A 72,089-nucleotide genomic window follows, 5' to 3' on the forward strand; every position below is an offset into this window, starting at 1 on the left:
CTCTCTCTCTATATATACTTTGTCTCGTGAGAGAGACACTGTCTGAAGAATTTATGCGTCAAGACTAAATGTCCGTGTGAATGTGAAGGGAATTTCATGTTTGCTGGTTCATTCTGAGACAGTTCCAACACGGAATGAATCAAGGACAGGTGTTCCGTTGGAGGACGAGGTCCATTCCTTGGATTTTGCTGGTATTATTATTCCGTTGAAAGCAGAAACATAATGGTGTGGATTCGATTCCACTCAGGGAATTTCTTATCCCTAGGTGCACCATATGTAATCTTGACGGGGTCACATGTGAGCCCCTTTGCAATTGGCTGAAGGGGCCACGGGGTTTAGGCGACGGGTTGCTCTTCCATTGTGCATGTGTGGATGTGATTCCTACTCTGGCTGTTACTCCTATCAAACACAGCTGTGGTTTCCCTTTGTGCCTCGCATCTTTAATACACATTGGATGGAGAATGTTGCTCTTGCCCTTCATTACACCGGAGATTTGTGATAAATCGTTATCTCATCAAAGTCGAAATAAAGCAATTTGATTCTGTTGTAAGTTACATTGGGATAATGAAAAGGAGTGCAACGTTTCTTTCCTCCTTTCATTCCATCCTGACTTTCCATGAATTTACATCGAATGAAAACAAAACAAATAAGGAGAATTCAGGTGCAACAGTTTATTCAGTGGGATTGTGGATTTTAACAAAGTTCTGATCAGTATTTCAAACAGTCAATTGGAATTGGAACCACAGAAAACGTTTCCAATGAAACGAAACTTTCATTCTTTCACAACCATTTGCTGTGTGAATCATACCGCGATCCATCATCCAGTGTGATCAGCAAGTTGGCAACAATATAAGATCCACCAATTTTCTTCAGTAATCACACCTTCTGCACATACCCATCTGCGGAATGCCCAGTGCCATTTGTTGTCTCCAGGCCACATCGCATTTCTTCTTCATGAGCTTATGCGCCTAGTTCCCGATCTGTCTGATCAGTTTGTAAACCTTTTCTATCACTTCATCCCATCTCCTCAGAATTCTAAATTTATCAATAAAATGATTTGTTAGACCAAATGATGTAGGATTGGAAGTCGGACATTCAGCCCATCGAGTCTGCTCCACCATTCAAGGAACACATGGCTGATCTGATAATCCTCAACTCCATTCCCCTGCCTTACCTCGACAAAGCTTCATCGTCTTCATGGTTAACTATCTGTCTGGCACAGTTTGAAAAAAACACACCAACTCCGCCTCAACAACAGTTTCAGTAAGGAGTTCCACCGATTCACTGGCCCCTGAGAAAAGAAATTACTCCTCATTTCTGAATTAAATAGGCAATATCTAATTCTGAGTTCATGTCCTCTGCTACTCTCCTCATACCAGAGGGTAAACCACCTGCCTGTATCTCCCCTGTCAAGGTCCCATGAATATTGAACATTGTTAAATATTATTATGTGATAAGAGAGCTCCACTCCGCCTCCTTTGTTTCACGGAAATAAGCCCATCCTAATCAGTCATTCCACGAATATCCATTTTATCCAGAGTTGGCAACACGTTTGTAAATCTCTGCTGTCCCCTGCAGCGTCCAGACATATTATTAAGGCAGGTGAAAAAAATTATGTGAAGCAATTTTTGAAATTACAAGCACAGAAGGGAAATTGAAACTTGAAATCAGTAGCGACTGAAAACCACACAAGGACGAAATACAGTAATGAAAACTCTGGCAAATGAGAACCTCATCATATCCCATTGACATTCAATGGCTTTACTTTAACCTAATTCCCCTGTGTAATCGTCCATGGAGCTAGTACTTAGGAAAAAAGGATTGAGGTTGTCAATAGAAACGCTTTGACAACAAAAACATGTCCGTTGGTAGACAGTTTTTGATTATAAACTCAACTCGTGTCTCCGTGAATTCTACACCGTTTGTAAGGCACAAATGGGATGTGGTACAGAACTCTCTCATTTTGCCTCGATAGGTGTAACTTCAATAACACTTAAGGAACTGGGCACCGTCTACGACAATGCAGTCACTTGATTGCACCCTCATCCATACCTGAATGTTTATTCTCTTCACAGCTATGTCACATTTGCAGCAGGATTCACCAACGACACGATGCACTGGAATAAGTCATCCGTGCATTTTTCATAGAACCTTCAAAGCTCAACAACTGTACCGACTATAAGGACAAGTTTGAAAGATGCAAAGCAACGCCACCATTTGCAAGTTCCCCTCCAAGGACCATAGCACCTCTACTTGGAAAGAATAAACTCATTGAGTGGTGAAGCAGTCTTGATGGGCAAAGTTGCATGCTTCAGCCCTCCATCGTTTAATCTTAACATTTAAGAAATGTTGATTAATGCAGTGACCAGATTTGTGCTCAGTCCTGTAGCTATTTCCAAAACTGGTGGTTACTAAAGTTCTACTATCATCTACAGCCTGGGGTCAACAATAGAAAATATCCGAAAACCCTCTCAATCTACTGTTTCCCCTCAAGATGAAAGTAGTGCTGGAGAAGCACAGCAGGTCCGGCAGCATCTGAGGAAAAATCAACGTTTCGAGCAAAAGCCCTTCATCAGGAATGAGACTGGGAGCCTATGGTGTGTAGAGATAAATGGGACGAGGGTGGGACTGGGAAGAAGATAGCTTAGAGGGCAGTAGGTGGAAGGAGGTGGGGGTGAAGGTGATATGTCAGGGAAGAAGGTAGAGTGGATAGGTGGGAATGAAAATAGACAGGTTGGACAGATCAGGAGGACAGTACTGAGCTGGAAGGTTAGAACTGGGCTAAGATGGGGGAGTGGGAATGAGGAAACTGATGAAGTCCACATTGATTCCATGGGGTTGTAGTGTCCCGAGAAAGAAGACGAGGCGTTCTTCCTCCAGGCGTTGGGTGGTGAGGGATTGGCGATGGAGGTGGCCCAGGAACTGCATGTCCTCGGGAGAATGGGAGGGGGAGTTGAAATGTTTGGGCATGGAGCAGTGAAGTTGATTCTTGCAGGTGAACTGGAGATGTTCATGAAGTGCTCTGTATGAAGACATCCAATCTCCCCAATTTAGAGGTGACCGCATCGGGAGCAGCAGATACAACAAATGACATGTGAGGAAGTGCAGGTGACACATGATGCATGTGGAAGGCTCCATTGGAGCCTTGGACAGAGGTGAGGGCGAAGATGTGGGCGCAGGTTTTTCAATTCCTGCGGTGGCAGAGAAAAGTGCTGGGAGGGAATGGTGAGACATTGGACGGCGTGGACATGAGTAGGTAGTCGCGGAGGAAATGACCTTTGAGGAAAGTGGATAGATTTTGGGAGGGAAACATATCCCTGGTTGTGGGGTCAATTTAGTGATTGTGAAAATGTCAGCGGATGTGATTTATGTGGAAGTTGGTGAAATGTAAGGCGAAGACCTTACTCTGTCCTTGTTCTGTTCTTGTTGTGTTTGGAGGTGTGGAGTTCATGGATGGAGGTGCGAGACATGGATGAAATGCGTTAGAGGGCATCTTCAACCACATGGGAGGGGAAAGTCTGGTCTTGAATAAAGGAGGCCATCTGGTGTGTTCTGTGGTGGAACAGGTCCACTGGGAGCAGATGTGGTTGATGCGGAAGAGTTGGGAACACAGGATAGCATTTGTGCACGAGGTGGGGTGGGAGGAGGTGTAATCCAGATAGCTGTGGGAGTCAGTGGGTTTGTAAAAATATCAGTAACACTGACCTCCAGAGATATTTTTCCCTCCCCATCCCATCCACTTTCCACAAAGACTTTTCCCTCCAGGACTACCGAGTCAAGTCCACGCCCTCCAATGGCCTACCCTCCCCTCCCGGCACCTTCATCTGTCTCCACAACAATTGCAAAACCTGTGCCCACCCCCCCCACACAACCACACCGCCTCCGCCAACTGCCACAAGGAAGACTTCCACATCCACCAAGGTTTCACCTGCACTTCCACACATGTCATTAGTTGCATCCATTGCTCCCGATGCAGTCTCCTCTACAGTGGGGCCACCGAACACCTTCTCACAGAACGCTTCAGAGAACACCTCCAGGACACTGGCAACAATCAACCCCAACGCCTCGTGACCAAACACTTCAACACCCCCCCCGCCCCCGCCACTCTCCCGAGGACATGAGAGTCCTTGCTCTCCTTCACCACCGCTCCCTCACCACCCTGGAAGAAGAATGTCTCACCTTTTGCCTCATGACACTTCAACCGCCTAGCATCAATGTGGATTTCACCAGTTTCCTCATTTCCTCTCCCCCCACCTTAACCTAGCTCCAACTTTCCAGCTCAGCACTGTCCCCATGACCTGTCCCACCTGTTTATCTTCCTTCCCACCTATCCGTGCCACCCTCTTCTCCGACCTAACACTCTTATCCCCACCTCCACCCACCCATTGCACTCTCAGCTAAATTCTCTCAAGCCCCACCCCAACTTAGCTCGCCAAACTAGAGTCTCCCAGCTTTATTCCTGGTGAAAGCCTTTTGCACAAAACGTCATTTCTTCCTGCAACTCGAATGCTGCCTGACCTGCTGTGCTTCTTTAGCACCATTCTAATCTTCACTCTGATCTTCAGCATTAACAGTGTGCACTTCCGTCCAACTGATTCCCCTGTCCATTGATGTTCAGCGATCATGGATGTCCACGCCAACATATCTTTGTCTCTCTACACCACACAGAATCCACACTGTTATGTTTTATCTCCCCAATTTCGTTAACACTCATTTGTCTGCATTCAGTTCAATTCGCCATTTTCCATTCCACCTGATTTATGCATCACTGAAGTCTCTGACATTCTTCGTCATTGTCAACTACACGACCAATTGTTGCATCATCAGCAAACCTCTGAATCATGGCTCCTACAACTAAGACTAAATCATTGATATCCATCAGAAAACAGTGGAACTCTACTGGAAACAGGCATCCAAACATGGTTCATTGCTGATTGGGATAAACAGTTGCAACAACAGCAGAATCGAACTCCTGTTGTCATTTGGAAAATTGCTGCTGACTCTATCTGTTGGTTTCCTGAGTGATCAATTCTCACATATGGGAGTGGTGAATTACCTGAGCGCATTGTGACTGAGCAAGTCAGTTTACACCTCAGCGTGTAATTGAATTTCTTCCTGCATTCACCCCATGGCCTTGACTTCTAGGCGCTGCGGGTATCATTGTGTTTATTTGGTTTGATAATCAGTTGAGTTCGAGTCCACACAGACACTATTCCCATTTTCCCCGTTGTCCATGTATTTTTATTCTTCCATTTTCCCACGGAATGTTGTTATCATTGGTCTGAAGAGCACTTGTTTTTCATTCTTAATTCACCTTGAACTGAGTCAGATGGCATTCATGGGTGAATCACGTTGTTGTGGGTCTGGAGTCACATGTTGACAGGACTCGTTATGGTTGGCAGATTTCCCTTTCGATGGGACATGAATGAATGTGTGTTCAGTGAACTAAAGTTATTGTCTCTGTTCTTGAGATTGGGTCTATTTTCTTCATCGAATTCAAATAACAGCAGCTGCCACATTCCAGTCTCCAAAGATTACTAGCCCAGTATATCGCCCCTGCACTGACAACTCCCTACTGCATTTCTCCATTCAAAGAATGGCAGTGTAAATTCAGATTATCCCAGATGGAGGGAGAATACGACACGTTTCTCTGTTGGAATGGAAACAATGTACGCTGGATTGGAGTGTTTACTGGAGCAAGAGAATGATGTCGAGACGATGTGAGCAAAAGCAGTACTTACTGCCAAAGTAAGAAAATACCGCTTTGTGAAGGAAAATCTCTGAGAATGCTTTCAATTCATCGACCTCTCACTGAAGGCTCCAGCCCGCTTCCTACGAGCCAGTTCTCAGTGGAGGTTAATGCTGCTGCTGAATCTTAATAATATAATACATTGAGACCAATATGCGCTTCCACCCCGCCTTTGACCAGAAGCACTCCCAGCCTCAGCATTGCATGCACTTAGATAAATAGACAAAGTATTTTCCATGGGGTCGGGGAGTCGGGAACTAGAGAGCATAGATTTAGTTTGAGAATGGAAAGATATGAAATAGACCTGAGGGGCTACTTTTTCATACAGAAGGTGGTGCGTTAATGGAATGAGCTGCCAGAGGAAGTGGTGGAGCCTGGTACAATTGTAATATTTAAGAGACATCTGGATGGGTATATGAATAGGAAGTGTTTGGAGGGATATGGGCCGGGTGCTGGCAGGTGGGACTAGATTGGGTTGGGATATCTGGTCGGCATGGACCGAAGAGTCTGCTTCCCTGCTGTATATCTCTATGACTCTATGACCGGACCTTTACCAATCATGTCACTGAGGCACCAGAATAGCTTCACGTGCTCATTTCCACCACCACGTCTGGTTAGGTATTCGCAGCTGCGAAACAAAGTTTGTCTGATTCTGGTTCTAGGAAATTATTGTTAACATATTGTTAATAACACATTGTTATTGAAACATACATTGCAACAATACCCAAACCATCCCATGAACCTGTTTTTCCCTGGAAATCTATCAAAATCAGTCATCAACATGCAGTACTCGATGTAACCACCACAGCGTCTGAGGATAGCGAATTCAAAATTCAGCAAATTGTGTATCCCACATGTCTGCTATCGTTCGCCTAATATTCCTGTTGAGTATCTGCTACTCTTCCTAACATATCCTCTGTTACTGCAAATATTGCTGACTCTAGTGGGCGGCACGGTGGCACAGTGGTTAGCTCTACTGCTTTACAGCCTGAGACCTGGGTTCAATTCCTGACTCAGGCGACTGACTGTGTGGAGTTTGCACGTTTTCCCCGTGTCTGCGTGGGTTTCCTCCGGGTGCTGCGGTTTCCTCTCACAGTCCAAAGATGTGTGGGCCAGGTGAATTGGCTCACTGTAAGTAATCTAATCTGTCTGCATGGTTTGAATGTTAATATGTTCTGCATTGTGGCCGCAGTATGCTCTTTCGAATCGGAGTCACTGCATTTAGGTCCTTGTGACTCATGCTGAAGAAACGCAGAAAGAAATTAGTTGATTTTATATGAAAGCATTCCCTGAGATTATGAGTTTTTTTCCGTCAAACACCGCCCCCCCCCTCACGTCTCTGCGAGTCATATATCAGGATTCAGACACATCCATTCTCAGAGAATTCCCTCCCTCCCGCAATCACTTACCTCTTTTAAGTTTAGTGAGTAAAATTCGGGCGCATGGTATTGGGGGCAAAATACTGACTTGGATTGAAAATTGGTTGGCTGACAAGAAACAAAGAGGAGTGATAAACAGCTCCCTTTCTGAATGACAGACGGTGACCAGTGAGGTATCGCAGGGATCAGTGCTGGGACCACAGCTTTTTACAATATACATTTATGATATAGATGATGGTATTTAAAGTAATATTAGCAAATTTGCTCATGATGCAAAGCTGGGTGGCAGGGTGAAATGTAAGGAAAATTTAGGAAATTACAGGATGACCTGGACAAGCTAGGTGAGTGGACAGATGCATGCCAGATGCAGTTTAATGTGGATAAATGTGTGGTTATCCACTTTGTTGGCAAGAACGGGAAGGCAGATTACTACCTAAATGGAGTCAAGTTGGTAAAGAGGCAGTACAACGAGATCTGGGTGTTCTTGTACATCAGTCAATGAAAGCAAGCATGCAGGTACAGCAGGCAGTGAAGAAAGCTAACAGCATGCTGGCCTTCATAACAAGACAACTTCAGTATAGAAGCAAAGAGGTTCTTCTGTAGCCATACAGGGCCCTGGTGAGACTTCACCTGGAATATTGTGCACAGTTTTGGTCTCCAAATTTGAGTAATGACATTCTGGTTATTGAGGGAGTGCAGCGTAGCTTCACAAGGTCAATTCCTGGAATGGCGGGACTATCTGACGTTGAAAGATTGGGGCGACTGGGCTTGTATACACTTGAGTTTAGACGGCTGAGAGGGGATCTGATTGAGACATGTAAGATTATTAAAGGATTGGACACTCTGGAGGCTGGAAGCATGTTTCCGCTTATGGATGAGTCCAGAACCAGAGGCCACGGTTTAAAAATAAGGGGTAGGCCATTTAGAACAGAGTTGAGGAGAAACTTCTTCACCCAGAGAGTGGTGCGTTTGTGAAATGCTCTGACCCAGAAGGCTGTGGAGGCCAAGTCTCTGGATACTTTCAAGAAAGAGTTGGATAGAGCTGTAAAGGATAGTGGGATCAAGGGTTATGGAGATAAGGTAGGAACAGGATACTGATTGAAGATGATCGGCCATGATCATAATGAATGGTGGTGCTTGCTCGAAGGGCAGAATGGCCTACTCCTGCACCGATTGCCTATTGTTCCTCTCCCATTTCCCTTACAATCACTTTCACATTGACTCTGTTCAGTCTATGCTGTGGTCATAGTTTCGGGGTGACCATGCCCAAGTCTTACCATTGGGGCGTACAAATCAGTTGATCCATTTCGATACCGCGGTTGTGAGATCAATCCTCATGTCGCAGCTTCTACTGACACGGACCAGCGATTATTGAAACATTAGGCATAGGAAAAGGGCACAGAGCAGCATTGAGGAAAAGAAACTTTATTCAAAAACACCAGTTTCTGTCGAATTCTGCATCATTTATTTCACTTGTTCATTCGGCTCTAGCGAGACTATTGTGTGTAGTTATGCAGGGGAGAGGTGCCAGGATATTGCCTGTGCTGAAGAAGAGAGATTGGGTAAACTGGAGTTGTTTTTCCTTCGAGCAGATGAGATTGTGGGGGGACATAATTAAGGTGTACAAAGTACTGATGGATATGAATATATTGACAGAAATACATGTTACACTTTGATGAAGACTTCGATCACGGGGGGCTATCGAGTTAAGGCCAGAGGCGGAAAGATTAGAGTGAATGTGTGGAAAAACGTTTTCAAATGGTGCGTGATTGATATCTGGAATACAGTGTATGCAAGGAATGGAGAGGCAGAAATCCACATAACTTTCCGAGGTATTCAAATGTGAATTTGTGATGCCAAGACATACAAGGCTGTGGGTCAAGTGATTTGAAAAGGAAGTGGACAGTTAAGCGATTGTTATTGAGCAATACAGATGATCCATTCCAAGTACTGGTTATTAATACCTGTCCCTCCATTCTCGAAGGGACATGTCGCGAGAAGAATTGTGCACTATGCAGGACAATTGCTTTCTACCCACCATCGTCCAATCCTCCTTGACCCCCAGCACTTCCTCATCTGGCACCATCACACGAAATCCCAGAAGGTGTAATGCTGATCGTTTACGATGTCTCTCCTCAATGTGTAAGGTTCCAGTGATTTATCTGCCCATCACTCAATTTAGCAAACTACATTTCCTGCTCACAATGTGATCTGATCGAGACTGGGGAGAGAAAAACAGAATGGCTGACAAACGTGTGTACACCTACGTTCTGTCTGCAAGCAAAAAAGAAAGACCCTGAGCTTCTAGATTCCTGTCACTGCAACATCCCACTGTGCTCCCATGCCTCCATTTCAGTTTGTTGTGCTACAGAGCCCCCGCATAGAACAGCGCGAGTTGGAAGAGGGGCAATTCATTTCCTGCTGAAACACCGTGCAATCTTCCATACCCAACATCGAGTTCAATCATCTTAGACCCTGTCCACCTTCTTTCACGTTCCTGAACCACCTACACATACCATTCGTTCCAAAGGCGGATCGTTCGGCTCGAAATCTCTCCCCAGATGCTGATGTTTTTCAGATATTTCTGCTTTTTTTTGGATAATTTTGTTCTGTTCTGATTGGCAGACTTCAGGAAACGTGTGTTTTCAGGGGAGAGTGGTCAGAGATGATTTATCAAGCTGGTGCCTGAGCTCGACCATTCCCCCTGCGAAGGTAAGCAAAAGTGAGGCCTGCAGGTGCTGGAGCTCAGAGTCAAGAGTGTAGTCCTGGAAAAGCACAGCAGTCAGATAGCATCTCAGGAGCAGGGAGATCGATGCTTCGGGGCACAAGCCACCGCTATTCCATTACCACCCGATGCCTGGAGGAGGAACGTCTCATATTCCACCATAGGACCCTGGAACCACACGGGATAATGTGTATTTCAACAGCTTCCTCATTTCAACTCTATGCATTATCCCAGTCCAATGCCGACAAATAGGCACTGCTCTCTGGACCCAGCCATCAATCCCTCCTCTGAATTATCACATTCTCACTCACCTTCATCCACCTATCGCTTTCCCAACTCCCTGACAACCAAACCCATTCCCCTCCCTCAACTCCGATTGAAAAGTCTCATTCCTGATGAAGGGCTTATGCCCGAAACATCGACTCTCCTGCTCCGCAGATGCTTCCTGACATGCTGTGCTTTTAAAGTACTACACTCTCACCTCTGCAAAGATAGATGATCTCGTCTGGGGCTCCTTATCTTAGAGCAGAGAAAGCTCGAGGGGAATTGATTAAGGTACACAGAAAGGAGATAGATACGTGTGACAGGCATAAACTTCTTATGGGAAGGGTTAATAACCAGGGATATATATAAAACGCTGGAAAGAGGATGTTCAGAGAAGATTTAGGAAGAATGTTTACACCCTGAGAGTGTTGTTTGTCTGGATCTCCATGTTTGAACGTGTGGAAAAGCTAAGAGTCATCAAAACACTTCAGGAGTATTTAGCCGAACACTCGAGGAGCGAGAACATGCACGGACAATGACCAGGCATGGGAAAGTGGGGCGAGGATAAACAGATGCTTGATGAAAAATTTGAATACCGTACCTTTGGGAGCAGTAAAATGGAGCCTACCGGAGCTCTGTGGAACAATGAAAGACGTGTTGGACATCTACTGCATGAAGATTGCGATTCAAAGTTTGTGGGTTTAAGTCCCACGAGAATCGGTGTTTAATTCAGATTTCAGCGGAATCAACGATTGTTCTGCTGATTCATCATCAGATCCCATCGTCTGGAGTTCTCACCCCTGCTACTGACCAGAGAAGATTCCTCACTTTGTTGATGGTGAGGTTTGAGGGAATCATATCATTTGAAACATGATCAGCCCCGAATCGGCTGTCATTCACAAAACCCACGGCAGAAGATCACTGTCTCTAAACACATTTCCCTCCCACAGTTACACAGAATTTTTCGGTTTATTCAGTGTCTTTTTCCCTTTGGGCGACAGGTTGATGTGGATGGGCTGGGAAAAGACATTGACGTGTTTGGTCAGCCATAATGATATGAAATGGTGGGGTAGTGTTAGCGGATTAAATGCCGCCCACCCCCCACCCCCCCACCTCCTATTCCTCTCGGTCTGTGCTGTTTCTGACAGGGAGTTTTAAACAATAACAGGATGTGGGCAATGTGAATCCACACCACGGAATACCAAGGTTCCCCCCCACCCCACCTTTATCCCACTGCTCTCACAGCTGGGATACACAGCTCCTGATGCAGCTTTAGATCAGACAGTGGAGGATTCTCCCAGGCGCTCTGTCAGACTGCATGCTCCTTCACACAGTTTTCCAGCTCGACACATGGAGCAAACGGCCGTGTGCATGCTGGGGATTCAGGGACAGATTTCCCCTTTGCCTGGCTAGAGTGCTGGCCACGGTAATAAACATGAATTTGAGAAATACAGTATCTTATTCTGGATTCTTATCACATTACAATTTAAACTGAAATTCAATTTACTCTTCCATAACATTCTTCTATCTTCATTATTCATGAAAACTGTGCAACATGTCCTTGAAGAGGACATGGTGAAGATTGATGATGAGTACAATTTGTTTCATGTTGTCTGTTAGGAACTTGCAGAAGTAAGTTAATGAAGTGTCGTTGAATCGAATTCTGTGCTAAATTGAAGCAGACGGAATGAGAAGCCCTGTGACAACGATAATATACCATTGTCTGTAAACAATGCAGCGACACACAGAAAACCCAGTTTTCAATCAAGTCAATTTTGTGCATTAATATTCTGTGTCCCATTTCCTGAACCTGATGCTCAAAAAGTCCAATGTCCATATCAGTTCCCCCTTTTCTGCTTTAGCTTTAATTTCAGAGCCACAGCAAAAGTAGAGCAGGCGGGTTGAAGGTCCCAGAGGTACGAGTAGGGAGCGGAGCAGGTAATGGCTGTCTGGTGGTGTTTTTTTTTAAGTCGCGGGTATAGTCCAGTTTTTGTTTTTTAAAGGCTAAAATTTAAAGTTTTTTTTCAGCGCCTAGCGGACCCGGAAGCTGGTGTCGCGCTAGCTTACCTGGGAAGGTTTTTTTCTTATATAAGCGCGCAGGCGTGGAGGCAGAGGTGGTCATAGATCAGAGCATTAGGGGAGTAGTTACTCCAAAGATTGCAGAGAGAAGGGTGACAGTGAGGGGGAGTGGGAGGAAGCAGCCAGTGCAGGGAAACCCTGCGGTCATTCCCCTCAAGAACAAGTATACCGTTTTGTTACTTGTGGGGGGGATGACTTACCAGGGGTAAGCAACGAGGTTCAGGCCTCTGGCACGGAGCCTGGCCCCGTCGCTCAGAAGGGAAGGGTGGAGAAAGGTAGAGCGATAGTTATTGGGGACTCAATAGTGAGGGGCACAGATAGGCGGTTGTGCGGGGGCGACAGAGACTCACGATTGGTATGTTGCCTCCCAGGTGCAAGGGTGCATGATGTCTCTGATTGTGTTTTCTGGCTCCTTAACGGGGAGGGGGAGCAGCCCCAGATCGTGGTCCATGCTGGAACCAACGACATAGGTAGGAAGAGGGGTGAGGATGTTAGGCAGACTTTCAGGGAGCTAGGTTGGAAGTTCAGACCAAGAACGAACAGAGTTGTTGTCTCTGGTTTGTTACCCGTGCCACGTGATAGAGAGTCGAGGAATAGGGAGAGAGAACAGTTAAATGCGTGGCTACAGGGATGGTGCAGGAGGGAGGGATTCAGGTTTCTGGACAACTGGGGTTCTTTCTGGGGAAGGTGGGACCTCTAAAAACAGGATGGTCTACACCTGAACCTGAGGGGCACCAGGATCCTTGGGGGGAGGTTTGCTAGTGCTCTTTGGGAGGGTTTAAACTAACTCTGCAGGGGCATGGGAACCTGGACTGTAGCTTTAGGGTACATGATCTTGAGTGCAGGGAGGTTAGGAACAAGGCATCGATCTCGAAGGAGGGTGCCTGTAAACAGGATGGTGGCTTGAAGTGTGCATACTTCAATGCCAGACGTATAAGAAATAAGGTAGGTGAATTGCAGCGTGGGTTGGTATGTCGGACTTCGATGTTGTGGCCATTACAGAGACGTGGGTAGAACAGGGACAGGAATGGCTGTTGCAGGTTCCAGGGTTTAAATGTTTTAGCAGGGTCAGAGATGGGGGTAAAAGAGGAGGAGGTGTGGCATTGCTTGTCAATCATAGTATTACAGCGGTGGAAAGGACGATGGAGGAAGACTTGCCATCTGATTTAGTTTGGGCTGAGGTTAGAAATAGGAAAGGTGAGGTCACCCTGTTAGGAGTTTTCTACAGGCCTCCTAATAGTCCGAGAGAAGTAGAGGAAAGTATTGCGAGGATGATTCAGGAGAAGAGTGAAAGTAGCAGGGTGGTTGTTATGGGGGACTTTAACCTCCCAGATATTGACTGGGAAAGCTCTAGCTCGAGTTCGTTAGATGGGTCGGTGTTTGTCCAATGTGTGCAGGAGCGTTTCCTGACGCAATATGTAGACAGGCCAACAAGAGGTGAGGCCATACTGGATTTGGTTCTAGCTAATGAACCAGGCCAGGTGTTAGACTTGGAGGTAGGTGAGCACTTCGGGGACAGTGACCACAACTCGGTGACTTTTACTCTCGTGATGGGGAGGGATAAGTGTGCACTGCAGGGCAAGAGTTAGAGCTGGGGGCAGGGAAATTATGATGCGGTGAGGCACGACTTAGGATGTGTGGATTGGAAAAATAGGCTTCAAGGGAAGAACACAAATGATATGTGGAGATTGTTCAAGGAACAGCTATTGGGTGTCCTTGATAATTATGTACCAGTCAGGCAGGGAGAAAAGGGTCTTGTGAGGGAGCCGTGGTTTAATAAGGAATTGGAATCCCTTGTGAAAGGGAAGAAGGCGGCCTATGTAAAGATGAGGCGTGAAGGTTCAGTTGGGGCGATTGAGAGTTATAAGGTAGCCAGGAAGGATCTAAAGAGAGAGCTAAGAGCAGCGAGAAGGGGACATGAAAAGTCCTTAGTTGGTAGGATTAGGGAAAATCCAAAGGCTTTCTATAGGTATGTCAGGAATAAAAGGATGGCTAGGGTAGGTATCGGTCCAGTCAAGGATAGTAGTGGGAAGTTGTGCGTGGAGGCGGAGGGAATTGGAGAGACACTAAATCAATACTTTTCGTCAGTATTCTCACATGAACAGGACACCGTTGCTGATGTGAATATTGAGTCACAAGTGATTAGAATGGATGGCCTTAAGGTATGTAGGGAAGAGGTCTGGGGAATACTGGAAAGGATGAAAATAGATAAGTCCCCTGGGCCTGATGGCATTTATCCTAGGATCCTCTGGGAAGCTAGGGAGGAGATAGCGGAGCCATTGGGCTTGATTTTTATGTCGTCATTGTCTACGGGAATAGTGCCAGAAGATTGGAGGATAGCGAATGTGGTCCCCTTATTCAAGAAGGGGAGTAGGGATAGCTCGAGTAACTATAGGCCAGTGAGTCTCACTTCTGTTGTGGGCAAAGTCTTAGAGAGAATTGTAATGGATAGGATATAAGAACATCTGGATAGGAATAATGTGATCAAGGATAGTCAGCATGGTTTTGTGAAGGGCAGGTCGTGCCTCACAAACCTTACTGAGTTCTTTGAGAAGGTGACCAAGGAAGTGGACGAGAGTAAAGCAGTAGATGTGGTGTATATGGATTTTAGCAAGGCGTTCGATAAGGTACCCCATGGTAGGCTAATGCAAAAACTATGGAGGTATGGCATTGAGGGTGCATTAGAGGTTTGGATTAGGAATTGGCTGGCTGGAAGGAGACAGAGGGTAGTAGTTGATGGTAAAGGTTCATCTTGGAGTGCAGTTACTAGCCGTGTTCCACAAGGATCTATTTTGGGACCATTGCTGTTTGTCGTTTTTATAAATGACTTAGAGGAGGGGCTTGAAGGCTGGGTGAGTAAGTTTGCGGATGACTCGAAAGTCGGTGGAGTGGTGGACAGCAAAGAAGGATGTGGCACGTTACAGCGGGATATAGATAAGTTGCAGAGCTGGGCAGAAAGGTGGCAAATGGAGTTCAATGCAGCTAAGTGTGAACTCATTCACTTTGGTAGGAGTAACAAGAAGATGGATTACTGGGCTCATGTTAGGCTACTTGGTAGTGTGGATGAGCAGAGGGATCTTGATGTCCATGTACACAGATCTCTGAACGTTGCCACCCGGATAAATAGTGCTGTGAAGAATGCATATGGTGTACTGGGCTTTATTTTTAGAGGAATTGAGTTCCGGAGTCCTGAGGTCATGTTGCAGTTGTATAAGACTCTGGTGCGGCCTCATCTGGAGTATTGTGTGCAGTTTTGGTCACCATCCTATAGGAAGGATGTGGAGGCACTGGAACGAGTGCAGAGGAGGTTTACCAGGATGTTGCCTGGCATGGTAGGAAGATCGTATGAGGAAAGGCTGAGGCACTTGGGGCTGTTCTCATTAGAGAAAAGAAGGTTTAGGGGAGATTTGATAGAGGTGTACAAGATGATTGGGAGTTAGATAGGGTTGACAGTGAGAACCTTTTTCATCTAATGGAGTCAGCTGTTACTAGGGGACACAGCTTTAAATTAAGGGGTGGTAGGTATAGGACAGATGTTAGGGGTAGATTTTTACTCAGCGGGTTGTGAGTTCATGGAATGCCCTGCCAGTAGCAGTGGTGGACTCTCCCTCTTTATGGTCATTTAAGCGGGCATTGGATAAGTATATGGAGGTTATTGGGCTAGTGTAGGTTAGGTAGGCTTTGGTCGGCGTAACATCGAGTGCCGAAGGGCCTGTACTGCGCTGTATTTCTCTACGTTCTATGTTCTATGTTATAAGCTTGCTGCCAGCGGCTCCAGTGGAGCAACTGGTCAGCGCTTGGTACTTTCCAGCATGTCAAAACGCTTCAGCTGTAATTTCAATCCTTATCAAAAGCTGCTTTTACTGACGTTGATCTGGCGTTATTGGAGGATCAGACTGAAGCGTAGTTGAAAAATAATGTCGAATGTAGCAGCATCTATTCTAAAACTCCAGTTTCTGATTTGTGGGATTGTTTAATCTTTGGGAGAGGTATCTATTATTAATCGTACAACTGCACATATTTCCCAGGTAATTATCCATCTGTGGATCGAGAAACAGAGGTGATATTTTAGCTTGCTGGCCTTTTTCAAATCTCCGACACTGCTCTGGATTACATTATGTGAAAGGCTGTTAAACTCGTTTCATATAATCCTGTTTGCTGCAAACTCACTCAGCTCATTAAACCGTTCGAAAGGAATTAGATTTCCTTCTTTGGGTAGACTGAATGTTGTCAGTGAATCTGGTAAAGTTATGACAAATGGTTTTGCTACTGTGCAGAACAGAGGAGTCCAACAGGAATAAGGACGAGTCTTGTCGCTGGCTTTTTCGGGAGGAGATCATTGAGTATTAAATAGACTCAGTCCCGTTCCTGGTCATTGTGACCAAATGTTCAAGGCAACAGATGGCAATGATAATGATGCTTGACATCGACAGGTCCATTCCTACTCACTAGAGTCACAATTATATTACCGATCACATAGACGGTGTAGATGATGTTCCTTATGGCAAGCTGAGACAGTGCGACAATTAATCCCACGTTGTTAGTCTCACTATATACCATAAACCAGTTAGCCAGCGGACTGAGCTAACTGGCTTCCATTTAATGCAAAGCAAAAACAAACAGCTCAGTTCATTAACAATGTATAGTAGTTCACGTCAAACCAGTAGCTACAACTTTCAACACCACCAGCTCTTCTTACACTAAACATGTTCAGTTGCAGGTATTATGCAATTTATTTCCGATGAAAGCTAAACAATTTGTGAGTGTGTCACTTCTGCCACCCCATCCAGGATTCCCAGAATCCCTGTCACTGTGAAATTTGCTCCTTGTGTGACTGCATGTGGCCTTTCAAATATGCTGGAATCATCTTCTAAAATGTTTTTTTTTCTTTCTGTAAAATCATCTCCGATTTCAAAAACTCTGAATAAAAAGTACGTGCTACCTCTTTGTCGTTCCTTGCTGGTTTTGAAGCTCTGAACTCAGTTATACATTCACCTGAACGAGCTAATTTCCCTCTTATTTACCCTTACCATCCTCAAATCCGCTGGGAAATTCTCCATTAGGACACAACTCAGTCATTCCTGATTTGTGTCGTGTGATTCTTCCTGTATTCCAGCATTCCATTAAACCCCTTCTTTCCTTTACTCGTGTCTTTATCTCCCAGGAAATCTCATTTCCGTCGTCTCTAATGATTTTGTATCAAGGGAAATCTAACCATATCCTTCCTCACCATATGCCACCCCCAACCCCCGTGTATTTCATCATGTCTTTATATCCCAGTAAATTGTGTCCTCTGAAATCATGCTGAGTCTAATTCAACTCATGAAAACTTATCACATTACTGGAACAGGAAAGGTGTGAGCTACTTCACTTACAGCTGAATCGGTTGGTTGCAGCAACATTGGGTCAAATCGCAGTCACATAGGTGACTGTTGTTCTCATTTTTATTTCTACTCAACGTGTGCTTAAATAACACAGTGAGGAATCATTTAATATTGATGACATACATAAGGGGGCGTGTTAAATCTGAGGTTATGAGACGAGGGACGTTTTGATTAACATAGACCAGAGATTGTTCAAATCTCAGGCACACGAGATTGACAGAGAGCGATGTTATGCGAAATATACTGTCTTGGCAAATGCCAATGTGATGAAGTTGTGAGTGTAACGTACTTTTAATGGTGCTGAAATGTCTGGCTATCGCAAGGAGTACAGAACAAGGCAACAACATAACATTTAGAACATAGAACATAGAACAGTACAGCACAGAACAAGCCCTTCAGCCCACGAAGTTGTGGCGACCATTGATCCTCATGTATGCACCATCAAATTTCTGTGACCATATGCATGTTCAGCAGTCTCTTAAATATCCTCAATGACCTTGCTTCGGCAACTGCTACTGGCATCGCATTCCATGCTCTCACAAATCACTGTGGAAAGAACCCATCTCTGACATCCCCTCTATACTTTCCTCCAACCAGCTTAAAAAGTTGACCGTTCGTGTTAGCCATTTCTGCCCTTGGAAAAAGTCTCTGGCTATCGACTCTACCTATGTCTCTCATTATCTTGTCTACCTCAATTTGGTCCCCTCTCCTCCTTCTTTCCTCCAGTGAAAAACGTCCGAGCTCAGTCAATGTCTCTTCGTAAGATAAGCCTTCCAGTCCAGGCAGTATCCTGGTAAACCTCCTCTGAACGTTCTCAAGGCATCTACCTACATCCTACAATAAGGTGGCCAGCGAGATCGAAAGCGTTGGAGCCAAGTTCCAGCCTCGAAAGGAATGTGAGTTCGAATCCCACCACTGCCATTTCTGCTGATCAACTTCACCGCCGCAGCATTGTAACAAATACTGCTTTGATCCCTACTGCATTATTGACGTTCAAAACATAAGCAAAAATCGGTAGCTTCCAGGAGAATTGACTGTGTTGTGGAAACGTGCTGAATATTGGGACGATTCTCTGCTGCCATGATGGTGTTCGCCTCCCGTGCACAAAGTCGCAAACAGCTCGACTCTTGATTTCCATTCCAGGCAAGTTGAGTTTTTACTGGAACCGAATGGAGACTGTTATTTCATCGCTGTTGTGAAACAAAGTCCTGCGGTGAGTCGATTCATCGTTATTTGGATTTCAGGCGAATGGAAAATCGTTACAATGTATATGTTATTGAATTTCTCCCATTTCCTTCATTTCCATCCTGGAGACATCAGAACGGAAAGGTAATCTAATCGAGACTGTGACTGGTGAAATTCCTTTTTATTTATGGCCCCTGCTTATTATATACTTTCTTTCTCTCTTTTCAGCATTGTCTGGAAAGTGGTGGTGCACTAAGGCTGCAGTATGTTTGAAAGAGTAGTTTGGAATTGCCCTGTTGTTAGTTGTGAGATTACTTTATGCCTCATGCCCTCGGACTGTCTCAAATTTAGCATTCATGCTTCCCTGTGTCTGAACATGCATTAGGTATGCCAGTTTAGTTTGTATTCCTTGTTAAATGCTTTCTGTTTGCGATTCACTCAATACAATACGAGTTAACAGGGTTTCTGAGGTAACTTGCAGCAGCAAAAATACTCAACTGAGGATCTGGGAAAATTTCACGAAGTATGGTCAGTCGGAGCAAAAGGAAGTCGTTCGTTTCTGCAGTGTTTCACAATACTACCTTTCCCGTGAGCAGTCGAACAGTCTAAATGATTGAGTCACAGACTGCGACGGCAAGCTCCGCAAAATAGTAATCCTTTAAAACTGGTGTAGGCAAAACAACTTTATTGGGGTACACCGCGTGGAAACAGATACTTCGGTGTATCTCATCCATGCTCACCACATAACCAAAATTAAACAAGTCCCGTTCCCCAGCATTTGGCCTCAATCCCTCTAAACCCATCCTATTCCAGAAACTCACCCGATTACCATTGCAATTTTCCGAGTGCAATCGACTCCTCCACTTCCTCTGGTAGCTTATTCCATACACGCACAACCTTGTGAGTGGGAAATGTGCCTCAGGTCCTTTGTCAATTTCAGACCACTCACCTTAAACCTATGCTCTCGAGTTTTCAACTCACCCCAGCTTGGGTAAAACACGTAAATACTCAGTTCACAACCCTTCCATAAAATCATGTCGCAGCCGTTACGCTGCTGGGAAAGTTATCCCAGCCTTTTCCACCTCGTCCAAACATAAACGATATCCTTGTCTATATTTTGTCACCTATTTCACGTGTCTTTTTTTTAAAAACATTTTCAATGTGTCAATTACCCTGGACAACAACGAGCTATTGGAAACAGAAAGGTGAAAAGTGGAATGGCTTCAACTTTCAGTGCTGGATGTCACAGAGCCCCAGCGCCACCAACCGAGGCTTGTTTCTGTAGTGTAGTGGTCATCACCTTTGCCTCATACGCGAATCGTCCCCAGTTCGGAACTGGGCAGAAACTGCTTTGTTCTTCAACTGCAGCCTTTTACATGGACTTTCTGGCTTGCTTTCCCATCTGCAAACCTGCCTTCGAAATTGCTCGAACAAATCTGCTCTCTTTGTGAAATGCAATGCAATTCCATTAAATTAGTTTGCAAAGCATTGTAAAGTTTTTCTCCAACCTGGGTCTGATCATATGCCATTCTGTTTCAGAGTGTAGCGACCGCGTTCTGAATCTTCCACAAAAACCAGTACCGCATTTGCATTCCTTGCGCAGGCGGGCTGGTTCAAAGACAGGGAAGAAGCTGATGCGCTGGTGTCACAGTACACCACTGATTCCTGGACTGGTCTGTCTGTCAAATGTAGCCCAAAGTCGTCTCTGAAAGGGCTCATTTGCAAGCTGTCTGTCGTTATTCAACATGCGAGAATTGGCACCAGAGGTCCTGAATCATGTTTTGGATCAGTTCGCACCTTATAGTGACTCATTCAATCAGCAACAGCAATGAAAGAACTTACACTCTCAGATGAACATTTGGACTTGTACTTTCATAACGTCGCTAGTATTAAGGTGCGTCCCGAGTTCTAAGCCGTGTTGGAACTGAAACGGAGGAATCGACAGAGAGGCTACAGAATGACATCGCATCATTTTGGTTTTCTTTAAATCACTGACGAGCAGGAAAATGTAAACGGGAGGGCGAGTGGGAAAGTGAGGCAGTTGCAGCTCTGGTGAAACTCCTTCTTTGTGAGTCACTCAGCAACGAGAGACGTGAAGGTGACTCATGCGTGAGAACTCTTCACATCGAGAACAAAAAGCGCTCAAGGGCAGTTAGCACCTCTCCTGGAGTGGGGGTGGGGTGGATACCAACTGAGTTGGAAACCTGTGTGGGAATCGACGAGAAGCGACTCAATAAATCTTGCTAAACTCCATAGTGCTTATTAGAAATGCAGTTTCTGTTCACCTCAAGCTAAAAGGCAGTTTCTGAACATAGTAACAGAAGTTACTACTCACCCCATCCCCACTCCGGAAGAGGTGCGAACTGCCCTTGAGTGCCTTTTGTTCTCGATGTGAAGAGCTCTCACGCCTGAGTCACCTTCACGTCTCTTGTTGCTGAGTGACTCACAAAGAAGGAGTTTCACCAGAGCTGCAACTCACCCACATTTGCTTGCTCGTCAGTGATTTAAAGAAAACCTAAAGATGCGATGTCATTCTGTAGCCTCTCTGTCGATTCCTCCGTTTCAGTTCCAACACGGCTTAGATCTCAGGACGCACCTTAATACTAGCGACGTTATGAAAGCACAAGCCCAGAGGTTCTCTGAGAGTGTAGTTTCTTTCATTGCTGTTGCTGGTTGAATGAGTCACTAACGTGCGAACTGATCCAAACCATGATTCAGGACCTCTGGTGCCAATTCTCGCACGTTGAATAACGACAGACAGCTTGCAAATGAGCACTTTCAGAGACGACTTTGGGGTACAGTTGACAGACAGACCAGTTCAGGAATCCGTGGTGCACTTTGAAACAAGCGCATCAGCTTCTTCCCTGTCTTTGAACCGGCCCGCCTGCGCAAGGAATGCAAATGCGGTACTGGTTTTTGTGGGAGTTTCAGAACGCGGTAACTACACTCTGAAACAGAATGGCATATGATCAGACCCAGCTTGGAGAAAACCTTTACAATGCTTTGCACACTAATTAAATGGAATTGCATCACATTTCACAAAGAGATCAGATTTGTTGGAGCAATTTCGCAGGCAGGTTTGCAGAGGGTGAAGCAAACCAGAAAGTCCATGTAAAAGGCTGTAGTTGAAGAACAAAGCAGTTTCTGCCCAGTTTCGAACTGGGGACCTTTCGCGTGTGAGGCGAACGTGATGACCACGATACTACAGAAACAAGCCTCGGCTGGCTGCCCTGCGGCTCTGTGACATCCGGCACTGAACGTTGAAGCCATTCCACTTTTCACCTTTCTGTTTCCAATAGCTCGTTGTTGTCCAGGGTAATTGACACATTGAAAATGTTTTTAAAAAAAAGACACGTGAAATAGGTGACAAAATATAGACAAGGATATCGTTTATGTTTGGACGAGGTGGAAAAGGCTGGGATAACTTTCCCAGCAGCGTAACGGCTGCGACATGATTTTATGGAAGGGTTGTGAACTGAGTATTTACGTGTTTTACCCAAGCTGGGGTGAGTTGAAAACTCGAGAGCATAGGTTTAAGGTGAGTGGTCTGAAATTGACAAAGGACCTGAGGCACATTTCCCACTCACAAGGTTGTGCGTGTATGGAATGAGCTACCAGAGGAAGTGGAGGAGGCGATTGCACTCGGAAAATTGCAATGGTAATCGGGTGAGTTTCTGGAATAGGATGGGTTTAGAGGGATTGAGGCCAAATGCTGGGGAACGGGACTTGTTTAATTTTGGTTATGTGGTGAGCATGGATGAGATACACCGAAGTATCTGTTTCCACACGGTGTACCCCAATAACGTTGTGTTGCCTACACCGGTTTTAAAGAATTACTATTTTGCGGAGCTTGCCGTCGCAGTCTGTGGCTCAATCATTTAGTCTGTTCGACTGCTCACGGGAAAGGTAGTATTGTGAAACACTGCAGAAACGAACGTCTTCCTGACTTTTGTTCCGACTGACCATACTTGGTGGAATTTTCCCAGATCCTCAGTTGAGTATTTTTGCTGCTGCAAGTTACCTCAGAACCCCTGTTAACTCGTAATGTATTGAGCGAATCGCAAACAGAAAGCATTTAACAAGGAACACAAACAAAACGGGCATACCTCATGCATGTTCAGACACAGCGAAGCATGAACGCTAAAGGTGAGACAGTCCGAGGGCATGAGGCATAAAGTAATCTCACAACTAACAACAGGGCAATTCCAAACTACTCTTTCAAGCATACTGCAGCCTTAGTGCAACACCACTTCCCAGACAATGCTGAAAAAAGAGAAAGAAAGAATATAATAATCAGAGGCCATAAAAAAAGGGAATTTCACCAATCACAGTCTCGATTAGATTTCCTTTCCCTTCCGATGTCTCCAGGATGGAAATGAAGGAAGTGCGAGAAATTCAAGAACATATGCATTGTAACGATTTTTCCATTCGCCAGAAAGCCAAATAACGATGAATCGACTCACCGCAGGACTTTTGTTTCACAACAGCGATGAAATAACAGTCTCCATTCGGTTCCAGTAAAAACTCAACTTGCTTGGAACGTAAAGCAACAGTCAAGCTGTTTGCGATTTTCTGCACGGGAGGCAAACGCCATCATGACAGCAGAGGAACGTTGCAATATCCAGCATGTTCTCAATTCCCCTGGAAGCTGACAAAATGTACTTTTGTTTTGAACATCATCAACGCATCATTTCTTACAAAGCTGCAGCGGTGGAGTTGATCAGCCGGAATGGCAGCGGTGGGATTCGAACCCACGCCTTTCTCGAGACTAGAAACTGGATTCAGCGCCTTAGACCGCTCGGCCACACTACCTTGCAGCCAGCCAGGCCCCCCCCCCAATTTCTTGCATTTCCAATTGTCCTTCTGCATAACAACAGATGGAAAGTCACATGCAAAATGTCCCGTGGTCCCTCTCCGACTCGCACAGCTGCTGGGATGTGCACGGCTACAATGTCAATTTCGCAGCAGATAATGAAAGCCCGTCAATCCAGACAAAAATCAATAATATGCTGAGCCTATCTTTTCAGCTACAAATGTATCTGTGAGTGCGTGAGAATATATGTTCGGTTATGATTTGTTCAAATAACCATGAGCTGCTTGACATTACTTCAATTTCGATTCTTGCTTTGCTAAATGATTTCAGCCATTGCTCGAAACAGGACAACTTTCACGTTTACACGGAACACGAAACACACCGGACTACGGGGAAAATGCACAAAGCTGAGCAGGCCGTGTTCCACACTATACCGTGCACTATAGTTTCAGTCACTGTGTCTGTTTTGCAGGATAAGAGTCCCAAAGAATGTTCTCCACCCTAAACCCGGAAGTAGCATTACAATCCGAGAACGACAGATCACATTGTGAGGATGCTCTGACCTCGGGGCCAGTTCGAGATGCCACTTTCCTTGCCTTTTACCTAAACCGTGCAATTTGCTGCAATGATGTGCACACCTGGACATGAGCCACATGGATACCAACTGAGTTTCGAGGTGAAATCATTTAGCAAAGCAAGAATCGAAATTGAAGTAATGTCAAGCAGCTCATGGTTATTTGACCAAATCATAACCGAACATATATTCTCACGCAGTCACAGATACATTTGTAGCTGAAAAGAGTCTGAGAAGATAGACTCAGCTTACTATTGATTTTTGTCCGGATTGATGGGCTTTCATTATCTGCTGCGAAATTGACATTGGAGCCGGGCACATCCCAGCAGCTGTGCAAGTCGGAGAGAGACCATGGAACCATTTTCATGTGACTTTGCACCTTTTGTTTTGCAGGAGACTTTTGTTTATGCCAGGAAAATGTGTTCGAGCGGCAGTGCGAGCAGGGCAGGGATGGGGGAATGTCTTTCCCCTGTGACTTTCCTGCTGTTGTTTCGCAGGCGTAATATTGATAGTGTAAGAAAACGGCAGACTCCGCTGGTTGGCCTTGTGGCCGAGTGGTCGAAGGCGCTGTGTTGTGTTTAAATCGCAAATGAGGTAAGTTTGGTCGTTTATTTAACAGTTAAAAATTTAAAGTTTTCCTTCAAAAAAGCGGTAGCAGACCCGGAAGGCGCGCTAGGTTACCTGGGTAAGGTTTTTTTTTCTCTCCCCTTATTTAAACGCGGGCTCCGAGTCACCCGAGGCACTACACGAGTAGTGCCTCCCACCCTTCCACCTCCTCTAACCTAATAATAAGACCAATTGTGACTAGCGGGTAAGTGCTGCATTTTCCTTGTTTGTTTCTTTAGATTTGGTTGGTTTTTGTTGTTGTTTTTTTTTAAGGAAAGCTTGCTTTTAGAGGGATGGCAGTGCAGAGAGGGCAATGTTCCTCTTGCAACATGTATGAGGTGAGGGAAGCCATTAGCGTCCCTGCTGAGTACACTTGCAAGAAGTGCACCCATCTCCAGCTCCTCCAAACCCGTGTTAGGGAACTGGAGCTGGAGTTGGATGAACTGCGGATCATTCGGGAGGCAGAGGAGGTCATAGATCGGAGCTTTAGGCAAGTAGTTACCCCGAAAGTTCAAGATAGATGAGTGACAGTGAGGGGGAGTGGGAGGAGGAAGCCAGTGCAGGGACCCCCTGCGGTCATTCCCCTCAAGAACAAGTATACCGTTTTGGATACTTGTGGGGGGGATGACTTACCAGGGGCAAGCAACGAGGTTCAGGCCTCTGGCACGGAGCCTGGCCCCATTGCTCAGAAGGGTAGGGTGGAGAAAGGTAGAGCAATAGTTCTTGGGGACTCGATAGTGTGGGGTACAGACAGACGGTTTTGTGGGGGCGACAGGGACTCACATTTGGTATGTTGCCTCCCAGGTGCAAGGGTACGTGATGTCGCTGATCGTGTTTTCCGGGTCCTTAAGAGGGAGGGGGAGCAGCCCCAGATCGCGGTCCACGTTGGCACCAACGATATAGGTAGGAAGAAGGGTGAGGATGTCAGACAGGCTTTCAGGGAGCTAGGTTGGAAGCTCAGAGTTAGAACAAACAGAGTTGTAGTCTCTGGTTTGTTACCCGTGCCACGTGATAGAGAGTCGAGGAATAGGGAGAGAGAGCAGTTAAATGCGTGGCTACAGGGATGGTGCAGGAGGGAGGGATTCCGGTTTCTGGACAACTGGGGTCCTTTCTGGGGAAGGTGGGACCTCTATAAAAAGGATGGGCTACACCTGAACCTGAGGGGCACCAGTATCCTTGGGGGGAGGTTTGCTAGTGCTCTTTGGGAGGGTTTAAACTAACTCCGCGGGGGCATGGGAACCAGGACTGTAGCTTTAGGGTACAGGAACTTGAGTGTAGGGAGGTTAGGAATAATGCAGCGATCTCTAAGGAGGGTGCCTGTAACCAGAAAGGTGGATTGAAGTGTGTATACTTCAATGCCAGAAGTATAAGGAATAAGGTAGGTGAACTTGCAGCGTGGGTTGGTACCTGGGACTTCGATGTTGTGGCCATTACAGAGACGTGGCTAGAACAGGGACAAGGATGGCTGTTGCACGTTCCAGGGTTCAAATGTTTTAGTAGGATCAGACATGGGGGTAAAAAAGGGGGAGGCGTGGCATTACTTGTCAAAGACAGTATCACAGCAGTGGAATGGACGATGGAAGAGGACTTGCCATCTGAGGTAGTTTGGGCTGAGGTTAGAAATAGGAAAGGTGAGGTCACCCTGTTAGGTGTTTTCTACAGGCCTCCTAATAGTCCTAGAGAAGTAGAGGATAATATTGCGAGGATGATTCAGGAAAAGAGTGAAGGTAGCAGGGTGGTTGTTATGGGGGACTTTAACTTCCCAGATATTGACTGGGAGAGCTTTAGCTCGAGTTCATTAGATGGGTCGGTGTTTGTACAATGTGTGCAGGAGGGTTTCCTGACACAATATGTCGACAGGCCAACAAGAGGGGAGGCTATATTGGATTTGGTTCTAGGTAATGAACCAGGCCAGGTGTTAGACTTGGAGGTAGGTGAGCACTTCGGGGACAGTGACCACAACTCGGTGACTTTTACTTTAGTGATGGAGAGGGATAATCGTGCGCCGCAGGGCAAGAGCTATAGCTGGGGGCAGGGAAATTATGATGCAGTGAGGCATGACTTAGGATGTGTGGATTGGAAAAACAGGCTTCAAGAGAAGAACACTAATGAGATGTGGGGATTGTTCAAGGAGCAGCTACTGCGTGTCCTCGATAGGTATGTACCAGTCAGGCATGGTGTAAAGGGCCTTGTGAGGCAGCCGTGGTTTAGTAAGGAATTGGAGTCCCTTGTGAAAGGGAAGAAGGCGGCATATGTAAAGATGAGGCGTGAAGGTTCAGTAGGGGCGATTGAGAGTTATAAGGTAGCCAGGAAGGAGCTAAAGAGGGAGCTAAGAGAAGCGAGAAGGGGACATGAAAAGTCTTTAGCTGGTAGGATTAGGGAAAACCCAAAGGCTTTCTATAGGTATGTCAAGAATAAAAGGATGACTAGGGTAGGTATCGGTCCAGTCAAGGATAGTAGTGGGAAGTTGTGTGTGGAGGCGGAGGAGATTGCAGAGACATTAAATCAGTACTTTTCATCAGTATTCACTCAGGAACAGGACACTGTTGCTGATGTGAATATGGAATCACAAATAATTAGAATGGATGCCCTGGAAATATGCAGGGAAGAGGTTTTGGGAATATTGGAAAGGATGAATATAGATAAGTCTCCTGGGCCTGATGGCATTTACCCCAGGATCCTATGGGAAGCTAGGGAGGAGATAGCAGAGCCATTGTCCTGGATTTTTATGTCGTCATTGTCAACGGGAATAGTACCAGAGGACTGGAGGATAGCGAATGTGGTCCCATTGTTCAAGAAAGGGAGTAGGGATAGCCCTAGTAACTATAGGCCAGTGAGTCTGACTTCAGTGGTGGGCAAAGTCTTAGAAAGAATGGTAAGGGATAGGATTTATGAACATCTGGGTAGGAATAACGTGATCACGGATAGCCAGCATGGTTTTCTGTAGGGCAGGTCGTGCCTCACAAACCTTATTGAGTTCTTTGAGAAGGTGACTAAGGAAGTGGATGAGGGTAAAGCAGTAGATGTTGTGTATATGGATTTTAGTAAGGCGTTCGATAAGGTTCCCCATGGTAGGCTAATGCTAAAACTTCGGAGGTATGGCATTGAGGATACATTAGAGGTTTGGATTAGGAATTGGCTGGCTGGAAGGAGACAGAGGGTAGTAGTTGATGGATTATGTTCATCTTGGAGCGCAGTTACTAGCGGTGTACCACAAGGATCTGTTTTGGGACAGTTGCTTTTTGTTATCTTTATAAATGATCTAGAGGAAGGACTTGAATGCTGGGTAAGCAAGTTTGCGGATGACACAAAAGTCGGTGGAGTTGTGGATAGTGAGGAAGGAAGTGGTAGGTTACAGCGGGATATAGATAAGTTGCAGAGCTGGGCGGAAATGTGGCAAATGGAATTCAATGTAGCTAAGTGCGAAGTCGTTCACTTTGGTAGGAATAACAAGATGATGGATTACTGGGCTAATGGTAGGCTACTTGGTAGTGTGGATGAGCAGAGGGATCTTGGTGTCCATGTACACAGATCTCTGAAAGTTGCCACCCAGGTAAATAGTGCTGTGAGGAAGGCATATGGTGTACTGGGCTTTATTGGCAGAGGAATTGAGTTCCGGAGTCCTGAGGTCATGTTGCAGTTGTATAAGACTCTGGTGAGGCCTCATCTGGAGTATTGTGTGCAGTTTTGGTCGCCATACTATAGGAAGGATGTGGAAGCTTTAGAACGAGTGCAGAGGAGGTTTACCAGGATGTTGCCTGGAATGGTAGGTAAATCTTATGAGGAAAGGCTGAGGCACTTGGGGCTGTTCTCATTGGAGAAGAGAAGGTTTAGGGGAGATCTGATAGAAGTGTATAAGATGATTAGGGGTTTAGATAGGGTAGATACTAAGAACCTTTTACCGCTAATGGAGTCAGGTGTTACTAGGGGACATAGCTTTAAATTAAGGGGTGGTAGGTATAGGACAGATGTTAGGGGTAGATTCTTCACACAGCGGGTTGTGAGTTCATGGAATGCCCTGCCCGTATCAGTGGTGAACTCTCCTTCTTTATGGTCATTTAAGCGGGCATTGGATAGGCATTTGGAAGTTATTGGGCTAGTATAGGTTAGGTAGGATTCGGTCGGCGCAACATCGAGGGCCGAAGGGCCTGTACTGCGCTGTATCCTTCTATGTTCTATGTTCTATGAGGGTTTTGTTCGCATTCCACCGTTTGTGTGCTTTGCCTGTTTTACTGCAGCGTGTTAATGTTCAGTGTTTAAATTCCAACACGACCAATTTACTTTGCTTATTGTAAATGTATCTCCGATTTGAGAGAATGCACCCTCTCCAATGTGCCAGTGTCCATGCTGGAGTGATCACATTCGCCTGCCACACGAAATGCCCGGCCCTCAAGCGTATCAACTGCTGCATCATGTTCCGGCCAAGTTGTGTTGTTCACTATTTCCACTGAAACCGAACGGAGATTGGGATTTCATCGCTGGTGTGAAACAAAATCCTGCAGTGACTTTAGTTATCATTATTTGGTGTTCTAGTGAATGAAAAAAATAATTCCACTTAATTGCAATGTCATATGGTCTTAAATTTCTCTAATTTCGTTCACTTCTGTCCTGGAAACGTGAGCTGCAAGCACTGTCGCATTGTTGATCGGATGAGCAAACTAATGTAATCGAGACTGTCTTTGGGAGTCTTCACTTTTCATGACTCGTTCATGTTCGGTTCTTTGTTTTCCCTCATTTCAGAGTTTTTCTGGGAGATGGCGGTGCGCTAAGTTTCCAATATATGTTGGGAGGGCAGTTTGGAATTGTTCTGCTGAAGGATCTGGGAGCCGTTTATGGCTGATTGCACCGGACTGCCCCCAGAACAGTATTTATGCTTCGAAATCGCTGGAAATGCATTTTAAACAAGCTCCCATTTCCCAGCATCTGGCCCGTATCCCACTAAACCCTCCCTATCCAGAAACTCATCCGGCTGCCTTTGAAATCTTCTGAGTGTAGGAGCCTCCTCCACTTCCTCTGGTCGCTGATTCTATCCCGCACAACCTTCTGCGTGGGAAAGGTGCCTCAATCCCTTTTATATTTTACCCGTCTCACCTTAAACCTATGCTCTCAACCTTTTCAACTCACCCCACATTGCCGAAAACAAAAACTGAAGTATTCAGTTTCCAAACCTTCCTTAAGGTCATGCCCACGTTGAGACTTGCACTACATTCCAAACTGTGCACACCTGACAATATCCTTATCTATATTTTGTGAGCAATTTCACATGATTTTTCTTAATTTTTCAAAGATGTCAATTAGGCTGGAGAACAACCAGCTCCTGGAAATGGAAAGGTGAAGGGTTGAACTGTGTAAATTTTAGTGCTGGCCGACTCTGAACACCAGCTGCTCGCGGGGATGCTTCCTATACTGTAGTGTGGATTGGAGTCACCTCATACACGAAAACTCCCCGCTTCAAAATCCGGCAAGAACAGCCCTTATTCCCGATGGCAGCCTTTCAGACTGACATGAGCAGAGCAGAGTTTTATAACTTGCTGTTCACATCAACAAACCTGGCTTTGGATTTGCTCGCTCATACACGCTGGAGTGGTGAAAAGGAATACAATCCCGTTTCATTACTGTGTGAAACATTGTTACGGTTTTCTCCAACCGGGTTCTGAATATGCACTGATGTGTACAGCACTGATGGCCATTCTGTTTCAGAGTGGGGTTACCGTGCTCTGATCCTTCCACTAAAAACAGTACCACATTTGATTTCCTTGGCCTGGCAGCCCGGTTCAAAGCGAAGGAGCAAAGGTTCCTCAACTGAGGACCTGGGCATGTTTCATGGGGAATGATCAGTGGGGGCAACATTATGGAAGTCCTCGGTTCTGCAATGTTTCTAAACACTAGATCGAAGCGCGATTGGATTTTAGTATTCTGAGGCATAATTTAAATTGATTGGTAAAATTTGAATTGTTTCTTAATTAACAAACAAAACTGGCTTGTTTCACAGCCAACCGTTACATCTTTCCAATTTTCCAGTACACGCTGAGACTGAGAGCTGGTCGTCACAGGTATTTGTCAGCGCTCAGTTCCGGACAGCATTCACTCTCATTTAAAGGTGAAGGGCACGTCTTCAACTTCATAACACTGTTCTCATCACAAAATCCTGCAGCTTCTAATCTTGGGGACAGAGGTTGGATTGCAGCCGTTACCGTATTAAACGTAAAGACTTTCACATGAGAAGCACCATTCATGAGGGGGTGAGGGGGGGGTTTCTGTAAGCTGTGTCCCACGGCTGTGCAGGGAGCTGCAGTGGCCACTGTCTGTTGACAGCGGGGGTCTGGAGAGAACAATGTTTGTCCCTGTCTTACTCCATGTGGGGTCAGGGAACACAGAATCATCAATGGTTTGGGCTGTAATTCAACCTTGCCATGGATTTTCCGGTTTAAATGGAGCTAGGGTGGTATTCCCATCGTCTGATCTAGAACAACCAAGGTCTCAAACTACCAACCATTATCTTGCAGCCTCCTGCTGCCCATTTGAGTCACACAGCCTGTCACCAACCAGGCGTGCCGATTTCCCTAAAGCAGGAAGGTTAGCGGGGATCTGAAGGGCGGTGGAACAACTAGAGCTCTCACTGTTTGCAGAGTCTGTCACTGATTTCCATGCTTCCATCACCGAGAGCGTCAGAGAGCTTGAGGGGTCTGCAAACACCCAGAGGGAAAGGAACCATCACAAATTGGAAGATACCTAGACCCTTCATTGTGACTGCCTGAGCTACATCACTCTGACTCTGGTACTGGGATAATTCAAGCCCACGGCTTGACAGAATCTGGAAATTAAATACAGAACGTCAGGCTGCTCAGTCCAAAAGCAATCCCTTAAGATACAGTGGATATTGTATCTCTTCCATATAAGCACTTCATCAAATCCTCCCTGTCAATCTATCCACAAACTTAATTTTTGTATTTCTTCGTCCTTTTCCCCCAGCTAATGTGAACATCTTGTTTTCATCTTCCTTATCTATACCCATTATAAGCCAATAAGCTCTGTCGCATCTCGCTTCAACTCCAGTTGCTCCATTGCATCATAAATCACTCCTGAAACTTTCTGGGAAATGAATGAGCCTATCCCCTTTCTGGACCCTCCCATCCTTCACAATGTATGATGATCTCTGTATTGAGTATACTGATCACCCTCGACCTGAAGGAGGGATAATGTGAGTTTCTGAAATTATAGAGAGGGTGCAGGAGGACCCCAATAGGATTGGCACCTTTAGGGACAGAGAAATAATGTTCATGTTTAGAGACAATTTCTTACTTTATTTTGGTTATTCTTTTCTCTCTGTGATGGATAGTGATGGATCTTGTAAGCTTCTTTCTCTGAGGATTTCAAGAAAGGATATATACACAAAAGTATCAAACAAAGGGAATTATTTGTCTGTCTGATTTCTCGCCTGGACTGACACTACCTTTATTAAACTTCTTTGAATATTTAAAGAAGATTCACAGACAGGAAACGCCAAAGAAACATTTAATCAAAATCTGACATGATCAATCGATTAATCAGAGACTGGAAATAATTGGCGTTTGAGTGTTGCATCCTCAGTCATTACCAATCACTGCATACAATTTCGCCATCATATCCTCCCTGACGATCTGTACCAAAGTCTTAGGTGATTATTGGTGTATCCCACACCTGGGGGAGGTGTGTTCCAGGTAGAGGAAGTTGGGAGCTGACAGGATGAACTAGGTTCGGGAGTAGATGGGGTTTGGGTGATAGACTCTGGGAGTATTTGAACCGAGCTCAGTCAGCCATTACGCTCACGCTATGCGGGCTGACCGGGGGAGTATTGACCTATTACTGTCTCTGTCTGTGACAGAATGTGAGCTGGAGGTCACTTGTTCCCTTTTTGCCTTTTCTATCTCTCTCACTCTCGCTCTCTCTTTCTCTTCTTTCTCCTCTCTCGTTTTCTCTCTCACACTCTCATTCTGCTCTTTCTTCTCCACCTCTTCTTCATCTCTCTTCTCCTCCTCCCCTCTTTTCCCTCTCTCTCCTCCCTTCTCTCTTCTCTCTCCCCTCTCTCTTCCCTCACTGTCCTCTCCCCCTCTCTCCTCTCCCCCCCCGCCTCTCACTTCATCTCTCTCTCTCTCAATAGGGTCGCACGGTGGCTCAGTGGTTACCACTGCTGCTTCACAGTGCCAGGGATCCTGTTCAAATCCTGCCCAAGGCGACTGTCTGTGTGTAGTGTACACATTCTCCCCAGTGTTTGCGTGGGTTTCCTCACCCGGCCCAATGGTGTGCACGTCAGGCTGGACTGGCCATGGGGGAGTTGCCCAAAGGGTTAGGTGAACTGTTCAGACGGAGAAAGGTCTGGGTGGGTTACTCTCCTACCCATCTCCCCACGCCTCTCTTTCCCCCAGTCTCCTACTCCCCTCTCCCCTGCCACCCTGCCCTCACCCATCTTCACGATTCTCTCCTCTCTTTCCTCCCCCACTTTCACCGTCCTAACCATCTGCACTTCTGTCTTTCACCCAATCTCCTCCTCCCCACCTCCAACCGCGCTGTCCTCCCGAAATCTCCTCGCCATCTCCTTCTGCTCCCACGCCTCCTGCTTTCTACGCCATCTTTCCACGCCACCACCTCCTCCCCCTCACCTCTTCTTTCCCCGCTAACATCACCCCCACTCTCCTCCTCATCGACCCCACACCTCACCCACTCTCCTCCTCCCCCTCTCTATCACCCTCCTTTGCCCCTGCTGCTGTCTGCCTCATTCTCCCTGCCCCTCTCTTCTCCATCTCTCTCTCCTCTCCCTCTCTCTCTTCCACCCCTCTTTTCCGTGCCCTCTCTCCTCCCCCTCTCTCTACTCCCCCTCTCCATCCTCCCACTCTCCTCCCCTCTCTCTCCTACCCCTCTCTGTCCTCCCCTCTCTCCTCCCACTCCCTCCCTCCCTTGTCTCTCGTCCCCCTCTCTCATCCCCCTCTCTCTCCTCGCCCCTCACTCTCTTACACCTCTCTCTCCTCCCCCTCTTCGTCCTCCCCTAACCTTCCCTCTCTCTCCTTCCCTTCTCCATCCTCCCCCTCTCCACCCACTCTCTCTCCTCTCCCTCTCTCCTCCACTCTCTCTCCTCTCTCTCCGCCCCATCTCTCTCATCCCCCTCTCTCCTCCCACTCTCTCCTCCCCCATGCTCTCTACCTCCCATCTCCCCTCTCCCCCTCTCTTCTCCCCCACCTCTCTCTCTTATCCCCCTCACCCTCCTCATTCTCCTCCCCTTCTCCTCCTTCTCTCCTCTCCCCTCTTCCCTCTCTCCTCTCTCCCTCCTCTCACTCCTCATTACTCTCTCTTCTCTCTCCTCATCACTGTCTCCTCTCCCCTCTCTCCTTCCCCTCTCCTCCTCTCCTCACCACTGTCCCCTCTCTCCTCTCTCTCCTCCCCCTCACCTCTCCCTTCTCCTCTTTCTCTCCTCTCCCGCTCACCTCTCCACTCTCCCCTATCTCCTCATACCCTCTCTCCTCATCCCCTCTCCTCACCCTTCTCTTCTTCCACCCTCTCCTTTCTTCACCTCCCCTCCTCTCCTCTCCCCCTTTCCAGCCCACTTGTCCCCCTCTTCTCCACACTCACTTCTTCCCCTCTCCCGTGCCCCTCTTCTTCATCCCTTCTCCTAAACTCCTTCCCTATCCCCTCGTATCCTCTCTTCCCACCTGTCCTCCCTTCTACTCTCCCATCTCTCCTGCCCCCTCCTCCCTGGCTCTCCTCCCTGTCCCTGCTCCATTTCCCTGCTCACCTTCCCCCTCCTTCCCCCACTTCTGCCTCTCCTCCCCATTCTCTCCTCCCCTTCACCTCCCACCGTCCTCCCCTCCTCCTCAACTTCAACTCTTTTCTCCCCAATCCTCCACACATCCTCCACCCCTCATGTCCCTCTCTCATCCACCTCCCACCCCCTCTCTCCTACTCCACCCGAAACTACCCCTCACCTCACACCCCAAACTCCCCCACGTCCTCGCTTCCTCCTCTCTCTCCTTCCCCTCCCTCCTAACCCCGCTCCTCCCCCTTTTCCCCACCACTCGTCCCTCCACTTCATTCACTGTCTCCTCCCCGTTCTCCACCTTCCACTTTCTCTCCACTTCTACTCCTCTCCTTCATTCCTCTCCTTCTCTCCTACAACCCCTACCCATCCACCCTCCACCCCTCTAGTCCCCCTCACGCCATCCACCCCTCGCTCTTCACCCTTTGTCCTCCTGTTCCCTCTCCTATGCAACTCCTCCTACTCTCTCCTTCCATCTCACTTCCTACTCTCGCCCACCGTTCCCAGCTCTCTCCTACCCCTCTCACCCACAGCCCTCTCTCCACCCCTTCTTTCCTCTGCCCTGCCTGTTTTCCCAATCCATTTATCCCCGCGCCTCCCCTTCGTCCACCCACTCTTCTCCCCCTCCCTCCTCGCCTCTCCCTCCCGTCCCCTCCCCACTCTCCCTCCCCATCTCTCACATTGACCGATGAGGCATAAAAAGAGTTCAAAACCATCATGAAACTAGAAGATTGGGAAAGTGTTAAAGATCAGAAGGAAGTCACAAAAAGAGTGATAAAGAACTGTAGGAAAGAACAGGAGAGAAAAGATGTACCACAGAATTTAAACACAGATAGCAGAAGTGTCTATGATACCTTTAAATGAAAAAGAGTGGCTAAGATAAATGTTGGTCCCTCAGGGGCCGAGGAGGGGCATTTAGTTATGGGATGTGATGAAATGGTTGAGGCACTGAACAGGTATTTTGTATCGGTCTTCACAGTGGAGGGCGCTAATAACATGCCAGACTTTGACAAAGAGTTGGAGTCGGTGAGGACCTGGAAACAAACATTATTATGGAACGTGAGTGTTGGGCAAGCTCATGGAGCTAAGGATAGTCAAGCCTCCTGGTCCTGGTGTAATGCATCCCAGCGTGCTAAAAGAGACGGCGGGGGATAGAACAGTTACACTGTCAGTAATTTTCCCAATTTGCTGGACTCTGGGCAGTTCCAGCAGATTGGAATACAGTGGTGCCGCTGTTTTAAAAAGAAGGTAGACAAAAGATGGGGAAGTATAGATCAGTTACTATAAAATCTGTAGTGGGGAAAATGCTTTAGTCTCTTATCAAGGAAGAAAGAGCAAGGCATTGCTGGATCCCCAAATGAATATCTACCCTCACATGGAACAGCTGAACGACTTCTCCCCCATGTGAATAGGGTGATGTTAAATAAAGACCATTGAATTTAAGACCTTTACAGATCTTAAAGTTTTTCTCCCCCATAGTCAGGGGAAAGCTCTTTTGTCAGTGTAAAGCCACTGGTGTGACATGAAGCTGGATGACAAAATAAATCTCTTCACACAGAATGTCTGTGTCTGTTGGTCTCCAGGAGGTCTGTGAATTTTCAATCCTTCTCACAATCCAAATATTTCCATGATGCTTATCTCCTCGCATATCTCCAGGTTGGATGATCTGGTGAATCTGTTCCCATAAACACAACATATTTATGGCTTCTCTGTCTGTGAATGTTTTTAGGTTGTTAACTGGATAATGTTAAATCATTTCTGCAGTAAGTTCACTGGAACACTCACATTCCTATATGTGTGTGTGTGTGTGTGTGTGTGTGTGTGTGTGTGTGTGTGTGTGTGTGTGTGTGTGTGTGTGTGTGTGTGTCTGTCTGTCTGTCTTGGTGCTTAACCACACACAATGTTGTTTGAAACCTTTGCTCACTGACATACAAGATAATCATGTCCCCTTTATGTCCAAATGAATTTAGTGACTCTGTTGGATCTTTATATCATGTTTGATTTCTCTCACTTCTTGCGAGAGGTGCAAGTGGAGTTCAATGCAGCTAAATGTGAGGTGATGCACTTTGGGAAGGATAACAGGAAGGCAGAATACTGGGTCAATGGAAAGATTTTGGTAGTGTGGATGTGCAGAGGGATCTTGGAGTCAACGTACAAAGATCCTTGAAATTTTCCACCCAGGTGGATAGTGCTGTTAAGGTGGCATACAGCGTGTTAGGTTTCATCGGGAGAGGGATTGAGTTCTGGAACCACAATACCATACTGCAACTATACAAAATGATGGTGCAGCCACAGTTGGAATATTGTGAACAGCTGTGGTTGCCGCATTACAAAAAGGATGTGGAAGCTTTGGAAAAGGTGCAGAGGAGATTTTTTAGGATGGTGCCTGGTCTGGAGGGAAGGTCTTATAAGGAAAGGTTGAGAGACTTGGATTTGTTCTCATTGGAAAGAAGGCGGCTAAGGGGGGATTTGATAGAGACATATAAGATAATCAGAGGATTAGATATGGTGGACAGTGAAAGTCTTTTTCCTAGGATGATGATGTCAGCTAGTACGAGAGAGAACAACTATAAATTGAGGGGTGATAGATTTAAGACAGATGTCAGAGGCAAATTCTTTACACAAAGAGAGTGGTAAGTGTGTGGAATGCTCTACCAACTCAGGTGGTCAACTCAGCCACATTAGGGAGATTTAATCAATCCTTAGATAAACTTATGGATGATTTTGGGATAGTGTAGGGGGACGAGTTGAGAAACTTCCACAGGTCGGTGCAACATTGAGAACTGAAGGGGCTGTTCTGCGCTTTATTATTCTATGTTCTATAATCTGAATCTTTTTCCAAGGTAGAAATGACAAATTCTAGAGGGCATAGATTTCAGGGGATCGGGGGAAATTTGAAGAAAATAAAAACAGAAAGAACAGAAGATGTGGTTGATCAGAAACAAAAGCAGAAGTTTCTGGAATTGCTCAACAAGTCTGGAAGCATCTGTGAAGAGAAATCAGAGTTCACGTTTCTGAGACAGGACCCGAAACATTAACGGATTTTTATTTTCTCAGATGCTGCAAGACCTGCTGATCATTTCCAACAACATATGAAAGTTTAAAGGGAGTTATGTGTCAGGCAAGTTTCTAATGCAAAAGGTGGTAGATGACTAGAATGTACTCTCCTGGGAGGTGGTAAAAGCAGAAACAATCACAATGCTTAAGAGGCATTTGGGCAGGCACATAAGCAGGCATGGGGTTGGCAGGGATATGGATCATGTCCAGGCAGGTGGAATTAGTTTGGAATGGCATCATGGTCCGCACAGACATAATGGGCTGATTATTCCAGAGCTGTACTGTTCTGTTTTCCAGGGGGTACAATGTGTGGAGCGAGAGTTAATGTTTTTTAGAACACACAGTGAGTTGATACATTTTGAGAGAAGCAATGTAGAAAGGAAATATATATTTGCATGGCACAGACACAAAGAATAGAGACTGAGGGAAGCGGGGGTCAACGTGTACAATTCTTTAAGGGAGAGAGGACATAATCAAAGTGTTTTGATCAAAACATATGGGATCCTGGGTTTCATGAAACAATTTCATTGACTAGTTAGGTCACAGTCAATCATTGTATCCAATTCAGGTCAACAGACTCCTGCTCAGGAAGGATCTGAGTGATTAGATTAGATTACTTACAGTGTGGAAACAGGCCCTTCGGGCCAACAAGTCCACACCGACCCGCTGAAGCGCAACCCACCCATACCCCTTACCTAACACTACGGGGAATTTAGCATGGCCAATTCACCTGACCCGCACATCTTTGGACTGTGGGAGGAAACCGGAGCACCCGGTGGAAACCCACGCAGACACGGGGAGAACGTGCAAACTCCACACAGTCAGTCGCCTGAGGCGGGAATTGAACCCAGGTCCCTGGCGCTGTGAGGCAGCAGTGCTAACCACTGTGCCACTGTGCCACCGTGATCTTCAGGGTGTGGAGTACAGACTTACTGGTGAGGTGCACTGATCAAGAAAATGCAGTCACTGGATTGATTTGAAAAACAAATGCTATTTTCTTTGAAGAAATCAAGTTGAATATATCTTTATAGAATAAAATGGATACGATTATAACACATCTAGATATAGCAGACATTAAAGTAAATTGCACTTGATAGGTGATGGCTCAAAACTTAAGATTAGAGATAACGTTTTGAGAAAGTGGGAGATTAGCAAGTGTTCCCGTTGACTGTATTGGCTGGACATATGCGGAACATGCTGCCTATTATGGTGGTGCAAGTAGAGATGATCGGTGATTAACGAATACGATTATATCAGATCTGAGGGAAATAAACGTTCAGGGTTTTGGGGACAGTTGGAGAATGAGAATAAGGGATTCTGCTACAGAGAGACAGTTTGGATTTGATGAGCCCCTTTCTGTGCCATAACACATTTTCTTTGTACTTGCTTAACTTGTTCTAGTTGTTTGTCTTCAGGGGTTAAATGATCATAAAGGTAAATCTGCTCTGTGTTCATGCTCAGACCAACACAGGTTATCCTTCCACAGCAGGAGATGATGTTTACTGCTTTATACTTTGTTCTGGGGGAGTCCCCAGGTAGGGTACCCAGAACTGAAAATCTGCTCCAGGGTGTTTTAACCAGGATTGTGAATATCTTGGAACATCTAGTGCCACACCAATATCTGAAAAGCTTTCCGACTGACTGAATAAATGAAATATGCTCCTTCCACAGCATGTTGCTGGCTGGAGTTCTGTGGTCAGTGTTATTACACAAGGATCAGAAATGCAATATCTATTGTCTGTAACATATATCAATGATTAGATGGAAATGTAAATAATTTAATTAGAAAGTTTCTGGATGTTAGAAATTGATGAAGTTTTGAATCGTGAAGAATGTTGTCAAAGGATACAGCAAGAAAGAGATCTGTTGGAAAACCCATACGGAGATAGATTTTAATCCAGACAAGTGTGAGGTGATGTATTTTGGAAGGTTCATTGCAAGAGGAATGTATTCACTAAGCCAAAGGGCTCTCAGCAGCATTGATGTACACAGGGATCTTCAGCGGCAAGTTCAAGCTCCCTGAAAATGGTGAAGGAGGTAGATGGCAGGATTGCTTTCTTCTGTCAGGGGAATGAATATAAAACCGTAATTAGGTGATCTTTGGAGTATTGTGTGCTGTTTTGATCACCATACAAAAAGAAGGATGTGGAGGCTTAGGACAGTGTGAGAAAAGGTTTACAAGGATGTTGCCTGGATTGGGAGAGGTTGGAAAGACTTGGAATTTTGTCTTGTGAAAGTCAGTGGCTGCGGGTGCTCTGAAAGGCTCAGAGAGAGTGAATAATCTGAATTCTTTTCCAGGGTGAAAATGGCAATTATAGAGGCCATAGATTTAAGGGGAGTAGGGGCAAGTTTAAAGGAAATGAAAACTGAAACAACTGAAACAACTGCAGATGCTGTAAACAAAAACATTTTCGGGAAATGTTCAGCAGGTCAAGCAGCTTCTATGAAGATAAATTAAAGTTAACGTTTCTGAGGAAGGGTGACCAGACCCGAAACATGAACTGATTTTTCTTGACAGATGCTGCATGATCTGCTGAGCATTTCCAACAACATGTGCAAGTTTAAAGGCAGTTGTGTTGGCAATTTTCTTGTGCAGAAGGTGGGTCAGTGACTGGAATGTACTTGCCTGAGAGATGGGAAAAGCAGAAAAAATCACAACGTTTAAGAGGCATTTGGGCAGACACATAAGCAGATATGGGTTGTCAGGGATATGGATCTTGCACAGGCAGATGGAATTAGTTTGGAATAGCATCATGTTCCACACAGACATGGTGGGACGATTATTCCAGTGCTACACTCTTCTGTTTTCCAGGCGGTAAAATGTGTGGAGGAGAGTTAATAATTTGAGTGGAATATGTCACTTCATGAGAACACACAATAAGTTCATTCATTTTGAGAGAAGCAATGTAGAAATGCAATATATATTTGAATGGCACGGACACAACGTGCAGGACAGCAGGAATGGTGGACAATGTGTACCACTTATTAAAGGAGAGAAAACATAAAGTGTCTTGAGTAAAACAAATGGGATGCTGGGCTTCATTAATGGGAGAATGATAACAAACTCACGGAAAAGTTGCTAACCCTTGATAAAGCTCTAGTTAGGTCACAGTCAATCATTGCATCCAATTCTGGTCAACAGATTCCTGGTCAGAACGAGGAAGTTAAACTACCATAGAGGGACCAGTTCCATACCTTTTGTTTCTCTTTCAGGATACCGTGGGGTCTCAAGGGTTAAACATTACCTTGCCAAAGGCCTTATTTCATCAACTGAATGCCTGCACTCTTTCAATACAGACAGAACACCTCAGAAGGGGGGAGGCTGACAGTATCTCAAAATAGAACCTCTTGCAGCCACACATGTGGATTGCCCCATAACCCCAGACAGAGGAATTTGCCCTTTCCAGACAAGACTGAGAGCCCTGGGCACAACCCTGTTAAACTGCCTCCCGCTCCCATTGTCTTACCTCCCTTCCATAATAGCATAGGTAAGTGAATCCCCCATTTACTGAAGGAAGAACCCTCCAGCCTTAATCTCTTCCCATCAACACATAATCATGAACTATGCGATAATCAGTTTCTGTACTCCATTCATACGTTATCACAGGACATCGCCATTCATCAAGCTTTGTAAGGTCATAATTACCTGCTTTAAACTACGTAATGACAATCGCCCATTTGACTGATATGTCTTTGTCTAATTCCTATTAAATATGCTGTCTCTGTGGGTAAGGCAGAGATTTGTGAAGAAGAGTCTCTACAAGTCTCTATACTAACCTGGCAGGGGAGATACCATGATCATTGCGGTAGCGCTCCCAGGACGAGGCTATCCCATTGCACGTCGGGTGTGCTGACGCCTGCGATGTCACCAAATGCGGGATACTCGACAGCAACATTTGTGGTAGTGGGGGTCTGCGTTCGCGCTGTCCCCTTGCGGGTGGCACAGTGGTTAGCACTGCTGCCTCACAGCGCCTGAGACCCGGGCTCAGTTCCCGACTCAGGCGACTGACTGTGTGGAGTTTGCACGTTCTCCCCATGTCTGCGTGGGTTTCCTCCGGTTGCTCCGGTTTCCTCCCACAGTCCAAAGATGTGCTGGTCAGGTGAATTGGCCATGCTAAATTGCCCGTAGTGTTAGGTAAAGGGGTAAATGTAGGGGTATGGGTGGGTTGCACTTTGGCGGGTCGGTGTGGACGTGTTGGGCCGAAGGGCCTGTTTCCACACTGTAAATAATCTAATCTAAAGTCGACACTCGGGTACCTTAGAGACGCTTTGAAACTCTTGCCGGCTGCCCAATAATAAAGCTACTTGTGTCTTCAGGATTTGTGGAACAAAATAGGCATCAACAATGAAGGATATGAGTGATCTTCAGGGTGTGGAGTACAGACTTACTGGAGTGGTTCACTGATGAAGAAAATGCAGTCACTGAATTGATTTGAAGAAATTGCTATTTTCATTGAAGTAAACAAGCTAAATATATTTTTGATAGAGCTGTATAAGATTATAACAGACCTAGATATAGCAGACAAAAATATGTGTGTTCGATAGGCGATGGCACAAGAATTAAGATCAGATGTAAGGTTTTGAGACAGCGGGAGATAAGCAAGTGTTTCTGCTGTCTGTATTGGCTAGAAATATGCAGAACAAGCTGCCTATTATGGTGGTACAGGCAGAGGAGAAGATGAATTATTGATAAAAACAATTATATCAGATCTTAGGGAAATAAACTTGCAGAGTTTGGGGGACATATGGAGAATGAGAATATGGGATTCTGCGACAGAGAGCCAGCTTAGATTTGATGGGCCTCTCTCTGTGCTATAATGTAATTTATTTGGACTTGCTTAACTTGCTCTGGTCACCGATTAAATTGTCATTGAGGTAAATCTGCTCAGTGTTCCTACTCAGACCAATACAGGCTGTCCCTCCACAGTAGGAGATAATGTTTACTGCTTTATACTGCGTTCAGGGAGGGGGGAGGGGGGCGGTTGTTGGGGCGTGTAACGGTGTGTATAACAGTCTGCTAGCATTTATCTGAAATGGCAAAACACCAGTGCAGCCACACTAGGGACAGACTCTGGAAATGTGGGGAATGCCAGAAGGGAATTCTTTACCCATTCCAACCTGGAACCGGGCCAAACCAGTCAGACTAGGGAGAAGCTGTTCACCTGCTCTGTGTGTGTGTGGGGTGGGGGGGGGGGGAAGAGAGTCACTCAGGCATACATCCTACTGAGACACCAATGAATTTACTCATAACCACAGTTGGTTGATTTGTTTTCTCTTTTTCACACCAAGTAATGAACAACGGTTTTGGCAGTTCATAAAGTTTTGCACATCGAGAACTTAGATTTGGAAATGTCCACAACATCATTGAACATGCAGATTCACACTGGGTAGAGACTTTTATTTTCCTTTATTCATTCACAGGATGAGGGTGTCGCTGGCCCTGCAGCATATCCTGCCCATCCCTAATTGCCCAGAGGGCAGGTAAGGTCAACCACATTGCTGTGGGTCTGAAGTCACAATGTAGGCCAGACCAGGTAAGGATGGCAGCTTGCTTCCTGAAAGGACATTAGTGACCCAGATGGGTATTTCGGACAATCGATTAATGGTCATCATGAGACGCTTAAATTCCCGAGTTTTTTAAAAAAACTTAATTCAAATTCAACCATCTGCTGCAGTAGGCTTTGAACTCAGGTCTCCAGAACTTTATCTGGGGCTTTGGATTAACTGTCCAGCGACAATATCACTCAGCCAATGCTTCTTCACATCGCTGTCCATCTGCACAGAGTAAACAGCGATTTTCTGGTACATCAGGACTGACATCAGGACTGGTTAATCACACATACATTTGCTGAATAATTGCAGGCGTTGGATGTTGATGGGTTATTGACATCCATCTCTGAACCATGTATTCTGAGGTTTGTTTCTGATCATGATTGGAAACACCATCAGTCTTGTTATCTTTTGGGGATAAAAACAGTTTCAATTAGCTTTCTGTTAAATACCTAGCAATCAAGTCGATCCCATAACTCTCAGGCAGATTAGTTTCCTTTGAAGAGCTCCTCATCTCCGCAACCTCCTCCATCCTCACCTCCAACAGTACAATAATCTCACAGAGTCTCTTTGTGACTATGAAGGAGACAATCTGATCAGCTGCTTCTTTCCCTACTCCTATGTCAAGTTGGATCTTAATCTCCTCTTGCTGCAGTTGTGATCCTGCATCATTGTACAGGGTTGCTCGTATTTCATGTCTTGGCCTATCAGTGTTCATGATACTGCATGTAGCTTCTTGTACATCGGATTTACAGTGCAAGAGTTTAGCTCTTGCCTTCCAACAACAGTAGAGTCGTACTCCAACAAAGCTTACAGAATCATGGCCCAGCATATTCCCCAACTTCCCTCCTTCCATCAAACCAGAGGATCAGCCCTCATTCAACTGAGGGAATTCAGGAGGGCATGTCAGTAACAGCAGCATGAATACCTAAAAATGAGGTGTTCACCTGATGAAGTTACCAAACAGCATAAGCAGCAAGTGATAGACAGAGCGAAGCAATCCAGTAAACAACGGAATAGATCTAAGATCTGCAGTCCAGCCACAACTAGTTGTGATTGAAGTCAGAGCCCAGCTGGAGTTCTGAGGACAGTTCTCTCCAAGATATTAATCAACAAGAATGTCAGACTGGATTAATCATCATAAAACTGAAGTCCATTTGATATTAATATGTTTACAATCAGTGTTCAATTCACCACGTGTAGCTGAAGGTAAAGATAATCTTCAAGTGATTGTAACAGTGAAGACACCTGAATACTTATTCAGCAAATTAAAGACTGTTGTGTTAGTAATAATTTTAAAGAGATGTTAAAAGTAAGGTGACTTGAGTAAAATGGAAGAAATTTGTTGGTGGGTATCTGATAATTCTGTTTTAATGTGAAGTTAATTTAGGATTAGTTAACAAATAAACACATGGTAGGGAATCCCAGTCCCATGGAGTGCACATCCAGTTCCATGTGGGAAAACCAAGACACTTCTTGTGTCAGCAACAACCACAAGAACACGGAGGTGACACTGGAACACTAGTTTGACCACGGCTAAAGTACTGCACTTATAGCCCCCACATTCCAGGATTGCTGTGATCACACCAGAAAGGGGACAGAGAAGATTTATCAGAATGTTTCTCTGATTGGAGAATTTCTGCTCTGAGGAAAGATTGGATAGGTTGGGGGTGGGGGGGATTCCAAGGAAGATGAACTGAGATTTAATTGATGTGATGAAATGCTGAGGAATCCAGGTAGAATGGATAGGAAGCAGCTATTCATTAACAGAGCCATCAGGAACTAGAGGTTTTAGATTGAAGATAATTCTCAGAAAAAAAGGGGAAAGGAGAATTTATTTCCCTCAGAGATGGTGGAGAGCAGGATCTCACTGATGGGGTGACAGAGGCAGTTGCCAGCATTACATTTGAATAAAAGTACGTGGATGGAACTGAAATGTTGGAACGGTGCAGGACGATGGACTAAGTTCTGCAGAATGGGATAAATGTGATTTATTTGACATTTCTCCAGAATATTAAACTCCAGTCCAATTTGAGAAATTAAACATCATTAAACTTGAGCTCCAAATGTCAGAATAAAATTATCAGAAAGTTACAGCACAGATCAAGGCCACTTGGCCCATCCTCCATGTGTTGGCTGTGATAGAATGACTCAGGCTTTACAGCGTTCTGTACTCACCAATGACAGCAACAATTTCAGACTGTGGACTCTGTCCTCTATGTTGTTATAATCTATTTTCTCAAAGTATTTCTTTGGCAGCTGCATACCTTGTTTTCTTGTTTCTTTCCCAGCCCTAAATCTATTCCCCTTGGCCTTGAGGGACTACCATTTCTGCTGTTTAATCTCTCCTGCCTTCCCTTATGTGACAGACTGCCTTTCTGTCCTTGTCTCACACCTACCTACTCACAACCTGTTACATTTCTGATGGTTCCCTGACCACTGTAACTTTCACTCCCCCGGGTCAATGGCACAAATTTTGAATTCTCTTCCTCCAGAGATAATTGGAAATCTTTCTGGCTGCAGTTTCCCCCAGATTTTATTTTGGAAACAGAGAATTTGCGTCAGTCAAGTATTTGTGAGCTTTCATCCACAATTCTGAGCATTTGGATGTAATTTGTGACCCTCCCACAGATGTGCAGCTTTGCTTTATTGGCTGTGCTAACATGGCCTGGAGAGTGTACGTTAGGTGGGTTGTGTTGGCCATGGTAAATGTGGGGTTACGGGGATAGGGTAGGAGAGCAGGTAATTACCGACTTGATGGGCCGAATAGCCTCTGCCTAGACCTGCAGAATTAAGTGATTATAAATGGTTGCGATTGCTGTCACATTTTCCTAATGCCTGGTTCGTTCAGCTCAGGTACACATGCTGCCTGTGTGTTTGTGTGGGTTTTCACTCACTCCTATCCTTTTGTTTTTACCTCAATTTCACACTGTATGTGAGGGTGAGAACGAATTTTTAAATATAAATATTCCAACTGAAACTCCTCACAGGTCAGGACCTGTTTCTGCTGCTGGAAGGAACAGCAAAACAATAAAGGTTTCATTACAAATCTTACTGGAACATAGAGGTTATAATTACAAGAAAAGGCTGAATGGCTTCAAATGTTTTTCTCAAGAAAACAGGAGGCTGAGAGACAATCTAGTACAAGTGGGAAGCTTTGTGTTTGTATTTTCAGAGATTTGAGGTTGAAATCATTAGGTCGGAAGCATGTTTCATTGCCCCAGATCATCAAAGTTGCTATCTAATCTGCATCTTTCATTCTCTCTGTCTGAGTTAACAACCAGATGGACAGCTCAGTGGCTGAGTATTTCCCATATCCCTGATTGAATCTGCCTCCCCCACAATCTCAGGTGTTGCAGCACTCACTGGGTCACAGAGAAACACTGCCATTACAATGAGAACTGTCTTTGCTGAGGTAGGCCAGAAATCAACTCTTCCGGTCACTGGGTCTGGGAAACTGTGTTACTCCTGACCTGGTCCAGCCGACACGTGAATCCAGACCCCGAATAATGGGGTTGACTCTGAACCATCTCTTGGGCAGTCAGAATGGATGACAAATGCTGCCCAAGCAAGTGATGCCATAATCCCATGAACAAACAAAATAAATCCAATCACTGTGGCTAGTTGTGAACTCGCCGGTGTTATTGGAAGAGGATGAATGGGAAGGTTTTTGGGGTAAAGGGAGAAGAATGGCATTCAGTGAGGTGATCCTTTGGAGAGCTGATGAGCCAATCAACCTCCTTTTGTACAGTAACAATTCTGGGAATAATTAATTCTGACCCCTCTAAGGAAATATCAGCGCAGGGTTTGTAAAGAGGTCAGATTGAATGAGTGTCTTGGTGAACACAAGTGAGACACAGGTACAGAGAGGCTTTGGGATGGATTAAATGAAATTTTATACATTTGCACAGTCATCGACATTACAGCAGTGAACAATGGGAGTGATCGAGAGAGTGGAATTAGAGCAGTAAATAAATCTTCAACATTTATGCAGCTAAAGGGGATGCTGGGTAAAGATACTGTAGTTAGTGCTTATTTTATTCCAGGCACACCAGCCTAGGAGCACATCTTTCTTGTATCTATCCTATCGAGCTCTTGAAGATTTTTGTTCATTTGAAGTGTTTCATGTTTAGATACTCCAGAGAATACAGCTTCAAGCTCCTCAATCTCTCCTGTCAGGGTAATGATGCTGTTAGAATTCAATTCACTGGTGCGTGTTAATGGCTGCTTCATGGACTTGAACTGGCAATTGAGACTGTAATGTTCCTGTATAAAATACCTTCAATGGTATTGCCAGTCGTGAGTGGTTTTAGGAAAATGACCTTGCCTTACGGGCATTGAGTGTCAGAGCAATTCCTGTTGTGGGGCATCCTGTTTAGATACAATCTATTGATAACTGTTAGAACTGACGAGCACTGGCTCTGTCAAAGTGGTCAGAGCATTATGGCTGTCATCGAAGCTGGTAACAAACTTCCCATGGGTTAAAAATCATAAATGATAGAGTAGGTACGAGGTCTGATGATACTGTTGGAGTATTGATGTTGTTGTTAATCACGTTAACTCGGCAGGAGTTGACTGAATTCATATTGTCTCTTTCTGAATCTCAGAAAGTCTCTCTGGGCAATGAGTCTCCAAAAACAGCAATGAGCAGGGGTCATCTGTTTTGATTTAAATTGCTCTATAGCACTGCTGCTTCACAGCCCCAAGTACAAGGTTGGAGTCCAGGCTTGGTCAACAGCCTGTGTGGAGTTTGCACATTCTCCCCAGGATAGTGTGGGTCCCCTCCAGGTGCTCTGGTTTCCTCCCACAGTCGAAAGATTTGTGGGTTAGGTGGATTAGTCATGCTAAATTGTCCACAGTGGCCAGGATTGTGCAGACTCGGTGGATCAGCCATGGGAAATGCAGTGTTACAGGGGTGGAGTGCTCCAGATGGGATGCTGTTTGGATAGTTGGTGGGATTTGATGGGCCAATGCTCTCTTTCCACACTGTCGGGATTCTATTCTATGATTGAGGATAAAGGCGATACAACAGGGTGTCCTTGGAGAAGGAGCTTGTGGTGTGTATCAATTCTCCCGATGCCTTTAGATAGAGATGGGCACCGCAGGTTATACAGTGCTTTATCTCCATCGCTGCCTCCTCACCCCCAACTCTACTTTGATTTGATCCCTTCCCACTTTGTCATTTATAATGGTTTGCTTTGCCTGTAAGGGGCGTTGTTTATAAATATTCAATTGGTTATATGGGTGGTTTACTGCTGGTGATTATATGTGAACCAAAATGGGGTAATGGGGTGTGATAATGTTGATGGTGGGAAGGTTGCTCAGCTGTGTGTGAGATAACACTTCCGGGTCAGAGAAGTGGGGAATAAAGAACACTTCACAGCTCACAGAACCAGAACTGCAAAGCAGTTAAATCAAACCAAAGGTTCAGACAGGGAGGGAATATTTCTCTGGAGCATGAGTAACTGGAAAGTGATGGTGTCCGGGAGTAGACAGGATTTGTTTTACAGGGCGTTTGAAATTTTAAAAACTGTTATATTCAGATAGTTTCATTTCTTTTCTTTTAGTTTTATTTATTGTGGAATAAATAGCTACAATATTTTAAAACCAAATTCACAAACCTTGTGTTAAAGACAAATGTTAAATAAAATCCATCAAACCGTCCCTCACTGAACCCGGATGTGGAAGTGCATTAGCCTGGAGAATCCCTGCCCTGCCTACTTCTTCCTAGCCGGGCTCCATGGCTATATACATACATGAGAGATAGTAGAAGGAGGCCATTCGGCCTTTCAATCCTGCTCCACCATTCAATGGGAAACAGCTGACCATCCAGCTCAGTCTCCTGTTCCTGCTGTGTTCCAACCCCCTTTCATGACTTTACCTCGAAGAACTATATCTAAGTCCTCCTTTGGCCTCACTGCCTTTTGTTCCAGTGACGTTGCGGTGTTACTGTGTGGGTATAGGCAGGGGGAATGTGATGGTGCTGCCTCCTGGAGGATGCACTCAGCGTCCTTCATCATCCTGCAGTAACATCAATCGGGTTTCAGCAACTAGAGATAGAAACCATTTCCAGGATATGGGCATCACTGGCTCAGCCAGCATTTATTCCCCATCTCTAGTTACCCTGGAGAAGATGGTAGTGAGCTGCCGTCTTGAACCATTCACAGTCCATTTGGGCACAGAAAGACCGACAATGCTGTGAGGAGAGTGTTGCTGGATTTTGGCCAAGTTATTCTCCATCTTTGGTTCTTCAAACCCTGGTTAACTTAATCATGATCTGCATATGAGTTAGAGATGTCAGTCTGCAAATCTTCACCATTAAGCACCCTGAATAAACGAATATGTACAGGTTATAAATTCAGAGCAGACAGTTCTAGTTTCTCTGGAATATCTTTTTTCCCTTTCTTTTGCAAAAGCTGTCACCCTCCAGCCCACTTACCCTCTCCCACCATTCTGACTCTGCTGTCCCTAATGTACCCACACCCATTCTCATGGAGTTACTGATAAACAGATCCATGCCACCACTTCCCATCCCTGGTTAGACTCTGCACCCTTTCTGGGTTCACTTCCTTTCACTTCAGTTACTGCAAGTCAATAATGTTACAGGTTTATGACAAGTTGGGGATGGAACTTGGGCCCATGTGGGTGTGGTGACACTTTGACCCCCCCAACCTATTAATACTACAAGCTGATACGTTTCTCCTCCAGCCAATCACAATGTCAAATGCTTTCCGCTAATTACCGCAAAGCACATGCTCCAAAATCCGCCCATATTCTGTACATGTGCAGTTATGGGCTTCCCCTCACACGCGTGGTCCCTGCCTCAGGGATTGGGGGAGTTGTAGTCCCCATGAAGCCACTGGAGACATGTTTCTGGATAGTGAATAAAAAGTGTGGGCTGGAGGGTGTTGTGTATAGGATTCCCATTCAGACACACAGGACATGTGGGCTGTGACTGGATTTTACTGAGACATCTGCTTCCACAACCTGATTTCTTGGCAATAACCAAGGAGAAACTAGGGAGATTAGAAAAAACTTTAAAGATCAACAGAAAGCTAGATGGGATTGGGGGAGAAAAGTGATGAGTAGCTATCCCCAGAGCTGGAATAGCAGTTTACACTGCTAGAGGGGAACCTATTGTGTGGGGAAATGTGGCCTCTCATTGTTGAAGCACTTAACTGCTACCATAGAGATAATCCTGATCATGTTAAAAATCACAGCACACTCCAAAAGCTTGTACTTCCAAATAAACCTGTTGGACTATAACCTAGTGTTGTGTGATTTATAAGTTTGTCCACCCCACCCCAACACCGGCTCCTCCATATCAGAATCCTGATAGACAGCCCCACTGAAACTGAAGTGCTTGTCAGATACTTGAGGGAGCCACAGGGGTGTACGTTTTAACCACAAAGTGCGAAACTGAACTCGACTTTCTAACTGACCGTTGCCATGGAGATAATACTGAGAGAGAGTCTCTATTCAAAGTCCCAAACCACAAAAGGTATAAGAATGGGAGCTTTACATCGGACAGGTGGGGCTTTACCTGATGCTGCCTGGAGGTGTTCTGCATGTACACTATCCAGGTAACTGCCATGTCTCATCAATAAAGACTCTAAGAAGACCACTCAGAGTTCTGTACCTAGTTATTCCTATCCAGCAGGGTTTAGGAATATGAGTACACCGCAGTCAGTCTTCACAGTGGTGGATACGAAGAGCATGCCAGTAATTGATAAGGAGACTGAGGAAGGTGAGGATCAAGAAACAACCATTATCACGAAAGCGTTAGAGCTGGGCAAGCTAATGGAGCTAAAGGTAGACAAGTCTCTTTGCCCTGATGGAATACATCCCAGGGTGCTACCAGAGATAGCAGGAGAAATAGTAAATATACTTGGAGTCAGAGTCCTACAGCAGAGACAGGCCCTTTGGCCCAAACTGGCCCATGCCGACCAGAATGTCCATCCACACTAACCCCATTTCCCTGCACTTGGCCCATCTGCTTCTGACCCTTTCCTATCTATGTATTTGTCCAAATGTCTTTTACCTGTTGTGAGAGTGTACCCACCTCAACCACTTCCACTGGCAGCTCATTCCATATACATACCACCCTCTAGGTAAAACAGTTGCCCCTCAGCTTCCCTTTTACTCTTTCCCCTCTAACCTTCAACTGATGCCCTCCAGTCCTTGATTCCCTGGAAAAAAGACTGAATGCATTCACCTTATCCATGCCCCTCATGGTCTTACAGACTTCTAGAACAGTATCCACTCAGTTTCCTCTGCTCTAAACAAAAAACTCCTCGCTCGTCCAACCTCTCTCTATAACTCAGGACCCTGAGCCCTGACAACATCCTTTTAAATTGTTCTGCACTTTTTACAGTTTAATAACTGAAACCTACACTGCATTCATCATATTTCCAGTGTTTCCCCACGGCACTGGAACCGACGTGACAACGCCAATGGATTACAATTCATGATCGAGAATGAACTCCTTTACAACAATCCTGTTTTCATCGTGTTTCCCATGGTGCAGGTATCCTTGTGTCTTTCTGGTTGTATGGTTAATTAAAGACTTGTCCTTCAACAAAGCAAAGCTGTGGCTTAATTGTTCCTGGAAGATGTGCCATGATTTTTCAGACTTTCAAAAACAAACAAACTCTTTCTCCACAGTCACCACGCTAACATGGACTTGGCTGTACCTCAGTAGTTTTTCTTGTCACACTCTTATTTGGAATATTTGCCCACGGACACAATACACACCTTTCCTTCCACATGCAAGGGCAATGAATATTCAGATTGGCACGGATCAAGTAACTATCAGATCTGAACATGAAGTTCAATTTGAATTTCTCATCCACAAATCCGCCCTTTCAGTACACTACAACTGAGAAAACAACTCACCATATTAATACAGGATGGATCTTTATAAGACAATTACAGTATTAAATTGTAGTTTCATGTTTCCCAAAGTTTTAACTCTCAGTCCAGCAATTTCTTTCTTCTGTGAACTGAAATCCAAACCAATCTCCTCACTCCTTCCCTCCACACCCACTTCTCACACACTCTGTCCTCTCTTTGAATTCAGTTTCCTAGCTCTTGTCTGCGGACTAAGAACCAAATCAATGAGTCTGACTCTGAGTGCAACAGGGTGGGGGGGGGGGGGGGGCAGGGTTGTTGTTGGTGATTCCTCTGACCACAACCATCCTGCATACCCTGCATACACTGCTTCCTGCACACTCTGGCCAAACCCCGTATTACTGAAATGAACCAAATTAGAAATCAAACTGCAGGTCCATGCTTGTCACTTTCCATAAAAACTCTGAATCTTCACAAAAGAAAAAAGAGTTCTGATAACTTTCTGCAAAATGCTGCACCACTGATAGTCTGATCACATGTCGGTGGGGGCAAGAAACGGGCCATTCCCCTGGGGCCTGCTCCCAGGGAGAGGAAGATGCCAATGACAGATTAACCCCTCACAATCACAGCCTCCTTCCCAGGCACTGTGCATACTCCCACAATTGGCCAGCACTGCGGCCATACACTGGTCTCCCCTCCTACAGCGCGTGCTCCCGATCATATAGGAGTCCGGGTGATTGACAGCAGCTGCTGCCCAATATATCAGAATCCGTACAGTATGGAAACTGGCCCTTCGGCCAAACAAGTCCATACCGACCCTCCAAACAGTAACTTACACAGGCCCATTCCCCTACCCTATATTTACCCCTGACTAATGTAACTAATACGAGGGGCAATTTGGAATGGCCAATTCACCTGTCCTGCACATCTTTGGGATTGTGGGCAGAAACCGGAGCACCCGGAGGAAACCCGCTCAGACACAGGGAAAATGCACAAATTCCAGGTTTGGCTGGAATCAAAACCGGGTACCTGGTGCTGTGAGGCAGCAGTGCTAATCACTGAGCCGTCTCTATGGACGGGAAGGGGCGGAGCTGGAGAACTGGGGTAAGGAGATTGTAAACAATGAATGAATGTGGGCGACACTGGGGGAATGGACAGGTCAGTGAGCGACAGGAGCAGTGCAGCAGCAGGACGGGACCCTGGACAAACTGAGCAATGGGAGAGTCTGACAGGAGAGAAACTACAGGAGGGTTCTGTTTGGAGGCTGAGGCAGGGACAGCTGGGAGACCGTATGGCCTGGTGCCTTGGGCAGGTTTACTAATCATCCTCTTCAAAGATGCTGTTCCTCAACTCTGCGCCCGATCCTCCTGGTCCAGAGGTAAGGACACTGCCACTATTTCCTGGTGGGCAAGGGATACGGGGACTGCCTTTCAAAAGGAACTCAACTGTGTTGGTGACATTAACAAGACTCAATACACAGTCACAGACAATGCTGGTGTACTTGAACTTCATCCCGAACATTAACACCTATAACTGGGCAACGCAGACCCCGGTATACAGAGTTAAATCCTGGATAATAATAACAGCTTTGTGCATGGGAAATCATGTCTCATGAATTTGACTCAGTTTTTTTGAAGAAGTAACAAAGAGGATTGCTGAGGTCAGAGCATGCATATGATCTACATGGACTTCAGTAAGGCGTTCGACAAGGTTCCTCATGGGAGACTGGTCAGCAAGGTTAGATCGCATGGAGTACAGAACTGGCCCGAAGGTAGAAGGCAGAGGGTGCTTTTCAGGCTGGAGGCCTGTGACCAGTGGAGTGTCACAAGGATCGGTGCTGGATCCACTACTTTTCGCCATTTACATTCATGATTTGGATGTGAACTTAAGAGGTATTGTAAATAAGTATGCGGATGACACCAAAATGGGAGGTGTGGTAGACAGGGAGAAAGATTACCTCAGAGTACAAGAGAGTCTAGATCAGATGGGTGATGGGCTGAGGAGTTCAGTTTAGAAAAATGCGAGCTGCTGCATTTTGGAAAAGCAATCTTTAGCAGGAATTACAGTTTATAGTAAGTTCCAGGGGAGTTCTGCTAAACAAAGTGTCCTTGGAGTGCAGCTTCATAGTTCCTTGAAAGTAGAGAAGCAAGTAGATAGAATAGTGAAGGCTGCAGTTGGTCTGCTTGTCTTTATTGGTCAGAGCATTGAGTGTAGGGGTTAGGAGGTCATATTGCAGCTGTACAGGACATTGATTCGGCAACCTTTGTAATATTCCATGCAATTCTGGTCTCCTTCTGATCAGATGGATGTTGTCAAACTTGAAAGGGGTCAGAAAAGAAGTTCAGGATGTTGCCAGGGTTGGATAGGCTGTTTTCCCTGGACCGTCAGAGGCTGAACAGTGATCTGAAAGAGATTTTTAAAATCAGGCCGGGCATGGATAGGGTAAATAGACAAGATATTTTCCCTGCAGAGGGGGGAATACAGAACTAGGGGACTCAGAGGGGAGGGTGGACAGAGAGGGGGTGGGCGGAGGGTCAGAGGGTGGGTGGATCGAGGGGGTTGGGACAGAAATGGGTGGGGGCAGAGAGGGGGATAGAGAGGGGAGGCACAGAAATGGATGGGGACAGAAAGCGGGATTAGAGAGGTGGGGAACAGACGGGGAGGGTACAGAGGGGGCGACCGACAGAGGGGGGAAAGGGACAGGTGTGCGACCGACAGAGGGGGGACAGACCAACGGGGGAGTGCGACCGACGAGGTTTGGGGGGGGCAAAGAACTGACCAACAGAGAGGGGGGGAACCAGACAGAGTGGGGGGAGACGGGGGGAACAGAGAGGGGAAAGATGGAGAGATATGTTATAGATCTACAACTCAACCCTGTTCCTGTTTTCTTCTCCTCACCTTAATTCCCTCTGAAGGGCTCAGAACAGCTGCATTGTTCCTGGAAAGTAGGAGATCAGGTGCTGAATGTGGCATTTGGGACACTGACCTTGAATGGAATGCGCTGGTCAATAAATGGACTCTGGTTCGACTCTACTGTCTGTGTGGTGTTTGCACATTCTCCCTGTGTGTCTGCGTGGGCTGCCTCTGGGTGCTCTTAATTTCCTCCCACAAATCCAAAGCCTTGCAGGTTAGCTGGGTTAGCTTTGGGTAATGGTAGGTTATAGAGTTAGGGCGGAATGCTGTTCCGATGAATGGTATGGTCTCATGGGCCGGAAGGCCTGCGTCCACACTGTGGGGATTCTGTCACTGAGTATAGGGGTTAGGAGGTCACGGTGTGGCTGAGTAGGGCATTGGTCAGGCCAGTGTTAGAATACTGCATTCAATTGTGGTCTACCTGATTTCAGAAAGATGTTACCAGAATAGGACTCAACCTCTTCATGACAAGTTGTTAGGAAGTGTTGACAAACAAACAGACTGTGCAGTGTAGGTTGATAGTTCCTTGAAAGTGTGGTTGAAGGTACACAGGTCAGTGAAGGTGGTGTTTGGTATGCTAGCTGTTATTGGGCAGTGCATTGAGGATAGGAGTTGGGAGATCATGTTTTGGTTGTACAGTTTATTGGCTCGGCCACTTTTGGAATCCCCAGACTGCTTTCAATTCCAGTCTCCCTGTTACAGGAAATATGTTGGGAAACTTGCACGAGTTCAGAAAAGTTTTACTAGGGTGTTGCCAGTATTGGAACATTTGAACCATAGGGAGAGGCTGAATAGGCTGAGGCTATTTCCCTGCAGCACTGGACACTTTAGGTGGCTTTATCGAACTTTACAAAATTATGAGGGAGCAATGATAGGGTGGCTAGTCATGGTTTCTTTTTACCCAGGGTAAGGGAGACCAAACAAATGTGAATCTTTTTTCCATGGTGGGAATGACAAATTCTAGAGGAGAGATGGCAAGTTTAACTGATATGAAAACCGAAACAATTGAAGATGCTGTAAACCAGGAAGAGAAACAGAAGTTTCTGGAAAAGCTCAGCAGGTCTAGCAGGAGGGGTGAAAAGAAATTAGAGTTAACGTATCTGAGGAAGGATGACCAGATCTGAAACTTTAACTGATTTTTCTTCATTGATGCTGCATGAACTGCTGAGCATTTCCAACAACATCTGTGCAAGTTTAAAGGGAGTGGTTTGGAGTATATACCTGAGAGTAACTTTATAAAGTGCGAGTGAGACCACATCTGGAGTAATGACAGAAGTTTTGGGCCCTTTATTTAAAGTAGTACATCATTTCACCACAGGCATTTCACAGAAACCTGACTGGGATGATCCCTGGTTTGCAGGGATCATCTTTTAAGAAAAGGCTGAAGAAGTTGGGACTGTACTCGCTGGATTTGGGAAGAATGAGAGGGGATCTCATTGTAACATGTAGGATTCTCAAGGGGTTTGACGGGGTAAATACTGAGAGGATGTTTCTCATCATGAGGGAGTCTGGAACCAGATTCCTGGATAGTCGCGGAATTACAGGTTCTGTTTTGGATTCGTCACCTTTAAGGCAACACCTGACACGGGTCAAGGGTTTCAGTAGCAATGGAGCTGGGGTGAGGTGGAGACAAGCAACATTTAAGAGATTGGAATTCCTGGTGTTTGTGATTGAGTAGATGTCTGATCAGAAGGTCACCTTGGGATTACAGATATGACAGCAATATTGTGAAGAGTGTAGTTCTGCCTCAGACAGTTCCCAGGGAGAGGGAGGGGCTCAGCAGTAAGGGAAAGGAATTTGTAATAGCAACTGAAGGCAATGGGTTTAACCACTACAATGTTCCGTTGCAGGAAACTGCAGCAAATCGCGTAGTGCGAGTGTGATGAGCAGTTTGATAACTGAGTAATGGAGAGGGATGATGGGGAAGGAGAGCTGGGCATTGTCAGTGTACACGTGAAACCTAACACGGTGCTTTTGGACGATGTCACCTCCTGGCAGTATGTAGGTGAGAAACAGGAGGGACCAAGGAGAGATCCTTAAGGAACACCAAATACAAGGAATTCAGAAAGGAAAGGGTGAGTCGGGATGGAGTAGGTGTTTGCAACAACGGTGGGGTCAAATGTTAGTTTGTAGCAGAATGGGAGAGAAGAACATAACCAGAAAAGACAGACAGATAGAACAAGGAACAATATCTGTGATTTGGTGAGGGGGAGTGATGAGGAGGAGGCGCAGCCCAACTCCAAAAACACTATTTCTACATTAGTGACATCACCCAACCCCACCCTAGTCTCAGCTCATTTACTGAAATACTCGTCCATCCCCGTGTTATCTCCAGACTTCGTTATAAAACACACTCTTGGCCAGCCTCCCACAGTCAACGTACATGCAATCTCAAGAGCATCTAAAACCAACTGTCCAAGTGCTCACTTGTACCAAAACTTGTTGATCCATCAACAAGCAACAATTTAAAATTCTCTCCCTTGATGTAATTCCTGGCTGTGAACATCCCTGTCTCCCTGCACCACACAACCTGTGAGACCCCGACAACTCATTTTCTTTCAGCCTCCCAGCGATGTGTTTATTCATTGCTTCACCTGTCTGGCTGTTTCTACTGTTGCCAAGGCAACACGGTCTGGAATTCCCTCCCTTACCCTCTCAGACCTTCTTTCCTCCTTTAAGGTATTCCTGAAAACCTGTTTATTTGGCAATTCTTTTGATCACCTGACCTAATATCCCCATCTGTGGCCTTATGTCAGAAGCTCTCAATAGTATTTCTGGGGAATTATAAACATGATTAAAAAAACAAACTGTTGTTGATTTGCACATACATTGTCAACTCTTCACTGTCGCTGAGTGAATAATCTATAACAACACTTACCCAACCCATTGTGGGAGCACCTTCATCACACGAATTGCAGCTGTACAGGAAGTCAAACATCACCTTCTCCACAGGCAATGGGGCTTTGGCATTAATCACTGGGATCTGCGGAGAGAGAAACACACAGTTGATATTTCAGGGAGTGCAAAATGCATTATAAGGAAGGAAAATGGTGCAAAATTTGGATTTTCAAAATTTGTGTTTTACAATGCGCACTAAGTTCTGTAAAACCTCTCATCACATACCATGAAAATATCCTTCCCTTCCTGGTCAATATGTCTTTCCTTTTCCCTGCCCTGCACCTTCACACATTTCCAATGCCTTGGTCACAACATCACTGTGCTGTCAGTGAAGTTTATCACGTGGTAAAGTATAGTCCCGCCCCTCATTCACTCCGATTGGTTGAAGGACCAACTAGCACATCCTGGTCCTCCAGCCTCGTCCCCCCACTCTTATTGGTCCTGCGCTGACATCAATAATCCGAGGCCCATTGGGGGTTGGAACATGCTCAGTGCTTCCTGCTTTTGCTGCTGTTCATCAGGTATGAGAGAGAGAGGACTCCTCCCTGTTTCTCCTGATGTCAGACAATAACAACAACTACCTGCATTGTATGGAGCCTTTCACATTGACAAATCTCCTAAAATGCTTCACGGATGATGGAAACGTTGATTAAAGAGAACGATTTTTAGATACATCTTTAAAGGCGGACAAAGGTTTGTGTCCTCAGCAGCTCCAATTGTGGAGTGATATAGGTGGGCAACAGCTTACAATGGAGACAGTTAGTGGTTAACAACCTCATGTCCTAGCCCCCTACCCCACACACCAGTGTGTTCTCACAGCCTGTCGTTACACACTGCCTATGGTTAGCCACTAACAGTCTCCATTAACAGCTAGTCACCCTCCCCCAGTCAGATCGTTATCCTTTATCCAACTGTTCTTCTCATTATATCCCCACCTATCCTTTACTCCTTATATCCTCCCCCCACACTATCTTCTGCAAATAAACTGACTTTTTTTTCCCTCAGTAACATCTGTTCTTTGGAAGGGACACCGGATCTTAAACTTTAACTCTGATTTCTCTTCACAGATACTGCCAGACCTGCTGAGCTTTTCCAGAACCTCCTGGTTGTTGTTTCTGATTTACAGCATCCGCAGTTCTTTTGGTTTTAATTTACCGGGAGTTTGTAATTCAGGTCCAACAGCCTCTATCCCAGTCTCCGCTGTCTCTCCCATCCCCACCCAGTGACACTGCACCTGCACATTTCATGGACAGGTGTTGTCTTGCTGGCCACACCCCTCATTCAATCCCATTGGCTGCAGGACCACACAGACTCTCCTCCCATTGGTCTGGAGCTGCCGTCAATCAGCCGGGCACCATTGCCATGAGATTGGAGGGCTAATCCCTCTCTCTCTCTGCCCCGGGATGAGCTTCATCATTCACAGTGAATGGGGCAGTATCACAGAGTACAGGGCCTGGGGACTATTCAGCCCATTGGGGCTGTACTCTCCCCCTCTGAAGATGCTGCAAATCTGTCCCAAGTCCCCTCCCATGAGCCCATAGCCTCCTAAATCTTTCCTTAAAAATAAAATTCCAAGTCTGTTTCAGAATACCTGCTGAATCTGTGTCGTTCAGACTGTTCCAGATGCTCAGAACTTACTGAGTAAAATAGTGTTCACATTTTCACCTTGTATTATTTGCCAATTACTTGAAAGTAGTTAAAAATTGTGACAGTGTTAACAATTCCTCTCTCTCTCTCTGCAAATTCAAGACCTTGGAACCAAATCTGCACCAGATCGAAATCACTGCTTCACCTTCTCAGCTCCAAGGATAATTATCTGTGCTTCAGCTAGCTCTGCACAAAAGAGAGGAATGCATCTTAATTTATTAAGATCAAAGAAACAACCTTCGGTCCAATTCATCCGTGCGAACAAGGAATCCTAAACTAATGATTCCCATTTACCATCTATTAATCTGTATCTATCAAAAACCTTCCTATTCATGTACCCAATTGGAAGCCTTTTAAAAGTTGTGATTTTATCAGCCTCCACTACTTCATCTGGTAGCCCCTCCCATACACACACCACACTCAGCTTGAAAATGTTGCCACTTAGATCCCTTTTAAATCTTTGCCCTCTCAACTTAAACCCATGTGCTCTAGTTTTGGACCCACCTAACCTGAGGAAATAGGAGCCCGGCTGCTCACCTTATCCACGCCCCTCGTGATTTTATAAATCTCCATGAAGTCACCTCTCAGTCTTTGACTCTCCAGAGAAAATAGCCCCAGCCTATTCAGCCTCTCCCTGTAGCCCAAATCCTCCAATCCTGGCAACGTTTTTGTAAATCTTGTCCAAACCTTTTCAAGTTTCACAACATCCTTCCCAGAACAGGGAAATTCAAACTGAAAACAGAATTCCAGAAGTGGCTTAATCAACGTCCTGTCCAGCCATAATATGACATCCCAGCTTCTGTATTCAATGCATTGACCAATAACGGAGAGCGGTAATGGAGTCCCATTTGCCAGCGGTTCACCCTTATCCCTCTAAAACCTCCCTCTTCATGTACCCAATGTGATGCCTTTTAAATGCTGCGATTGTACTAGCCTTCACCCCTTCCTCTGGCAGCTCATTCCATACTTGCAATGCCCTCAACATGATTAAGATGCCCCTTAGATCCCTTTTAAACCTTTTCCCTCTCACCTTAAGCCTGTACCCTCTAGTTCTGGACCCACCGAACATGGGAAGAAGTCCCTGACTGCTCACCTTATCCATACCCTTCATGATTTTATAAGATCACCTCTCAGCCTCCAACTCTCCAGGGAAAATAGTCCCTGCCTATTCAGCCTTTCCCAATAGCTCTAACATCCAACCCCGGGAAAGTCCTCGCAAATGTTTTCTGAACCCTTTCAAGTTTTTCAACATTATTCCAAGAACAGGGAGATTGGAACTGAAAACAGAATTCCAGAAGGGCCTTCATCAGTGCCCTGTCCAGCCACAATATGACGTCACAACAGCTGCATTCAATGCATTGACCAATAACGGGGAGGGTACCAAATGCTGCATTCACTACCCTGCCTCCCTGTGACTCTACTTTCAAGGAACTATGAACCTGCACTCCAAGGTCTCTTTGTTCAGCAATGTTCCCCAGGACTTTACCATTAAGCGTATAAGTCCTGCCCTGATTTGCCTTTCTAAAATAGAACAGCTCACATTTATCTAAATTGAACTCCGTCTGCCATTCCTTGCTCCAATGGCCGATCTGATCAAGTTCCTGTCGTATTCTGAACTAACCTTCTTCACTGTCCACTACACCTCCAATTTTGGTGTCTTCTGTAAACCTACTGACCATACCTCATATCCAAGTCATTTATTTAAGGGCCCAATATCCATCCTTGCAGCACACTGCTGCTCACAGGCCTCCAGTCCGCAAAGCAACCCTCCATCGTCATCCTCTGTCTCCTACCTCCAAGGCAGTTTTGTAATGGCTTGCTCTCCCTGCATTCCATGTGATCTGACACTGCTAACCAGTCTGCTTTGTGGAACCTTGTTGAATGTCCATATAAACAACATTCACCACCTGGCTTAATCAATTTTCTTTGTCACTTCAAAACACTCATTCAAGTTAGTGAGACACGATTGTCCATGTACAAAGCCACATTGACTCTCCCTGATCATTCCTTACCTTTCCAAATAGATGGATATCTGTCCCTCAGAATCCCTTCCAACAACTTGCCTGCCACTGACTTCAGGCTCACTGTTCTCTTGTTCCATGGCCTCTCCTTACCACCTTTTTAAAATAATGGCACCTCGCCTGCCACTATCAACGATACAAATACCTCAGGAGAGGCCCAATCTATTCCCTAAATTTCCAGAAAGTTCCAGGATACAACTGATCAGGTTCCAAGGCTTTATCCACCTTGATGCGATTTAAGACATCCAGTACCACCTCCTCTGAAACATGGACACTTTTCAAGTTATCACTGTTTCTTTCTCCAAACTCTCGAGCTTCCATATACTTCTCCAGTAAAAATGACGTGAAATGTTTGCATATCTTTCGCACCCACTTTGGTTCCATAGACAGCCTTGTTGAGCTTTAAGGGGTCATATTCTCTGGTCCAGTTAATCTTTTGTCTGTGATATATTTGTTTAATCTCTTTGGATTCTATTCCAGGACATCCCAGAAAGGCCTACTTCAAGGACCGTAACTTTCCTCTGACTTGATCAACAATGCCCTCCAACACATACCCTCCACTTCCCGCACCTCTGCCTTTACCCCACTCCTCCAGCCACAATAAAGAATATAACCCTGCGGTCTTCACCGTCCACCCCACTAATCTCCAGATACAGCACATTAACCTCTGTTATTTCTGCTACCTAAAGTCAGACCCCACCACCACAGACATATTTCCCTCCCCACCCCTATCTGCGTTCTGCAGAGACCATTCCCGCGGCGCCTTCCTTGTTAGGCCCACACTCTCCCACCAACCCACGCTCCACACCCTTGACCCTCCCTTGCCGCCATGGGAGATGTAAAACATGCGGCCACACCTCCCTCTGACCTCTGTCCAAGACCCCAAAAGGATCTTTTCACGTCAGGCAGAGATTTGCCTGCACATCCTAAAACCTCATATACTGCATCTAGACACTATGGGAAATTTAACATGGTTCATCCAACTTACCTACACATCACAAAGATGTGCGGGTCAGGTGAATTGGCCATGCTAAATTGCCCGTAGTGTTAGGTAAGGGGTATATGTAGGGGTATGGGTGGGTTGCGCTTCGGCGGGTCGGTGTGGACTTGTTGGGCCGAAGGGCCTGTTTCCACACTGTAAGTCTAATCTAAGTCTAATCTAATCTAATCTAATCTTTGGACTGTGGGAGCAAACTGGAACACCCGAAGGAAACTCTTACAGACACTGGGGAGAATGTGCCAACTCCAACACAGACAGTCGCCTGAGGCTGGAATCAAACCCAGGTCCCTGGTGCTGAGGAAGCAGCACTAACCACTGATCCACAGTACTGTGGGATCTTTGGTGCTGATGTGCTGCTCCACTGATACCTCAGTCACTCACCCTGCCTCATTTTCTAAGAGGCAGCGATGACAGAGTGAAATTATCGCTAGACAGCTAATTCAGAGACCCAGATAACGTTCTGGGGACAAGGGTTTGAATCCCATCACGGCAGATTTTGGAACGTGAATTCAAAAAATATCTGGAAAAAATAATCTAGTGACGACAGGAATCCATTGTCAATTGTTGGAAAAACCCATGTGGTTCACTCATGACCTTTAGGGAAGGAAAATGCCATCCTTACCTGGTCTGGTCTGCATGGGACTCCAGACCTATAGCAACGTGGTTGACTCTTAACTGCCCTCTGAGTAAACGTAGCAAGAAATGCTGGCCGAGCCAGTGACAGTCTCATCCTGTGAATGAATAAAGAAAACAGGTCAGGTTTTGTTCCTTCTCTAGTAGGTACATCCTACAAACTCAATCAGAAACGTTCTCGTACACACTGAACAAATACCTTTCCATCCAAACCCTTAACACTACAGCACTCCGAGGCTATGTTGGTAAAGTTAAAACCACTTATCATTGCAACTATATTTTTCTTACAGATAACTGAGGTCTCCTGGTAAAATTGTGTCTCAATTCCCTGCTGACTATTGGGAAAGAGTCTATAATACAATCCCAGTAAGATGGTCATCCCTTTCTTATTTCTCAGTACCAACCAAATAACTTGCCTGGATGTACTCCCAGGAATATCCTCCCAAAGCCCAGCTATAATGTTATCCCTAATCAAAAACACCTCTCTCCCTGCTCTGTTGGTCCCTTTCTATCCTTGCTATAGCATCTATACCCAGGAACATTAAGCTGCTAGTCCTATCCATCCCTGAATGATGCCTCGGTAATTGCTGTAATATCCCAGTGCCATGTTCAAAACCATACCCTGAGCCCACCTGCCTGACCTGTCAGGTCTCTTGCACTGAAATAAATGCAGTGCAACTTGTCCGTCTCACCTCATTCTGTTGCTTGCTCTTGCCTGCCTTGACAGTCTGACCAGTGAACAGTACCAGCCTCAGACTCACCTCCTTTCTCACTATCTCTTCAGGTTTACCCCAACTCCCTCACTGGTTTACTGCCTCCTTAGTGGCACTAGCAAATCTCCCTGCTCGTCAGTACCCCATGCTTTCCCCTTCCTATGGCATTGGTACCAATGTACAATGTCCTCCCATTGGGTATTCTCCCTTTTGAGAATATTCTGCTCCCTCTGTGAGACACTGGCACCAGGGCAGCACCACCCCATTCTGATCTCTCACTGTCAGCTGCAGATACGGCAGACTGTGCCCCTGACTAGAGAGTCCCCTATCACCATCGATCGTGTGGAACTGGATATACCTCACATTATGTTAGAAGCCAGTCTCAGTACCAGTAACTTGGCTGTCAGTGCTACATTCCCCTGAAAGTCTATTACCACCTACATTTTCCAAAACGGTATACTTGTCTGAGATGGGGATAGCCACAGGAGACTCCTGCAGTAACTACCTACCCCTCCTAGCTTTCCTGGAGGTAACCCATCTACCTGACTGTATCTGCAGTATCCTGCAATTCTCAGACTGCCACCTATCACAGCCCCCGACTCCTGTCAATTCCTCACCGCCTTTAATCACTCCTCCACCAATCCATGCGATCCAATAGGATTTGCAATCACACTTCCTGCAGACATCATCATCAGGATCATTGAAACTCTCCCTAATCTCCCACATCCAACAGGAACAGCACGCCACTCTACAACAGGCCATCTCTCCGCCTTAACAACCTACAGACCAAGACAAAGGCACGGTCTTACTGCTCGAAAAATACTGCCCGAGAATAGCAATGCTTATGTTTTATATCTTAAACATTTAATCAAGAGACCGTAAGACATTAAAAAGAAATCCTCACCTTACTCTTTATTGTAGATTTAATAAAATAAAACCGACTAAGATTGATATTTGAAGAGACTGAAACTCACTGAGCTGATCCCCAGCTCTGAGTACTTCCAAGGGTGAGGTCTATCTGAGGGCAGCTGTGAAATGTCACTGTTTCTCTTCTCTGCCCACTCCATTTCCAGAGAGGTTTTTAACCTCACAGCCAGTCAGCTCAGAGAGGTCACTGCTTAGTTTTATTCACTGGAGGGTGCCTTTGCTGCCCAGACCAGTATTTATTGGTCACCTTTTCTTGTCTTGGAGAAAGTGGTGGTTTACCGTCTCCCTGAAATGCTGCAGTCCATGTACACCACAGTGATGTTTGGACAACAATCCCCCTCCGGCCCCACAACCCTCCCTGTCTCTGTAATCCCCCTCCGGCTTCAGAAATTACATGTCCGTGGCATCAGATTTTTATTTGTATTCATTTTTGTTTAATAAACCCCACCCCCCCCGAAAAAGTGAAATATTTCACCCCCAAACAAATTTCTGTTGATTGACCTTTTGGAGAGGCTAACACGTGGACGTTGCAGTATTTTATCTCACATTGTACACGTAGAATGTTGGAACTTTCTTTTAAACATTGCTAAAAAGGAAGGCAATGGCTTAATGGTATTCCTGCCAGATGAGTTACACATGCAATGTTCCGAGGATTAGGGATAGAATCCCAACATGGCTGATGGCAGCATCGGAATCCAATACAATCTAGAATGAAAAGGCGAATGATGACCATGAAACTATTGTCGATTGTTAGAAAACCCATCTGGTTCACTAATGCTCTGTAGGGAAAGAAACTGTCATCCTCACCTGGTCTGGCCTACATGTGACTCCAGACCCACAGCAATGTGGTTAACTCTCAACTGCCCTCAGGAAAAATACTTTAAAAACTGTTAACAAATGCTTCGCATGTATCACTTAAAAACTGGTTGTTCCGTTTGGGACCATGTGAATTTCTGAATGGCCTGAACTAAAACTGAGTTTTAGTTTCACCTCCTCCCTGTCTCACATCGGTCTGTTTACACCCAACTCCAAAACACTCTCACTGAGCCAAGCAGCCCTCACAGTGCAGTTCTGTCATTTTCATTGTCTGCTCACATCTACACTGCCCTCAGCCTCCTGTACTGTTCCAATGCATCTCAATGGGCGCTCAGGAACAGCACCTCATCTTTCAATTCAGCCCTTTGTAACCCCAGAGTCAACAGCTTCTGAATGAACAGACAGTTATCATAATCTGGAACATTCCACCTGAAAAGGTACTGGAATTTGAGAGCAAAAGGAGTTTTAATGGGAAGTTTGCAGCTAATTGAAATATGAAGTTTACAGGTTAACATCATGAAGTGGGTGACTGGGTCGAAATCTGAGAGTTCTTACAAAGAGACGAGGTGTAATTTGGATAAATCTGTGCTCCCTCTCAGGGCAATATCTCCTTCCTCAGCTGCAGGGCCCAGAACAGAGTACACACCCAAAGGGTGATCCAACCACAAATTTGTACATCTTTCTGCTTAACAAAAATATTGGAGATATCTTCCCACAAACAGAACTGACAAACCTTTCTCCTTCCACAGTTAAATGCCAATGATATCCAGATCCTGATGACTCCACTGACTGTAAAAACTTGCTTTTGAGATCCCAACTTCAATTATTCTTATTTAATATCCTATGAAATGAATTCACAAAACAAAACTCAGTCAGTACAGGAAGAATATAAAGACATACTTTTTTCTTGGTATGTGCTTGATGTGTAAATGCCTCTCTTTAAATCGTACACACCCGCCCCATCCTAGGAAGAGGACATGTCCATGCGCCTCACTGTACCTTACCCCCAATAAAAATGGCGGCCATATCCCAGGACCTTTCACCGCCTGGGAGTCGCAGCCATTTTCCCATCTGCTGCAAACGCGGGATTAAGAGTTTCTAATTCAGACTAACGACCCGCACAGAGTGTAATTAAAACTTCCCAGTCTAAAAGTGACTCATTATCTCCCTGTCTCCGAGGCCACTCTCCCCTTCCCTGGTTGCATCCCCCACATTCACCAACGGCCGAGTCACGTGGCACTGCACAGGCGGAGTAACTGGTGACGTGTCATCCCACTGGCCACGCCCCTCATTCACTCCCATTGTTTGGATGACCAGCTGGTTCCAATTGGTCCACCAGTCCCACCACCTTTTCCTATTGGTCCGAAGCTGCCATCAATCAGCTGAACCCCATTGTGAGGTCAGTGGTGAGATCCTCCCCCTGCCTGAATCAAACCCGGAAGGTGGATGGATGGTGTCAATCAGGAACAACAAGCAGGAGGTGCTGGGAAAGCTCAGCAGGTCTGGCAGCATCTGGGAACAGGAATCTGTCCAGTGGCCCTTCCTCAGAACCGATGGGAGCTGGGAACATTAGAATCCTGACGGTGTGGAAACAGGCCATTCGGCCCAAAAAGTCCACAGTGTCCCTCCGAGGGGTATCCCACCCAGACCTATTCCCCTACCCTATTACTGAATATCACTCCTGACTAATGCACCTAACCTACACATCCCTGAGCATTATGGGAGATTTAACATGGCCAATTCAACTAACCTGCAGATCTTTGTACTGCAGGAGATAAGGGTTAAAGAGTAAGTAATAGGCAGGGACAGAACCCAGACAGAGACCGGAACATTTGGAAAGACAAAGGAGTGGATTACGATCTGGCTGGGAGGGTGCATTGCTGTTAATGGAGGGGACAGGAACCTGTGTCTGGCAGCATCTCAGTGGAGGTGCTGGAAATGGCGACTGATGATCTACATTCTGCTGCAAAAACAGACCCTGAGCTTCCAGCTGCCTGCCACTTTAACACACGAGTCTGTGTGGAATGAACTTCCAGAAGAAGTGGTAGCTGTGAATACAATTACAATGTTTAAAAGACATTCAGATAAGTACATAAATAGGAAATATTTGGATGGATGTGGACCAAGCAGAGGCCTGTACAATTAGTTCAGTTTGGAATTATGGTCGGCATGGACTGGTTGGACCACAGGGCCTGTTTCCTTGCTGTATAACATTATGACTCTAATCTTCACTAACTCCAAATTCCTCCATTCACAAATCTCCCGATCACTGTCACCTCATCCAGCTTCACAACTCTTCCTTATTTATATAATTCCTCACCAGCCACAGAACGTTCCCCATCTCATATCCTCCGGTATCCCAAATTTTTGCGATATGTGCATTTCTTTAGTTCCAGCCTTGAGGGTGCCCTCATTCACTCTGATTGGTTGAAGGACAAACTGGTCTGACCTGGTCCTCCAGTACTGCCCTCTGCCCCCTACTGGCCTGCACTGACATCAATCATCCGAGGCCCATTGTGAGCGGAGTGGTAGGATCCTCCCTCTCTCTGCCCTCGAATGAGCTTCAACATTCACAGTCAATGGGGCTGTATCACAAAGCAGAGGTGCTGGGGGCTATTCAGCCCGTTGGGACTGTACTCCCTCACTCTGGAGATGCTGCAAATCTGTTCCAATTCCCTTCCCATTTGCCCATCGCCCCCCAAATCTTCCCTGAAAAAGTAAAATTCCAAATCTGTTTATGAATAACTGCTGAGTCTGTGTCCAGCTGCTATTCAGACTGTTCCAGATGCTCAGAACTTACTGAATAAAATAATGTTCACATATTCACATATTACTTGCCAATTACCTGAAAATAGTTACTAAAATTGTGATATTGTTAACAAATCCCCTCTCTCTGCAAATTAAAATATCCTAGAAACAAATTTGCACCTGGTCAAAATCACTGCTTAACCTTCTCAGCTCCAAGGACAATTATCTGTGCTTCTGCTAGCTCTCCACAAAAGAGGAACATATCTTATTTCCATTTATTAGTGTCATAGAGATGTACAGCACAGAAACAGACCTTTGGTCCAATTTGTCCATGCCAACTAGGAATCCTCAACAACTGGAGCCCCATTTGCCAGTTTTTGGTCTGTATCATTGGAAACCCTTCCTATTCATTTTCCCAATCAGATGCCTTTCAAATGTTGTAATTGTATCAACCTCCACTACATCTGGCAGCTCAGTCCACACACACACCACCCACAGCTTGAAAACTTTGCCCCTTAGATCTGTTTTAAATCTTTGCCCTCTCAACTTAAGCCCATGTGATCTTGTTTTGAACCCACCTAACCTGGGGGGAAAAGACCCTGGCTGTTCACCTTATCCATGTCCCTCATGATGTTATAAATCTCCATGAAGTCACCTTTCAGTGTTTGCCTCTCCAGGGAAATTAAGCCCGGCCTATTCAGCCTCTCCCTGTAGCCCAAATCCTGCAACCCTGGCAAAGTCTTTGTAAATCTTGTCTGAACTCCTTCAAGATTCACAACATCCTTTCCAGAACAGGAAATTTCAAACTTAAAACAAAATTCCTGAAATGACTTAATCAATGCCCTGTCCAGTCACTATTTGACGTCCCAGCTTCTGTACTCAATGCATTGAGCAATAAATATAAGCATACAAAACATTACCTTCACTAGTCTGCCTATCTACGTCTCTACTTACAAGGAACAATGAACCTGCACTCCATGGTCTCTATGTTCAGCAGCATTCCCAAGGACTTTACCATTAAGTGTATAAGTCCTGCTCTGATTTGCCTTTCCAAAATTTGTCTCAATTGAACCCAGTCTGCCATTCCTCGCCCCAATGGCCCATCTGGTCAAGATGCTGTTGCATTCTGAACTAATTTTCTTAATTGTCCACTACACCTATATCCTCTAGTTCTGGGCTCCACCACCCCAGGGTAAACACCTTGTCTATTTATGCTATCCATGCCCCTCGCTATTATATAAACGTCTTCAACATCACCTCAGCCTATGACACTCCAGGGAAAGTGACCCCAGCCTATTATGCCTCTCCTTGCAACTCAAATCCTCCAAGCCTGGCAACATCCTTGAAAATCAATTCTCAAACCTTTCAAGTTTCAGTCCAATCGTGGCCTAACCAATGTCCTGTCCAGCTCCCTTATTCAGCACTCTGACCAATAACGGGAAGCATACCAAATGTCTTCTTCACTATCCTATCTATCCGTGACTCTACTTTCAAGGAACTGTGAACCTGCATTCCAAGGTCTCTTTGTTCAGCAAGACTCTCCAAGACCTGACAATTCAGTGTGAGTCCTACGCTGATTTGCTTTTCTAAAATGCAGCACCTCACATTTATCTAAATTAAACCCTAGCTGCCATTCCCCAACCCATTGGCCCACCTGATCAATATCCCATTGTATTCTGATACAACCTTTATCACTGACCACAATACCAACAATTTTGGTGCCACCTGCAAACTTACTAACTGTACCACCTCTATTCACATCCAAATCATTTACATGAATGTCAAAACAAATCCTGAGAAAAAAAAATCTATTTCTCTGGGTGTCAATGTGCTCTGTGTAAATCCTGCCCCATGACTCTCTATCAGGGAGAGCTGCACATACTCCCCTCTGAACTTTGCCCCCTACAAAGATGGCGGCAGCACACGTCCAGTGAATCGTTGCCCCGAATAAAGATGGCGGCGCTTACTCGAGTTAATCGCTAGATGAGGCATTTTCCCGTTTACTGCAAAAACGAGACTAAGTTTCAAATCTGTCTTTTCCGATGTGCACCAAATGTTTGCAAAACCTCTCAGCCCAGACCAACACCATTTCCCTCCGGCTTGCTGCTGTTTATTTCTTTCCTTACCGACAGCTCTCCGCCTCACAGCCGCACTGTCCGCGAGGATGACCCGTGGTATAGCCAAGTCCCGCCCTTTGTTCACTCTGATTGGTCGGAGGCCAATTGCACCGCCAGGTCCTCCAACCCCGCCCCTGTCCTACCATTGGTCCGCCTCTGACATCAATCATCCGGGGACCATTGTTGACTGGAGCATTCGCACTGCTTCGTGGCTTTTGTTGCTCTGCGTAAGTTACAACAGTGAGGGACAAAGTTAAAAAAAACACTGTGCTTTTGGACGATGTCACCTCCTGGCAGTATGTAGGCGAGATACAGGAGGGGCCAAGGATACATCCTTGAGGGACACAAAATACAAGGAATTCAGAAAGGAAAGGGATTGTGGAGATGGAGCAGGATTTACAAATGATGGTGAGGTCAAATGTTAGTTTTTTTTGCAGAATGGATGAGAAGGACATAACCAGGAAAGACAGACAGACAGAACAAGGAACAATACCTGTGAATTGGCGAGGGGGAGTGATGAGGAGGAAACAGTTGGAATGTCTGTAGTTTAGCGAGACAAGTAAAAGATCAAGATGAGCTCTGATAAGGCTTGACAAGAGACTGGAGAAAGATGTAAGTTTGGGACAAAAACCAGCAACACCATGTGAGGCAGTTTGTCTCGGTGGGCTAGTGGGAGGGAGGGAAGCAGCAGAGGCAGCTGGTCGGATTGTCTCAGTCTTAGTGACAGAGAAACTCCGTATGCTCCTTGCTCTTGTTGTTGGAGGGAAGGATGAAGGAGACAGGATGGTGGACAGGGTTTTACAAAGAAACAAAACCAGGGTTAGTGATATTTAAAATGAGTGAAAAAACCCAATGTATTTAACTTTTATCCAGAATATTAAAATGTACAACTGAAGTCCTTGTCCGAATCCCAGCTCGGCAGATGGTAGAATCGGAATTCAAGAAAAAATAACTGGAATTAGGAATCTCCTGATCTCCATGGAACCATTGTCAATGGCGAAAAAAATCCTGCCAACCTGACAGTTGCCCAACAAGCTACTCACTGTAGTAATCACTGCAAAGTCTCAACAAAGGAGTGAAACTGGATGGACCACTTGGCATCGAACAGGGCATTAGGAAATACAACCACAGAATCAGCCTGCTCGATGGTGTAACGTCCTGCTCACGAACATCTGTTTTTTTGTGCCAAAACGTGGCGAGCTGTCTCACAGACTAGTCAAGGAACAGCCTGACATCGTCATACTCACAGCGTAATCCCTTACAGATAATGGCCAGACACCAACATCACCATCCCTCGATATCGAGAGTGTGATGATGGAAATGCATAACAAGGTGAGGCAGCATCTGAGAAGGAGAATCGACGTTTCGTGCCTAAGCCCTTCATCAGCCTGACCTGCTGTGCTTTTCTAGCATCACACTCTCGACTCTGATCTCCAGCATCTGCGGTCTTCACTTTCTCCTGAAATCTCTGGATATGTCCTGTCCCACCAGCAGGACAGGCCAGGCAGAGGTGATGGCACAGTGGTGTACACACAGGAACCATTTGCCCTGGGAGTACTCAGTATTGACTTTGGACACCAGGAAGTCTTATGGCTTCTGCTGATTACCACGTCCCGTGCACCCTCGGCTGATGAATCAGCGCTTCTCCGTGTTG

At 45.6% G+C, this 72,089-nt stretch overlaps 2 non-coding genes across 2 annotated transcripts; one reads left to right on the top strand and one right to left on the bottom strand.

The window, feature by feature from the left end:
* Positions 1-21,904: 21,904 nt before the first annotated feature.
* Positions 21,905-21,977, bottom strand: trnav-cac (transfer RNA valine (anticodon CAC)). Its single transcript has one exon. It is a non-coding gene; the product is annotated as a tRNA-Val (tRNA).
* A 19,394-nt stretch (positions 21,978-41,371) lies between these two features.
* LOC132822494 (U1 spliceosomal RNA) lies at positions 41,372-41,535 on the top strand. Its single transcript, XR_009645451.1, has one exon. It is a non-coding gene; the product is annotated as a U1 spliceosomal RNA (small nuclear RNA).
* The last annotated feature ends 30,554 nt before the right edge of the window (positions 41,536-72,089 follow it).

Source organism: Hemiscyllium ocellatum, chromosome 14, assembly GCF_020745735.1.
Source record: "Hemiscyllium ocellatum isolate sHemOce1 chromosome 14, sHemOce1.pat.X.cur, whole genome shotgun sequence".
Taxonomy (NCBI): Eukaryota; Metazoa; Chordata; class Chondrichthyes; order Orectolobiformes; family Hemiscylliidae; genus Hemiscyllium; species Hemiscyllium ocellatum.